A 52561-nucleotide genomic window follows, 5' to 3' on the forward strand; every position below is an offset into this window, starting at 1 on the left:
GCGAACACTCTCACACATTTTGCCGAAAGCCGATATATATATATATATATATATATATATTATATATATATATATATAAGGATTCTTTCCAATCATACCGGGATATGTACTCTCCCACTGCTTACATTTATCATAATGACAATTGGAGCATAGGTGGCCTCTAGGATGAGAGTCACACACCTATTCAAGACAGGAATTACAACCTTTAATTTTTACCGTATATCCTCTATGCAATTTACACGGGTTGCATAATCTACACTTTTCATCATACTCCTCAGTCATTGTGCAATTCTCACATGATGACCAGCTGCCCTGTGTATAAATACATAACGGACATGTATGGAAAATTTTGTCATGTTTTGTCACTCTCACTGCCACAATGAAACTTAGCTAGCAACAAAAAAAATTGTCTGAGAGAGAGAGAGAGGAGTAAATCATACTTGAGAACCATCTTTCTTATGAAAAAAAAGTCCTAAATATCTAAACTAATGTTTAAAAGCATATCCACAATATCATTTTGTCGTGTCGTGATCAATATATCAATAAATTGTGTAAATGCATTTGGACCACGATGTAGAAGCTTCATACAATAGTCTAATGATGGAGAATCAGTTTTCATTATATCGACAAGCATCCCCCGAGAAAATATCTTCCTTTGAATAGAAAACTCTAGAAAATCATCGTATAGAATCACAAGTTTTTCCATAAGAACTAGAGTCCTTATGAGCCGATCTTTCTCGAATCTATCACTTTTTTAAAGTCCTAATTCTCTCATAACCAACAACAGACAAAACAGAATTTCTTTTTTCTACTCTAAAAAATATACATTAGTCTACTATAGAAAGAAAAATACCATTTATTTAGAAACAGTTTTATTGAACATAATTACAATAATAATAATATTCACTGATGCATTTTGTTCTCATCAATATATTTCGATAGGACATCTAATGCTGACCGAAGTTTATTTATATGGAGAATATTTACTTTTCCAGCAAAACACAGCTGTTCCTCCTGCTTAAATTTGCTTAATGATATCACATATCTCGCATACATAGTGTCCCATTCAAGACATAGTCTACAGCCAGCAGTTATTTCCACAGCTACATTAGGTACTCGTATATCATTGCTGCTGCTGCTGTCGGTTCCATCATTAATCTCCAATAGTGTAAATGCACCACTCATTTTTTTTTCTCCACTAATATCCTTTCAAATAAAAAAACTATTCTCTTTGAATTCAATTCTCTTACTAATATGAATTGTAAAGAAAACTATTCCTTTTATTCAAATCCTAATCACCAATCAAGTTGTACCCGTTCCTATCGGCACAGAGTGTAATGACCGAGTGTAATGACCTGTTTACCTAACAGAAAAACCGGAAGGAACGTAAAGTCCCAGAAATGGAACCTTGGTATATACTAATAATGTCATTTTTAGCGTCATTTGGCTCTTGCTGGTGGTGGAATTTATAAAGAAAACGTAGATATGAGCAATAGCTTTTATGTGAGCTATTAAACATCTGTCTTTTGTAGCCCGCTAGCCCCACCCCTTGAGAAATGGCACATAATGTGCCATTTGTGTGCCACATAGAACTTGCAAATTGTGGAATTTATGAAAAGCATGTAGATGTGAGAAATAGCTGTTGAATGAGCCACTAAGCATCACTATGATGTTCTGGTAAACCTCTAGCCCTGAAAAAAAAAAAAAAAAAAAAAAAAAAAAAAAAAAAATAATCCCAGTATAAAGTAAATGTAATGTTTCATTTAATTGTTTTTTCCCAAGTGATAAATGTTTTTTTTTCAATGACCGTTTTTCCAAATATCAAATACTATTATTAGGTTAATGTAGTGTTTCATTTAAGTGTTTTATGATGATCGCTGATCAAAGTTTATGTTATTTATGCCTTTCGTTTGTGTTATTTTACTGTGTTCATGGCCGTATATTTGGCTTTAAAGTACACTTATCTATCTATCTAATATGCAGAATAATTGTACCAAATACATTTTGCACGCAGATCCGCTATACTTTAACCCCCCTCCCTAATGTGCATATATATAGCCCAAATTTATTTCTAAAGTAACAGACAACTAACGAAAAAAACGGTTTGTTCTCGAATTTTACACAGCGTAAACTTGAGTGGCGCATAATACACAAGTAACAAAATTCCTTCCCCCTACGGAAATTAAAAAAATTAAACTCAAACAAAATTCTCAAATTTGGAAACCCTTATTTTCCACGGGGGGTATTTTCCGGAGGGTATTTTCCAGGGGGTATTTTCCGCGGGGGGGGGGGGGTATTTTCCGGTGGGTAAACGCCGGACACCAGAATTGATAAACATCACGTAGGTATGAGCAATAGCTTTCAAATGAGCCATTAAACGCTACTCTAAAAAGTACTGGTAGCCCACTAGCCCCAGCTTTTCCACTTGAGATATGAAAAAAAAAAAAAAAAAAAAAAAAAAGAGAGAGAGACAGATCATTGCTACTCATGCAAAAACGTGATTTTCCTTGTTGTTCAAGGTTGGGGACTGTAATTTCCCTAAACAGGTTTTCGACTATTCTGATTCCACTGGTACAGTTTTCATTTTGATCTGACGCCATTTTCGAGGGGTTTCAGGTTTTTTTCAAAATGAATATTCAGTAGGCAGTTTTTTTTTTTATAAACACGTTTATTAACTTTAGGTTACTATGGACTGTTGTTCGCTCTTTACTAGGTTGCAGCTACCGCTGCAACCATGGAAGTCTCAAGCCTACTTCGTCATTTGCACTTTACTGAAAACTATATGTGTATGGAACAGTCTTGGAAAGAACTAATAAAATTAAACTGAACGTTTGATATGTAATGATATTAATTACTGAAAACACATCAGTTCAACATTTTATTTCGCTTTAATTTTTATTTTTGATATTATAATAACTACAAAAGTACATATCTGTAATATAACTGTAATGTTTTGTTTCACTGTATTTTTTTATCTTTGTTTTCAATGTTGTAACTACAAAAGAAAATGTTTGTAATATAATCAGTTTGAAAACTGTGTTTTGAACAGTCCTTGGAAAGAACTAATAAAATGAAACTGAATATTTGATATGTAATGACATTAATTTCAAAAAACAAAGTTTTTCCGAGGGAAGTAAAGACCGAAGTTGAAACTTAAAACGAATAAAAATTATTGGTGTGCGTGTAACTGAACCACCGTGTAACTGAGTCACAAGCAACTGAACCCCTGTAACTGAACCACCGTGTATCTAAACCACCTTGCAACTGAACCACATTTAACTAAACCCTTGTGCAACTAAACCCCCGTGCAATACAACCCCATTTAACTGAATCCCCGTTTAACCACACCCCCGTGCAATACAACTCCATTTAACTGAACCCCCGTGCAACTGAACCCCCATGTAACTGAACCCCCATGCAACTGAACCCCCATGCAACTGAACCACCTTGCAACTGAATCACCTTGCAGCTGAACCCTCGTGTAACTGAACCAATGTGCGACTGGACCATTGAACTCTGTTTTTCAGTGTTCTAAAAATATGAGGTAATATCATTGGGTAAAATACAAGTTAGAATTTTTACATGTTCAACCTTGTTGGGATTGTTTGCTTCTTAGTCATGATACAAACGCCTGTCAAGATCATTCATAAAGAAGCATTGTTTTATTTTTGAAAAAAGAAAAGAAGATACAATGTCACGAACCATTAAAGCTGATTTATTTCTCTTTTTTTTTAGATAAATTAGACGTTTCTGGACGTTAAGCATCCTGTCTTTGCGAATCTAGATAACGAATTTTGATCAGATGTCTGAGGAGATTGCAGATAAAAAGGATATGGGAGGGAGACGGGTTGCACTCCAGGCTTTTTTTTTTCAACTTTCTTTAAACATACCCAGAAAGTCTAAACTTCACACCCTCAGGTTTATACCCTAAGCTGTTCTCAACACATTGCAGATACGTCGTCTTGTTAAACTAGATACACAAAGGACCTCTTGATTTAGTTTAAGATGCTCCTAAGCATTTTCCGAAGGACATGACGGTTGATATCCTCAGCAGTTTTAGATATTGCTGGTATTTCCTTTTCACGACCAATTAAGGAAAAATGCCTTTTGATTGTGTTTGGTTTGACATTCTTCTTGACATTTCCCTAAGGTTTGACCTCAATGCTCCATGCTTTCTTTATTTATAGGATCAAACAGGCCTTCTTTCTTCATAAAAAAACACCTTGTATGTTAACAATAGGCAACTTGCATAACTTACAGTCCTTGCACCAGGGGCTAGGGATTGTGAACCCTGGAGGCATAGTTATTTAACCTTTGATCTGTTTTAAATAAAATTACCATCGCAAAATTATCGATCGGATGTATTTGAGGGAAAAAGAGGATGGGGGGTGGAATCCCTTTGATCATTTTAACTCTTAAAAAGTATCCTGGAACTTTTGATTTCCAATCGAATTAGCACCCTTTCTCCCAAGTTTTTACAAAAATATTCTCCATAAAAACCTTATGTGCTAACACTGAGAAACTAGCTTAACTTACAGCCCTTGCTCCAGGAGATATTGGTTGGATTGTTAGTAGACCCCGGAACCGCACCGACGAGGGAAGACTGGCTGCGGCGGGGCCAAAAACAGCGCGCCACCGCGGTGCCGCCGGTAAGATGTCGACGGCGCGCCGCCGGTGGCGTGCCGCCGGCGCGATCAATGTTGACCGCAAACATCAAATTTTTTTATTAAATATAAATGTTTTTACTTTTATAACTTTAATAAATCAAATAATATTACCATTTTGATTACTAAATATCAGTATACGTATATTAAACTGACAATGCACATTCATTTGTATTGTTTTAAGTAAAGGGCAAATTATGTTCTGGCCTTGGGATTTTGGCATAGGGGTTTTGAGCCCTGCGCATGTTAATGTCTGCTCGTTTTGAGGTTGAATCGGTTAATTATTGTAGTTTATGTTCGTTTTACGTTTCGTTTATTTATTGATGCTGATTTGTGGTAATTTCACACTTGGTAGATTATTTTATTTTATTTTTGCTCATTCTTTGTTTAATTGAGTTCTTCACTTTTCTTTGAAAACTTATTTTGAGGAAAGCTTTTTTTAAATTAATTTCTGTTCGTTTTATATTGGCATAGTCTTTTCAGGGAAAAATAAAAATAATACTTTAAATCTTTTCGTTTTTTTAAGAATTTATAGTCTGGCCTTCTATGTGTATGCTGGAGAAGAATTTTCAGTATTTTTTAACAACATACACCCTCTTAAAAATCTGGACACAAATATTAGTGTTTAATTTAGTTTCATACCTCCTCTAGTTGACCTGAAATGGAAGACTTGATACCATTCGCAAAGAAATGTGTTTACTTTTTTTGATAGCTTGGATACACTTACGCTATTTTGATCATCCTGAAAGACCTAATTTCCAGAACATTCTACTACGTTGAAAAAAATGGTTATCTGAAAATTTTCATTGAATGGTCTTGGGGGAATGGTGCGCGTGAGGGTGGTTAGTTACCATCTAATCACTTTCGACTATTAAAAAGGACTCTAGCCATTCGGATTTCCAATTAAAGGAGCCCCCTTTGAAGTTTTCACGACAAATCTATATATTAAAACCTTATATGCCCCCAGGGCATAACTTAAAACCTTTGCCCTGGCGACTCTGGGGGGTTTGTCATCCCCAAATTCATAATTTCCGGAACTTTCAACTACGTTGAACAAAATGGATATCTAAACTTTGATTGAATGTGCTTGGGGAAATGGTGGGCGTGAGAGGAGGCTCAATTACTCTCCACTCACTTTCAACTATTGAAAAGGGAAATTTCAATTTCCCAACGAATGAGCCCTTTTTGAAGTTTCTACGACAACGCGTTCTATAAAAACCTTATATGCCCCCAGTGCATAACTTACAACCCTTGCCCTGAGGGCTATGGGTGAGTGTCCTCCTCAAAAACAATTTTTATCAGGAAATCAACTACGCTGAACAAAATGGTTATCTTAAAATTTTGATTGGATATGTTTGGGGAAAAGTTGGGCAAGAGAGGGGGATTAGTTGCCCTCAAATCACTTTCGACTATTAAAAAGGGCACTAGACCTGTGAATTTCCAATCGAATGAGCCGTTTTTGAAGTTTTTTCGACAAAAATGTCAATAAAAACTTATAACCCTTGCCCTGAAGACTGTGGGGGAAGTGTCCTGCTCAAATGTATAATTTCCTGAACTTTAAACTGCGTGGAACAAAATGGCTATCTGAAAATTTTGATTGGATGTTTTTTGAAAAGGTAGGCGAGAGATGGGGTTAGTTGCCCTCAAATCACTTTCGACTATTAAAAAGGACACTAGACCTTTGAATTTCCAATCGAATGAGCCGTTTTTCAAGTTTCTACGACAAAGATTTCAATAAAAACGCATATGCCCCCAGGGCATAACTTATAACCCTTGTCCTGAAGACTGTGGGGGGAGTGTCCTGCTCAAAGGTATATTTTCCTGAACTTTAAACTGCGTTGAACAAAATGACTATCTCAAAATTTTGATTGTATGTTTCGGGATATGGTGGGCGTGGAAGGGGTGTTAGTCGCGTTCCGATTACTTTTGACTATTAAAATCAGCACAAGCCACTCAAATTTTCAATTGAACGAGCCCTTTTAAAAGTATTTACGACAACTTTTTCGATACGTAGTGCCCTGCTCTAAATGAAAAAATAATCAATAATACATTGTGCCAACATCGTTCTTTACTTAGGCAGCGCTATTGCGCTGCCTATGAAAAATTGAGGGAACGAATAAAGAGGCACAAAAGCAACAACAAAAATTTTAATGTTGGTTATATATACCTTGAAGTGACGGGAAACTGAGTCCTGAGCCCATCGTGGTATTCAAAAGGATCCACATGTCCTAACTAAAAGGGAGCACCCGCTAAAGCCTAATTAGCCCAGCACCCGATAAGAAATCGCAAAATACCCAAGACAATGAACAAGTCCTAATGGGGGGGGCCCCGGGGTCTATCAAAATATTTCAATAGTTTCCCAGCGAATTTGATATCATTTTCTTCTATCTCCACTTTAAATGAAAAAAATAATTGTTTTTTTTTGGCATCCCTGCTTTCAATAAAAAAAAAAAGTGAGGTATAATCATTTAAAATGATAGACCCCTATAATTCAGTTTTTTTATGAATCATATTTTTGGGGTAACTTCCGTTTCAATCTTCAATTCCCAACCTTGTCCTTGTACATAGTCTACAGCTAAATTTTGTCTCAAAAGAAGGTTTTTTTTGGGGGGGGGGGGGGGGGTAAAAAATTTTCAGAAAGAAGTATTTTCGTTAATCTATCAGGCGTTCAACAATTGAGTATTAAACATTAAGAAAATCTTATCTAAAAACAGCAAAAGGGAAAAAAAATTATGCAAACTTACAATTCAGCTGGAGAAACAATCTGTCGGCTATCAGTTTCAAAATCCAACTGAAGGCTGAAGCTGTATAGTAGTGAATGCGTTCTATAATTCTATTCAACTTGAAATAGAATTCTTGACTGCGAATGATGTAAGAAATAGCAATTGGGGAACTGCATTCGAAATGATTTAAACTCGTTTCATAAAGACGATGCTTTTTTTTAACATATGAAGAACTGTGTATATTGCAATATTTGCAATTGCATATTGCATCTGTCTGGTTTTTATGCAAAGTAACAAAAAGACGAAAATTAAGGAACAAGAGAGTAGTGAAGAATTATGGTATGCAAAGTAATATTTGGCAGGGAAAGTCACTGGTGATAAATCGCTAGGGGTGGCACCGTGATGAGTGATTTTGGGGGATTCGGGAAACCAAATTTTTTTCGGGGTGACGCATAGATTTTCGGGGAAATACCCGAAAATTCGGGGATAGTGCAAGCCCTGCTTGATTTCTAATCAGGGAAATCGAAATACTAAACCACACGAGAAAGAAAAGCTCCAACTTTGCGGTTGACGCAATAAAGATTTGCCGCAAAATTAATTTAAAGTCAGGCGAACAACGCCGCCTCTGCCGGCAGCGGCGTAGTGACACTTCGGCGGTGGTCGACCGGGCCTCTTGTCGGCAGCGTTCGGTCGATCCACCGGCGCGGCGCCGGGGTCTAGTTGTTAACCCCAGAGGTATGTTTATTTGACCTTTAGACTATTTTGAAAAAAAATAACATTTTTTAAAATTTTGATCGGATGCATTTGGGGTGGGGGGGGGGGGGGGTAGGAGTGGCGGTTAAGAGGGAGAGGCTGATTGTCCCCTGATTACCTTTGATTCTTCAAAATTAAACTTGAAAGTTCAATTTCCAATCGAATGAGTCTTCTCTAAAGTTTGTAGAACCATTCCTTCTATAAAATCTTAAAATTTTAACAACGGGTAACTTGCAATAACCTACAACCCTTGCCCCGAGGCTGTGAGTGTTTTTGTTAATCACGTTTATTAATCAAGTTCTATTGTTCGATTGGAAATTGAAAGTTTTAGCGCCCTTTTTTAAAGTCAAGTGATAGGAGGGTAGCACCCTTTTTTAAAGTCAAGTGATAGGAGGGTAACCCCCCCCCCCCGGGAAACCCCTGCGGAAAATACCCCCCTGGAAATATACCTCCCCATGAAAAATCTCCCCCCCCCCAAAAAAAAATACCCCTTGCGGTTGGCTGGTCTCCAATCACGGCTTATAAAAAAGACAAACTGCCTGGGAGTTATAAATAATTCTACCTCTGTCCTCCTCTAATCTCTCCCCTAAAGCTAATTTTGTATTTATCCGAAGGATTAATGAGAGTTGAAATATTTTGGCATTAAAATGCACCCTTTGAGGTATCTGTATCTCCCTCTCTTCCAAACTACAAAACAATCAGAGAACCCCATGGCAGAAGTTTAAGTACCTTTTTGAGTTGTGTAATTATTCCATTGCTTACAGAAAGTGTTTGTTACTGGGAAACATACCGACATTGAGTTTTCTGAAGGGGGGGGGGGGGGGTCTAGAGGATTTTTCATGAAAACATCTTTATGCACGGAGGGAGGGCAAGACTTACACAAATTCCTCTTTTTCACTTTCCTTAGCATTTCTCAACTAAACTAAAAAATAACAAAACCCAAATAAAATATTCCAATTTGGAAAGCCATATTTTCCGTGATTGGGTATTTTACAGGGGACGGTTTTTTCATGGGATAGGGGGGGGGTGTAAACGCCTAGACCCGTAGACAGTGGCAGGGTGAAGGAAATCCCCCATTAACAGACATAAAAACAGGGGAAATAAATCTGGCTTTAAGAGTTTGTGACGTCTGATTTTCTTTGTTTTTGTGACAATAAAACAAGAGCTTTTTTATGAATCATCTTAGTCATTTATACTATGACTTTAAAAAGCAAACTATTCCACGAAGGTTGAACATGTAAAGATTCTAACTTGTGTTTTACCCAATGTAAGTACGGTGGTTGAGTTGCATGAGAGTTCAGTTATACGAGGGCTCAGTTGCACGGTGGTTCAGTTGCACGCGGTTTTAGTTAAATGGGGTTGAGCTACACGGGGGTTGAGTTGCACGAGGGTTCAGTTAAATGGTGTTCAGTTGCACAAGGGTTCGGTTACACGGGGGTTCACTTGCACGGGGGTTCAGTTGCACGGGGGTTCAGTTGAACGGCAGCTTAGTTGCATGGTGGTTCAGTTGCACGGTAGTTCAGTTGTACGGTGGTTCAGTTACACGGTGGTTCAGTTACAGGGGTTCAGTTGATTGGGGTTCAGTTGCTTGGGGTTCAGTCACACGGTCGTTCAGTTGTAATGGAACCAAAATTATTGCTTCGCAGCTTATCTATATATCAATAAAACTAGTACAAATAAACCAACTAATTATGTTTCCCTGTGTTTCTAGGATTATAGAAAACTAGCGCTCTACTGAAAACACAAAAGCCAAGCATAAGAAACAGGAATATTGACTTGGGAGTCAAAGTGAGTACCTAGCCTGATAATAAACTAATCTATACAGCTTTTCATTGTCTTACACCAGTTGTGACATTGGTCAAAATATACTGGTGTAAAAGTCTTACACCAGTATACACATACAAATATCTTAAAAACATAATCATAAAACTGACTTGGAAAAATAAAACAGGAGTATTGACTTGGGAGTCAAAAGTGAGTAAGTAGCCTGACAACAAACTAATCTATAAAGCTTTTCATAATCTTATACCAGTTGTGACATCAGTAACTATCAGTATACAATTACAATTGTCTTAAAACCATAAGCATAAAATTTAATATTTGTGTAATAACAGCAGTCATTGAACAGCACGCAAAAAAACTGCATTGATTTATCAGGTAACATTTTCGTCTCCCCAGCTATAATACCAATAGAAATACGTTTTAAAATGCTTTTTCATAATTTTAAGTATCATTAAATGGTTTTACTTTTATTGTACCTAAACTCCTATATTATTTTCTGTTTTCAGTAAAGCACTAACTTTCTATAATCCTAGAAACACAGGGAGATATCATTAGTTGATTTATTTGTACTAGTTTTGTTGATATATATTAGATAAACTGTGAAGTAATAATTTTTGCCGTTTTAAGTTTCAACTTCGCTCTATACTTCCCTCGCAAAAACGGCACCAAAAGTGCCGTTTTTAGTGCCTTGCTGATGCTTGGAACTTGCTGATGGTTGCAAAAGATGAGCAATATCTTTTATATGAGCTTCTAAAAATCTGTCTTGATACCTGCGATACCAATTCGCCCAATAACAATATTCCAATACCGATACGCGTGATATCAACACGTCCGATACTGATACAGAGTGCAGGCCTTCCCCAAGGGATATGGAGGGTCATATCACCAAAACTGAATATATATGACCTTTGAACTATGTTGAACAAAATGGCCATCAAAAAATTGTGATTGGATGACTTTGGGGGGAGGGGCCTTTAAGGAGAGGGACTAGTTGCCCTCCAATCTTTTTGGTCACTTAAAAAGGGCACTAGCAAATCCAATTTCCATTTGAAGAAGCTATTGCAAATCTCTGTATGTTCTGGTCACCCCCTAGCCTTGCTAGAAAAAAAGGAGATCAGTGCTACCCATGCAAAAAAAATTTCCTTGTAGTTAAAGGACCCCTTCCGTCACGAATTATTTTCCTAGGTGAAAAAAATTATTCCCTGATTTAAACCTACTATTTAGAGCATAAGTAAGCCATTACCGAAGTGATTTGCTCAAATTCATTTATTAGGATGACGAAAATAGATGTCCAGTTAATTGGACAACGTGACCACTTTACTTTACATGAAAATCCTTGAAACAATTTCTTTCGCCCCGAAAGCAGAGCTCGACATTGCATTTTTGACATCTAGTTGTGGTTTTTAGCTTGCAGCCGTCCATCTTGCATCTCTGGGCGTGCTTGTCCCCTGTATTTACAGGCCAGTGATGATATCCATCATATCGCACATCAGACACAGGCTTGCAGCTGATCTTCCGCTTCCTCCCTACCGTTGTTTGCTCTTCTGTTTCCACGTTTGAGTCTCTTGGTCGACCAACAGATCGAAGTGTTGACGTGTGTGCTTGTATTAGGGCACAGGCGACCTCCTTCCGGAAAGCAACAAGATCCAGCTTGTCTCTTCTACCCAGAGATAAGGATTGGCAGTCTCTGATGTATTCCATCCATGAATTTGTGACTGCTAGATCAATCATGTGAAAAATCAATCGCAGTGGCCACTTTCGAGATCGGATGAAGGTACGATACAAACTCATCAGGTGGTCGACTTTATCCACCCCACCCATACTGGTATTATATCTTCTAATAACTTCTGGTTGTGGAACTTGTATGTATCTACTTTCGGCTTTCGACCACCGTCGTGCATGTCCTATTTCACCGATCCCAACCAAGTTTGAGGCCATAGAAACGATGTTGTTGTCAAGCCATCGGACTATAACCAGCTCGTCTGCACCTAGTACAATTTCTTCCATTGCTCCTCGACCTTCTTTTTTCATCTCTTTTTCTGGCTTGACGGGGCACCGAGCCATTCGATTGGCGCGAACAGTACCAGTTCCATACCATCCTTCCTGTCTCAGAGCTTGGAGCAAGGGGATTGACGTAAAGAAATTGTCGGTGTAGAGCTTGGTCCCTTTTGGAATCTTTCTTCCTGTCATAAGCTTCATGACAATGCCACCCCCAACCCCCAATGCCTTGTATTCTTCAGGAATGATTGTCGTCTTTCCCTGATACACGTCAAAGTTTAGGACCAAGCCATCAGAATTGCAGAGTAAATACAGCTTGATCCCCCATGGACAGGGCTTTCCTCTAATGTACTGTTTAATCTCAAGCTGACCTGTAAATGGGCACATTTGCTCATCTATAGAAACATTTTCATGGGAAAGCAGCTGCTGGCATCGTGCTAGCACCCTATCTATAACTGGCTGAACTTTCCAGAGACGGTTGTTCGGATCTTTGGCAGTTTCGTTGTCAACCAAGTGAAAGCAGGGTCTCAGCCTCATAAAACGGTTTAGACCCATGGCATCCGCAATGAGGGAAACCCTAGTTGCCTGGCTCCAATACCATCGGTACCTTGGAAATTTCATGCAGCCCATCACCAAGTGAATGCCAACGAACTTGCGCATTTCTGTAGGATTGGTTACAATGGGATTATTTACATTCTGCTGAATAATGTATCTATTTGTTTCGATGGCAGCCAAATCGAAGAAATCGCTATCAATGTACTTACAGAAGTATTGAAAGGGTGTTGATAGTTGTTCGTTGGCAGCTGTTGCAGTATCAGACCAAGCTGGAATGATTGGGATAAACCGTTTTCTTTTCCATATCACTCGCTGTTGAGTAACGGTCTTAGGCCCAGCCTGGGATATGAGTGGCATATCATCGGGGTCGCTTGAATCAGAAGACACTTCATAAGGATCGAGTGTCTTTAGTGGTGTTAGTTTTGTTCCATTTGTTTCTGATAAGTATTCTTCATCGTCATCTTCAGATACTTCCATATCTGACAAGTCACTGCCAATTGCATCGAAGAAATCAAGTAGTTTATCTGGCTGGATGCGCATGGTATTTCGTCTTGATGAACCTACAAAAAGGAGAGTTTGGATGCGGCGCTGAGAGAGAGAGAGAGATATATTTATTTCAAAAAAATCGCTATCACAAGCCCACAAAGGGCCGAATTCGGAGTTTGGAGTCAACAACAAATAAATGGTTACACTGAAAATGCAAAGAACAACAACGAAATAGAGAAAACCATAATGACAATCATTTAAAAGTCAATAGTTAAAACTTTAAAAAGTCAATTAAAAAATTAAAAAAAAGCAAAAATTTGTCAAACTAAACTTAGAGCCAGACATAAATGCATTAAAAACGGGTCAAACTAAACTTAGCACAAAACATAAATGCATTTAAATTAAAAGGGATACTAAGAAAGTGTCAGCAATAAAACTACAGTAAATCAATACAACAGTTAAAGACAATAAAAGCTGGTCCAGACAGGGGGGGGGCAAGCCCAATTGCGCCAGAAACAGGGTCGTACCCAACCCTCAAAAAAAAACAAAAAGGGCCCAAAAGAAACTAGTTTGGCCATGTATTAAATTTCTAGGGAAGGAATGGGAGAAAAGTTATTTCATATCTGGAATTAACGCAGCGAATGGGGGACAAAGCAGGGATGGGCTCAGAAACCGCTCGAGGTGGCCGTAATCTGGATGGGGAGTGACGTTTGGGGAAAATACTTGCCGTCCGAGGGTTTGTTATGGCATTTTTGCCATAACAAACGTGCTCTTCTGTGCGCTGGAAGAGCACGTGTCACGTTGTCCACTTAACTGGACAAGGGGAATAAATGACAAGCAGCAATGACATCTGTTCAATTTTCCGATAAAAATATTCGTTTTTCAAGATAGTAGATGGCATCCAAACTACCATAAAACCAAGCCATGCGTCATTTATTTCTCTAAACCTAGTCGCGCAGTCCAGATAATTGGACAGAACTTCAGCATAGCCTCAAGCACATACTTCAAGTGATTTCGGCCATAAAAAAATACCTGTCTATTTCTAATGATCCATATTTTGACACAATAATTTTTTTTCGATCATTTTATGTCTTTTTGAAGCAGAGAAAAAAATTATTTTACCTGGTTTTTCCCAATCCATTGTTTCCAATAAAGTCGATGTTCACGTGCTGTCAGGGTGAGAATTAGCGATAAACTGAGGCGATTACACCCCTGAGGCTGTAGCCAGCGAACAGGAGAATATATTAGTGCGATCATATTTACGAAATTCCTAATAGTTAGGAAAAGAAGAGCATTTTTAATTTTGTCCAACTAACTGGTCACGGTGACGGAAGGGGTTAAAGGAGGGGTGCTGTAATTTCCCACAGATGGGTTTAGGACCGTGCTGATTCCAATGATCAAGACTTTTCATTTTGATCAGACACCATTTTCGAGGGGTTTCAGACTTTAAAATTACCATAAAACACTTTCAGCAATGAACTTTTACTTTTTGACGAACCGAAATAATAAATGCCATTCCTGAATCATGTCAGATGGCAATTGTTTTTCATTAGGTAGTTTTTTTCTAAACGCGTTTGTAACTTTTGGTTACTATGGGCTATGGTTCGCTCTTTACTAGGTTGCAGCTGCCGCTGCAACCATGATCACAGTAGATAGCCTAGTCAAACTCAAAGAGAAAAAATCAAAAGGAGTATCGCTATCAGTTTGATATACATATTCTCATATCTATTCCTTAGTCTTAATACTTCTTTATTTGTTAAAGTCAAAAAATTGAAAACATTTAAAATGTATTTTGTTTTTAGTAAAGTGCTAATTATGTTCCTTGTCTTGAGGTGTGGGGGTCGTCAGCCCTGTTGCTCGTTTTGAGTTCGAATTGTGTAATTTCTGTTCGTTTTTGGGTTAGTTCATTTATTTTAGTGATTTGTGGTATTTTTCGCTTGGAAATTATTTGAATTTATTTCTAATCATTTTTAGCTTAACGAGGCTGTTTACTATTCTTTGACCAATTTGTTTTGTGGAAAAAATGTTACATTAATTTCTGTTCATTTTTTATTGACAGTCTTTCATATAAAAAAATATTTTAATCTTAAATTTTTTCCTATTAGACTAGTTTTTACTTTGAAGATTACTTGACTATTTCTGCTCGTTTTTGGTTTAATGAGGATCTTTACCTTTTCTTTAAAAAACCTATGTTTCCCATTAACAAACACTATCTGTAAGTAATTAAATAGAAAAAAAGCAACTGAAAGTAAGGATCAAAATCAAACCTTAAAACGAACTGAAATTATTACAAATATGAAAGGGGTTGCCTCCTCAAAACCTCGCTCTTTACGTTGAAGTTTTATTTATAGAATTTTAAAATAAAGCTTATTGTTCTGATTAAACGGTCACTTGTGTTTCAGGAATCGTTCGTAAAAAATTGGTACAAAATCAAAACTTTAGCATATAAAGAGCAAGGTCTTGTGGAAGGGACAACTCCTTTCATATACGTAAAATTTTGTTCCTTTTAAGTTTTGATATTGCTCCTTACTTTCAGATGAAAAAACTTGGATTTTTTTTAAATTTAATTTCTGATCGTTTTTTTAAATACTACCGGAAAATCCAGCTCTCTCCATGAAAAATTTCGGTACTTGTGTTATACGCCACTCGCTGAAATTTACGATGTTTAAAACTCGATAGCAAACCGGTTTCTTCGTTACTTTAGAAACGAATTTGGGCTATATGTTCGCAAATTAGGGGTGGAGGGTAAGTATAGCGGGTCTGCATTCAAAAGTGTTAGGTACAATGATCCTGCACATTATGAAGTAAGAATTGTTTCCTGACTTCAAACTGTCCAAATCCCCCCCCCCCCCCATTTTTTCAAATATAGCCCAAATTATATATTTCTAATCTATTCTGCAACTTGTCTGTCTTGTGCTAAGCTGAAAAAAACTAACAAAGAAACCTGTTTGTCCTCAAATTTTACACAGCGTAAACTGGAGTGAGTTGCGTTTACAGTAAGAAGCAATTTAGAAGTGTTTAATGAACACAGAACTTGAAATTACTGAAATTTATTGCAACACTGGAAATCGACGAGGTATTATTTTTCCAAAACTACAAACCATAGCCTCGAAATCCCACTATTTCAAACTTTTCTTTTTTTTTACTGAACATCATTAGATCACTGAGCCTTTCATCGCCCATTGTAGATCTTAAATAGGTTTTAATCGGGCTTAAAGTAGAAAAGCATCTCATTACAGGCCGTTGTGATAAGAGTAATGAAAATTTGTATAATTTTCAAAACTTCGGCATGCGCTATCGACATTGCCTTCAAACAATCATGAAGCTCTAAGAGATCTTTTGGCCTTTTGGCTAAAGAGTCGATATATCTTCTCATAAGGTCCGTTTGTGAGGCAAACAGGGTTGTGTCAGTGCAAGCTTTTTTCTAATGCGCTGCCACACTAGCTAGTTGGCTGGTGATAAATAAAAGTTCAAATAGGGATAAAATCCTTTTAATAGACAGTGTTTTTTATAACAGTGATAGAAATTCACAAAAATACCAGATATTTCGGTCACATATACAGTGACCGTCATCAGTGGTAAACCTAAAATAAATTTTTGTTTTACCACTGATGACGGTCACTGTATATGTGACCGAAATATCTGGTATTTTTGTGAATTTCTATCACTGTTATAAAAAACACTGTCTATTAAAAGGATTTTATCCCTATTTGAACTTTTATTTATCGTCATGGAAAGGCAGTGTTGTCTCCGAAATTATCTACGTCATATTTATGGGGATGATTTGACCAAAATTATGTATAAATATATAAACACTCAGAAAAAACATGCAAATGTTATCAACCAACAGGATTTTCTTCTACGATGTAAGAAGATGAAAATTGTGCCACCGTTACTAAAATTCAATTTACATTTGGGCACTTTCAAGGAAAAAAATTTTGAACGAAGCTTACTTTTCAAGACTTTAAATCACATTATTAAGGATAAAAGTCGAAAAAGAGCTTTATTAGTGAGGGATAAACTTTCCCTGGAAAATCTTATATAAAAAAAGGTTAGTGTAAGTGACTTTTGTTTTATTCAACAAACAAGAAAAAATCACTTCAATCATGACTTTTGCCTTTCCAGAGAAAGATTGCAAAAAAAGTTTTCGAAATTATCAACAAATAATGCGGTAATACCTTCGTCAATTCTAGGACCAGGTGTGGTTAATTTTTCATCAAGAACTTTAACGATACAAGAACAATCAGTGCTTGAAAAGGGTCCGAAATTTTGTTTTAAACCGGATAAAGTCCCCGTGGAAGACATTATCTCTTCAATAGAAACATCTTTGCATAAAAACGCAAATCTAATAAAAGATGTTAGCTTAGTAAGAGCTTTAGGTTTTATTTTAGTTTTACCACTGATGACGGTCACTGTATATGTGACCGAAATATCTGGTGTTTTTTGTGAATTTCTATCACTGTTATAAAAAACACTGTCTATTAAAAGGATTTTATCCCTATTTGAACTTTTATTTATCGTCATGGAAAGGCAGTGTGGTCTCCGAAATTATCTAGTTGGCTGGTATCGAGAAAGTACGACGGATTGACTAAAAGATTGACTAAAACAGTGAGAGCATTCATGAAGCGGCTTTCAAAATCACAGCACAATCTGTCTTATCACAGGAAAATAATCCCTTCTGAAAGTATCTTTAGTTGATCCTTCACTTCAGCGTGGTCACTTTCTCCCGAAGTCGACATAGTTACAAAATCAGGTAAACGGGAAGCTACTTAATGTGCACGCTTTGGTCTTTTACATGGGGAACCGGAATTCTGAAAATTTTGCAAAAGGTCTTCAGTGAGGTCGCACTCTAGAGAAAACTTACTTTATGAAAGATTTCATCGAAAGCTTTTTTAGTTCGCATGTCAACAATTTTATCTCGCGTAGTTGCAGAGGTCTACCACCTGCAGCTGCTCAAACACAGTTCGTGGCCTAAAAACAAATTCCGCTAGATGGGGTGAAAACATAAATCACCAGTTGATTTAGTTTTATTGATATATGTTAGATTGGCGGTGAAGTAATAATTTTTGTTCAAGTTTCAACTTCGCTCTTTACTTCTCGGAAAAACTGTTTTTTTTAGATTAATCTATGCTCGTTTTTGATTAAAATTTAATTCAGAAACAATACTGCTATGACCTTTTCAATTTATACGGAATAATTTCTGTTCGCTTTAAGTTTAAATGTTGTAGTTTCAGTTGAAAACCTATTTTTTTTTATATATAATTTCTAATCACCTCCAATCTAGGGGAGATAAGACACCTTAACCCTTAGTAAGGAGCTGAACTAAGGAGCCGTACAAGAATTGAAGCAAAAAATAAGTCTAGAGTGGAAAAAAAATCCGAACAGTATCGTTTCCTTTAGTAAAAAGATTAAAAAAAAATGTATGGTATTGCAAACTAGGCTTGTTTCCATTTCAAAATTTTGGGAAGAATTACCTGAATTCTCCTACAAAACTGTTTTCATTTGTCTTTCTTCCTCTTTGGATGCACAATCTTACGAATGGAGAGAATATTACGTAATGGTTCCAGAAACACATGCCTACACTTCTCCAGCCACTTTGTGGCAAGGTCAGGGGCATATTTTGCTATGGGGCACCTTCCACTCCCAGGCCTGTTTTTCCTCGAGGCCCTAGTTTGCCCCCCCCCCCCCACCTGAAATTTAGTTTCTCCAAAAATGTTGTCAAAACTAAGATAAGCCTGCATAATTCAAGGTCACAACAGAATAGCATGAGAATAAAATAGGGATGCTTTATAAGCAAAATTCACTACATGCTGTTACGGCCATCATAGAAAAACTATTCAAAATTTCATAAAGTTGAGCAAAATAACAAAAATTATTACTTCACAGCCTATCTAACATATCAATAAAACATGCAAATAAATCAACTGGTGATATTTCCCTATGTTTGTTGGATTACAGAAAACTAACGCAATACCATTTAAGGAGACTTAACAAGTATAAAGTAAAGCATTTTTAGATTGTTGCTTTATATATTTTTTTTCTTTTAATTGGCATCACTTCTGCGCAATGAGCTCAGTTCAATGATTGACTGTCGTTTTGGATCTGAAAAGGACATGGCCTTGATTTTTTGTAGACAAGTTCGAAGTGAAGGAATCTTTAGTATTAAGATTACGGACTCGCTTTAGAATTTGTATCACAACTTAAAATTCTCGTTTTTCAGAGACATAACTGGATTTCCAGAGTTCATATTACGGTTGATGTTCTTCATTTCAAGTAATACTGGGTGAAACCAAGATGTTATCTGATAAATCAATCCATTATTTTATAGGCTGATTAATGAGTAAACATATTTTTTAAAGTTTTTAAGATACTTTTAATTGTTTACTGAAAGTTACTGATATCAACTCCTGTAATAGATTACAGGCGTAATCTATTAACGCGTAAAAGCGTTATAGATTAGTTTGTTGTTGTGAGGCTACGTATTTACTTTTGACTTAAATCAATATTCTTGTTTTTTATACTTGGCTTGTGTTTTCAGTAGAGCGCTAGTTTTCTGTAATCCTACATACAGAAATATCACCAATTGATTTTTTGGACTGGTTTTATTGATATGTTAGATAGGCAGGGAAGTGAGAATTTTTCTTCCGTTAAATTTCAACTTCGCTCAACTTCCCTCGGAAAAACTAAGTCAATCTTTGCTTGTTTTTGATTAAGATTTAATGTAGAAACAACACTTGCCCATGATTTTTTTTATACGGAATAATTTGTTCGTTTTAAATTTAAATGTTGCTCCTTAGTTTCAGTTGAACACATTTTGACCTAACTTCTGATTACCTCCAATCTAGGAGATAAGACACCTCGACCCCTTATTAAGGAGCAGGACGAAGAAGCCGGACAACTGAAGGAAAAAATAAGTTTAAGAGTGGGAAATAAAATCAAAACTTTTGTTTCTTTCTGTAATTAGAAACAAAAAAAAAAAAATCAAAGACGGATCTTTAATTCTCGGTTAAAAAAAAAATTTAACTTAGTAGCACTTAGTGGCTCAAGGCGAGCAGCCTCGACACAAAAGGTTTAGCAAAGCGGACAGGTTAGCATATCTACATGCTTGTGCAAAATTTTGCTAGCTCAACACCAATGGGCCTTTAGGCTCAGGGAGTTATTTGACCAGTCCCTATATATAATCATTACTTAGATATGAATATAAATTTCAAAAAAGATCATTTCTTGTGTAGGTACGATAAATGGTTTTATAAACTAAGTGTTCATTTCAAAAATTTTGGGAAGAATTACCTGAATGTTTGCATTTGTCTTTCTTCCTCTTTGGATGCACAATCTTGCGTATGGAGAGAATATTACGGGGGAATTGTCAAGTAAATAATCTGAAATAAGTGTAACAATAAGTAATCCTTCTTTTACTATACAACTTCGAGTGGTTCCAGAGCCGCGGGCCTACATTTCTCCAACCACTAAGTGGCAGGGGGTTGGGGTCAAGGGTGGAATTTTCTATGGGGCAGAGGGGAAAACTGTCTCTCCCAGACCTCAGTCTTCCCCCAGACCCCGGTTTGCTCCCCTCCTGCTGGAACTTATTTTCTACAATGTCGTCAAAACTAAGATAAGTCTGCATAATTCAAGCATCCCCTGAAACAGGTCTGTTTTCTTTAGTACATCTTTTCCTTTTTTATTACTATATGGCTCGTTTTTCAGTTTTCTCTTATCTCATTGTCACTTGATTTGAGAAAGGTCTTGTAGTCCACTAGCCCCAGCTTCTCCACTTGACATGGCATCAAAAGGGCCGTTTTTAGTGCCATTCGGAACTTGCTGATGGTGGAATTTATAGGAAGGACATAGATGAGCAATATCTTTTATATTAGCTATTAAAACCTGCAATGCCAATGTGCACAATAACAATACACCCATACCGATACGCCCGATACAGATACATTGTACAGCCCTTTCCCAAGGGACTATGGAGGGTCATACCATCACCAAGACCATGAGTGGACCTTTTAACTATTTTGAACAAAATGGCTATCTTAAAATTTTGATTGAATAAATTTGGGGAGAGGGGGCTAGTTGCCCTCCAATCTTTTCGGTCACTTAAAGCCACAGTTTATATAATTATCCAGCATGATCATTCCCTATCTCACCCATTATAAAAACCCGGACCGAGGTGCAAGTGCTCCAGAGAACGTTTTTGCAGATATAAACATAAGCGGCATTAGATCTTTTCACGGGTAGACAAAGAATAATCACCTACGGAACAAGTACTGACAAAACCACTTGGCCGGCTCAACCAATAAGTGCAGAAATAAGTGGGAGGAGCTTTTTGTTCGCACCGAGAATGAAGAGCCAGAAATCATCTGCGGTAAACTTACTGGTATATTATATAAACTGTGCTTAAAGCACTAGCAAATTTAATTTCTGTTCAAATGAGTCATTAAACATCTATGATGGTTCTGGTCATTCTCTAGCCCTGGTAAAAAAAAAAGGACAAATCAGTGCTACCCATGCAAGTGATTTTCCTTGGTTAATTCTTCATTTTAATATTGAAATAGATTTCCTTCCCGGGACATGCTTTAAAAATGAGACTAGAAAATCACTGAAAAACACAGGATACCGATACAGACATGCCCGACACGATGCGGTACCAATACGCCTGATACACCATGACCACGCCTGACCACGTACAGCCCTTCCCCAGGGACTACGGGGGGTCATATCATCAAAACCATATTTCTTGAACTATGTTAAATAAAATGGCTATCTCGAAATTTTTATAGGACGACTTTGGGCGGAGGGGGCCTATAGGGAGGGGGGCTAGTTGCCCTTCACATCTTTTCGGTCACTTAAAAAGGCACTAAAACATCTCAATGATGGTCTGGTCATTCGCTAGCCCTGGTAAAAAAAAGAGAAAAAAAAAGAAAAAACGGAAGACAGATCAGTGGTACCCACACGTGATTTTCCTTGTTGTTCAAGGAGGGGGGCTGTAATTTCCATTGATGAGGTTTTCGACCATGTTGATTCCAATGGTACACTTCATTTTCATTTGATGCCAGTTTAGAGGGGTTTCAGGCTTTTTTGAAATCACCATAATTTCGATACGCAATAAACTTATTTTTAAGACGAACCAAAATAATAATTACCATTCTGACGTCATTTTTAAGTGGTTTTATGCATTTTTTTGAAAATCATAAATTTCTTTTCGCAATAAGCTTTTACTTTTAAGACGAACCAAAATAATAGTTACCATTCCTGAGTCATTGTCAGATGGCAATTTTTTCACTAGGTAGTTTTTTTCTAAACGCATTTTTTTACTTTTGGCTACTATGGGCAATGGTTCGCTCTTTACTAGGTTGCAGCGGTAGCTGCAACCATGATTCTAAGTTCAAAGCGAAATTCCCAACGTCCTTACATTGCACGGTGACTAATCAGCGACAAGAGCAATGAAAGTCAAGAATTCGAGCAAACGCTCAGAGTAGTTGTTACGAGTAGTTTGAATTTAAATGCAGTTCAGATCATCTATTGTCGAATACCCGAATACACTGTATTCCCGCCTCTGCCACTCAATATATTTCCATTGTCACTGTCACACCTGTTGATAAAAAAAAAAAAAAAGGAAAACAGAATTATGAATATGCGCGCATTTTGAACGCTAATTTATCCATTAAATAGAATTGTGCCAGCTTAATTTTTTCTTGGGCTTCGATATTGAAATTACGCAGGATAGAATAGTTTTGACTCGAAGCGAACATTATAGGCTAGTACGATCATTACCCTGGAAAAGAAACGAGTATTAGTCTATATCACTGGGGCTCATTTGGGAGGGGAAAGGGGCACAGTTCCCCTCTCCAGTAATTTGGAAAATATTACAATTTCTTAAGGAAATCTAAAAATGATAATTCATTTAGAAACTGGTTTGTGTAAGGTTCTTTTTTTTCCGTCAAAACATGAATTTAAACTAGGTTGAGTGGCACATTTTAAATTAACCTTTTATTTAATGAACGTCGATACGGCAAACAATACGATAGTGCAGCACGACGGGGTCGAGAATCTAGTGATGAGCCTCCACCACCGGACGGACGCGGAAGCAAGACTGCCATTTTAATGTTGATTATTTTTTATTTTTTTACTAGAGGCTGAAGGAGGGGACCAGAATACATGTATTGAAGTTTTTTTAATTAACCGACTAGTATCTTTGCTAAATAGGAACTTAAGTTATAAACAGCTTAAAAAGACGTTTAAGCTTTTTTTATGAATTTTCCAAGGGAGGGCCCCTTTTCTCAGCAGGGTATCCCATACCCCTGACCTTCGAAATGCCGAGATTACCCATGATCTGCATATTCATGGACGTCCTCAATGCAAATGAGGACGAATGATTACAAACAGTGCAAACAAAAAAGGAAGAAGACAAGACAAAAGCCGAAAAAAACAACTAAAATCAAGATAAAAGAATCACAAATGCCAACCAAATTCAATGATTGCCCCCTGAACAGTCCAAAAAGAAACCAAAATAAAATAAAAATCAATGTAAAATTGAGCTATTATATGCATGCGATTTTACTTCTGGATTGATCAAGTAACAAAAAAATTAGTTATTAAATTGTTGCTTTATCTTTCGGCATCCTTAAAAAAATAAATAAAAGGAAGTTGAAACTTAACGAACAAAAATTATTACTTCACAGCCTATCTAACATCAATAAAACTAATTCAAATAAATCAACTAGTGATATTTCCCTGTTTGTAGGATTACAGAAAACTAGCACTTTACTGAAAACACTAAAACAATATAGAAGTTTTGGTACGGTAAAAGTAAACCTTGTAAGGACACTTAACGGTATAAAAGTAAAGCATTTTTAGATTGTTGTTTTATTTATTTATTTTTTTTGTTTAATTAATCGTCACTTCTGCAAAATGAGCTCAGTTCAATGATTGACTCATTGCTCAGAAATGGAAATTCCAAAAAAGAATTTCTTATGTAGGTACGATAAATGGTATTATAAACTAAGTTTTGTTTTCACTTCAAAAATTTTGGGACGAATTACCTGAATTCTCCTAGAGAACTATTTTCATTTCTTTCATCTTCTTTGGCTGCACTATTTTACGTATGGAGAGAATATTACGGTGGAATTGTCAAGTAAATAATTTGAATAAGTACGTATAACAATAAGTAATCCTTTTTTTAATATACCACTGAGTGGTTCCAGAACCACATGCCTACACTTCAACTACTTAGCGGCAAGGGGTTGAGGTCAGGAGCGCGACTTGCTCTGGGGCAGAGGGGGCAACTTCCCCTCGCAGACCTCGGTTTTCCTTCCGACCCCAGTTCCCCCCTCCCATCAAGAATTTATTTTCTCCAAAATGTTGTCAAAACTAAAATAAGTTTGCATAATTCCAGCATCCACTGAAACAGTTCAGTTTTCTTTAGTACATCTTTACTTTTTTATTACTGTACGGCTAGTTTTTCAGTTTTCTCTGTCATTTTCACTTGATTTTGGAAAATTGGCTCCAACTTTCCCCCTCCCCCTCCACAGGATTTTGACAAAATTACGTCATTCGTGGGGGTATGGAATAGGAGATCTACTCAGAATGTCGTTGCAAACCATGAACTGGATGACCTCTTTTCCCGTTTGAATCAAAATGCTTGACCAAATACCTTCGAGGGAGATGTTTTTAAAAATGAGTGCATCACATTTATAAAAACAGTGAAAGTATCTGAAAATGATTTATATAGGAGAGAAGACAACAAGTAGGAATCGAACGCAAGACATGCTGTTAAGTCGAACGCTTTCCCGACACAGCCACGCCTCTAATGCATTTTGATACATTAGTATTTGTACGTTAATTGCGTAGCTTATTAAGGGGGCTGCAAGGAGGAACATGCGAGAGGTGTTCTTGCAAACCTCCGGTTACGTGTTTTGGACCATAATTATTACAATGATGATTTCGTTTTATACTTCCAAGCTTTTCTACTTAAGAAATGACATCAAAAGTATTTTCTTTAGTGCTATATCACACTTACGGATGGTAGAATTGATAAACATCACGTAGATACGAGCAATAGCTTTCAAATGAGCCATTAAACGTCACTCTAAAAAGTACTGGTAAGCCCACTAGCTCCAGCTTTTCCACTTGAGATGGCATCAAAAGTGCCGAGTTTGTGCTATTTGGCACTTTATAGATGGCAAAACTGATTAAAAGCACGTAGATATGAGCAATAGCTTTCAAATCAGCCATTAAACATCTAAGTTTCCACTAGCCCCTAGCTTTCCCCTTGAGACGTGGCATCAATAGTGCCATTTGGCACTTGCAAGTAGTTGAATTTATAAAGGAAACGTAGATGAGAAATAGCTTTTATGTGAGCTATTTAACATCTGTCTACGGCGTTTTTCTAGCCCGCTAGCCCCACCCCTTGAGAAATGGCACAGAATGCCGTTTTTGTGCCACATGGCACTTGCAGATGGTGGAATTTATGAAAATCACGTAGATGTGAGACAGCTTTTGAATGAGCCAATAAACATCTGATATTCAGGTGCACAAGCCCTGAAAAAAAAAAAAAAAAAAAAAAAAAAAACTCAGTTACTATACTACCCACGCAAAAGTGATTTTCCTTGTTGTTTAAGGTTGGGGACTAATTTCCCTGAACAAGGATTTCGACTGTTGATTCTAATGGTAGACTTAATTTTGATCTGACGCCTTTTTCGAAGTTTCAGGCTTTTTTCGAAATCACCACAAATTTCTTTTAGCAATAAACTTAATATGAACGGAAATAATAATTTATCATTCCTGAGTCAGTGTCAGATGCAGTTTTTTTTAAACGTGTTTTTTAACTTTTGGTTACTATGGACTGTGGTTCGCTTTTTACTAGGTTGCAATTACCGCTGCAACCATGATTATTAAGCAGAAAATTTGCCATTGTAAACCTCAACTGTCCCCCTCAATCGATCTGCTTTTTGGCATCAATCTAATTGTTAACATTACTTTCTATTAATGTCCCATACGATCAACATTAGCATCACAAAACTAATGAGGCACGAAACCGGTGTATTACTTGCAGATTACTGTGAGCCGACTTACCACAAAATGAGGACGTCACAAGACCCCCATGAGGTTTATTCTGGGAGGCACTCTTGGCAAAGGCTATAAAACACAGTTAAACAAAAACAGTAAAATCTACTTACTTTTTCGAACTGGATGACTGGGTTGGGTGAAGTTTCGTTCACACGTAGTACCCTGGTGTTTTTTTTTTCGGAGTATCCTTTGATGCGGTATCAGGACAGGAAAGTGACATTCCGGGGAAACTTCGCTGTTTGCTTCCATTGTTTTTTCTTTTTTAATTATACACAGGGGAATGTTTCAGGTGCCATTGGTTGCAAACTTGGATGAATTTCACCCGGTGACGAGGGTTTGTTTTACTCGCAACCGTAGCAAAATTCATCGAACCAAACAACGATGGGTCCCTAGTCCATTATGATAATAGAAGCGACGGGATTTGGTATTCAAAACAATTCTGGGAATTATCCGTTTCACCCTTCGTGTCGAAGGGTGTTGAACTTGTTTTTGATTAACCCTTTCCTTCTGGGAACAGCATGCAGGAAACATACCTGTCTTAATTGACATTCATGACTTCTTTTGTTCGAATGTAGAACTGCGCTTGAAAATAAATTTATTAAAGCCTTGTACGAAAAGCGTTATGGCTTGTACAAATTGCAAAAGTACAGTGATGCTAACTAGAGGGGATAGGGGCAAATGCCCCCTTTTTGAAACTTGGAAAAAACGGAAAAAACTTTTTTCAGTTTCTTGAATTTGTGCCAATGGAATCATAAAGCAATGATTTTTGAATTTATAAAAAGAATTGAGATTCTAAAATAGGGATTTAATAAAAAAAATTATAATCCCAAATCAAAATTTCTTTCCGGAAGATTTCGCGCTAATATTTTGTTAATTCCATAATTAGTTATTATTTCACGAAAGGCTTGTGTAACGCCTTTTTGTTTATTAACTGGCTTAAAAGACCTACAGAAAGGCACGTTACTTAACTAAAATTCATTCACTTATTTTTTCCAACTGGATTTCAGAAATTAGCATTTCTACTTCTCCAGCCCTACCTACTTCTCCAGCTCGGTGGTGATCTCCCTAGGTCGCTTAGATTTACCTCACTTTCATAGCTCTCCAATCACAATCCGCAGGTCTCAGAATCACAGGTTCGGGTGCATACAGAATTAAAATTTGGGGGTGCACCAACAGAATTTGAGGCTTCTTCGTTGGTGTTTTCGCCCCACCGCCCTTGTAATTAGTGCAACTTTTGAACTTCTCGGGGGGGGGGGGGGCGTAAACCAAAAATAACCCCTGGATCTGTTCGACCGTCCAAATGTAAAAACGCGTATATATTCATTATTTGGAGAAAATCGTCTTCTTTCAAAAGCTTTGCGGCGGTTTTCCCCTTCCATTGCGCCACACTGATGTGAAAAGTTTAGTATTGACTTTAGACACTATTCTTTCCAATTATGCAATTAAAATACATCAAAGTTAGCTGACACTGCTAAATGTTGATTTTTCAACTTTGGCAAACAGGGCAAAATGCTGCAGATACGTATTTTTGCCAGAAATATCTTTGCAGGGGATTTTATTAGGACATTCTTGCATACACCCTTCGATTCCCCTCTGGGCTGAAATCAGTTGTATATCGAACTCGGAAAGTGACCATGTATATATACACGTTTTTACCTTTGGAAGGCCGTGCCTCTGTCGGTGGCACGTTAATATATATTCTTAGAGTTCAAAAGTACTAACACTTGCTTTTAACAACTGTAACGAATAACAAGATTTAGCATACCAAATAGTTTACACAAAAAAATTGCCTTCCTTAGGGGAATGGCGCAAATGTCGCAATTATTCGGGGATTATAAAACTAGAAAATGTGAAATTATCTTACTGCGATAGGCGAATGGACAACGTATGTGTGCATGATTTTACGAACAGAAAAATTATACGTACTTCGGCAACTTATTTAAATATGCTATTTTTTGTAACCCTATGTTATATTACTAAAATGTTTATCTCAGTATTCACTTGCATACTGGCCTTCTGATTATATTTTTTCAGAATATTTTGTTTCATATCTACCCGTTAGTTAAGTGTTCATTGGAAGACAATTTAAATGTTAAAATTTAGCAAAATATAAAATTATCAGGCTGAGGGCCTGATCCACCAAATGATAAATTTAACGGAATATCTATCAGAATTATAAAAAATTATCCTTCCCCCCAAAAAATCATGTGTACGTTTCCTCTACATATTGGGACTGCAATAAAATTAACAAACTTAACCCTAAGGTTGCCAGGATTCAGGCACGTGGGAGTATGACTAGGCTTTTTATGATTCAATCGAACAAAATCAGATTTTCTACATATCCTGACAATTTATTTTTATTTATTTCGCTGTTTTTTCCCAAGTAAAGCTCCCGTATACAGTAATTTTTTTTAAAATGTTATTTCATTCTACTATGATTTTTATTAAACTGCTGTGGTCAGTCTATTAAAAACGGTCAGCCTAAAAGACTGTGGCGTTGGAAAAAAACAAATCCAAAAGAACCTTTAACCGGTGGTTCCTATCGTTTTAGATGTGTTTCTCTTGTTATGAATTATTGACTAAATCAGCAAAATGCCTGAGCCAGGGCCGTATCCAGGATTTTTCGGAGGGGGGGGGGGGGTTACAAAAGGCTTTTTTTCGTTTTTTAACCAAACACATTTAGGGAGGGGGTTCAACCCCCTAATTCCCTCTGGATACGGCCTTGGCCCGAGTTCTATTAAAGTCACCCAGTTGAAGTGAAGGCTTTTAAATTTTTCCAGGTGAATTGTTTACGAACTTCATACTTGTACAGCAGAAGCGGGAAGCTGGAACGGCAAGAAGTTTGTAGAGCGTATGAGCAATTCGGTAGTTTGTTTCAAGTGTTCGTCTACTTATATTTAGGTATTTCGTCAGTCATACGACCTTTTGATATCCCACTGACGATTTGCACCTTTCCAGACTCGTGATGTTGAGAACTTTACAAGAGAAGCAGTGGCGGTTCTGGCCATTTTCGACCGAGACAAAATCTTGATCATCCCCCCCCCCCCGTTCCAAAATTTTTAGGCCAAATTTTAACAAATTTTTCGTTTATCTCAATTTTCATTTCTTTACATTTTTTTCATTTATTTATATCTGCTTATCTTACTTTATTCGGGAAAAGATGAGAAATATGAAAAATTTCGGTTTCAATTTGCTGCCTAATGTGCCATTTTATTTTTAATAAAAATAAAATTTTACGAATTACAGGATGCTTAATGTAAGATTATTTGAAATTGCGTTCCAAAAATTTCTTCACCTGGGCCAAGTGCCTCCACCTAAACCAGCTCTAAAGAGAAGGGTTTTGTAGATGAAATTGCCGAGGATCTGGAAGCTCCAACCAGACGGCAATAGTATATTCCGACACGCAAAACTACGCACAATTATTTGGACAGTAATCATAGGCACAAGACTACAAGTGTTTATTTCTTCAATTTTTTTCAGGGATTTCGTGATATTCAATGAACTCCAACCCCTTCTCTCTAACTCGAAGAAATAGTTACTGAGGAATGCTAAGACAATCTAATCAAACAAAGGGAGTCAAAACTTGCTATAATTGTAAGCGCTTTAATTCCTTTAGCAAAAAGCAGTTTTAATTATTTTTGTTTGGCGAAAATTAATTTCAGTCAGGCTTCTTTTTTCGATGGCTTCATCTTTGTGTACTCGCACTACTTGATGTAATTCCATTTAATTAGAATTATTTAATTTTAAAATTTAATTTAATTATAGTTTAATTATTTTAAAAGAATATAAATCCTTACTAGTCATTATGATCATTAGAACCCACTCATTAAAAGAAAAATCAAATGATCATAATGATCATAAATAAATACATAGCAAAGTTCTTTGTCACAATATCCCAATGCTGATATGAAAATGCAAAAGAACAGCTAATAAAGTAGCATTTGATTTTAGAAGGATTTTTTTAACATGCTAAATGTAATGAGACAGCTGTAGTCTAAACTATCGTTTTAGATGTGAGTTGGTATTCCGGAAATAATATAGAAATACATATAAAATAAACTGTTCTTGGGCAACTAAATGGTGAATGTTGAGTAGAAAATTTGTTGGCACTAGTAGATCAGAATAGCTTGGATGCCGAACGAACAGGGAAGTTTTTTGCTATATTGACTTGAATATAGTATAACTGCAGAAACCAAGACGAATATGACGATGAAAGGCCGGACGAGTGTAGGGTCTAGTCATGATTAGCAATAACATGTCACCAGACACTATCTCGTCGGTCTGCCACCGTAATCTCAACGTTGTTGACTGTTCGCAGTATCTTCGTCGACTGAACTAAAACTCAAATGCTCACCATTTTGTAAGTTCGCTCTCAAGACCCGGAGCTAATCCCTAAGGTTATAATCAAGGTTGCTGAACCTAAGAGCCAAAGGGTTGTAACAAAAGCTGTCAATCAATCAAAGGGATTGAAGGGGTGAAAACGAAGTAGACACCTGTGTGTTCGATAATGAAAATCAAGTCTAGACTGCATTTCCTCGGGCATAAATTTTAATTGCAATGTCAGAGGAATGGAGCATGCACAGGGGAGAAAAAGGGGATACTTGTTCCACAAACTAGATGTGCCGTTTTATTTCTGTACTAAATCGGTAAAATAGTAGACAAAAATGTTTTGTTGGGTATATTTTTCTTTATATTACTGAATAAACGATTCATGTGTAAAACTTAAATCCTGTATCAATCTGTCTGTTCATAGGCTACCCGAAAATCGCGAGCTAAAGATTTTCCTTCGATTGTTTTCAAAAATTTTAAGTTTTTAAGGTAGTACCTGATTTTCACCAGTTATCACTGAAATATAAAAATAAGCAAAAACATCTTTTTTGAACTCGAGAACGCTTTTTGACCGCAGAAATTCAGACCTTACAGTTTATTGCTTCCCAAAGACAACTACACATTCAAAGGAAACCTACACAAAGCTGTTCGGTACTTCGTTTTTATCTTCTGATTTTTTCACCCACGTTTCTTTTTTCTAAATGTTGGCCGAATATAGGTCTCATTTAAAATTCCCAGAGTAACTCAAATTTTAAGATAAATGTTTTCACTTCAATTCAAAAAAAAAAACAGATTTTTACTGTCTTTGGTACTTCGAATTTAAGGCTTAAAATATAGGAACAGCGTTCCATTTTGATTATTCATGGCAATGTTTAATTTAAAATTGTTATCAGTAGCAAATTTGGTATTTGACATAAAAATATCACTGTATACCATGCATCGATTTCTTTTGCAAATCTTTCGCTTCGCTTTTCTGATCTTAACGCTCATGCTACTTGATAGGAGTCAGGCTGGAAATAGAATAAGTACAGTTAGGTTGTTACAAAACAGAAGAAGGTTCAGATTATTTTCTGTTCCCCTCTACCCTCCCGTAAATCCTAGAAGGAAGCCCATGGTTAGAGGGCGTGAAGCCTGCAAATCAGCTTAAACGCACCAAGATATTTTTGACAATGATAGGAATACAACAGAAATGTGTGGACAGTCTGTAGCTCAAGACCGTGTCCAGTGGGGGTGGGTGGCTGGATGGTAGCGGGTTTGAGCCCCCCCCCACCCCAAAAAATTCCGGCACTTAACATGACAAAAAAAAATGAAAAAATTTAATACGTTTTTGAAGTTTTTGTTAATCCCCTCGAAAAAAATAACTCCCCAGAACAAAATCCTGGACACATGCTGTTGCTTATGAAATGCTTACAAGACAAACCAGATGGAAGAAAACCAAAAGAAGTAACATTTTAGCCACACTAAGGACGCAGTAGCATAGCTGGGTGGACAAGGAAGTACTCAGTGCCCATGCGTAGCGACAATAATGGGGTTTAGTAGATAATGTCATATTTTTAGGGAATATACACCAACTTACGTTGTGAAGGGGCTGACTGACCCAGACGCTGAAAAATTTACCTACCGCTTTGTAACGTTCATTTGATTAGCTTCGGTAAACAAATATTCTGATTGAATTTGCTCTGTGAAATGACAAGAAACTTCAAAATATCAACTTTTTTTTACTGATATTCGATTTTGTGGTGGTAATTATGTGGTAATTTTATGTAGATATGGTGATTTGAAGTCCCCAGGGAATTCTCGGTCTGTGTTGCCTTTTTTAAGACTTCGAATTAGTTGAATTGATTTTAATCTTAGATGAAACAGATTGAAAAAAATGTGCCAAAAAAACAGATTCATGATACTATAAAACAATGTCAAGTCAGCTTGAATGTCACCCGTCGATATTTCAAAAGGACACATGCTACAAAATATTTAAAGAGTGGTCTAGCCTTCAAGATACAAAAGAAAACGGGTAGTATAAATTCCTATTTCTGCATTTTAGAAAAGGGGATAAGACGCATTTTGGAAATGAAGCAAATCTGATTCTGAAATTTCTAAAATAAAATGGATGAAGCCAATCCATTGAACGTGTTTCATTGTAATTTACTAATACCTTTTTCAATCACAGCCGTTTTCAGGCTAATAGGAATAAAACAGAAAAGCTTTTAGCTGTTCTAAATAGCAAGAATGTTCGATACTTATTATGCTAGTAGGAACAATTTTATTAAATTTATTGTACAGTTATTACACCGAATTTCTAAGTGAAAACTGGCTCAGAATTTGACGTCAAGTCCACTAAACATGAAAAATCGTTGTATTTACTGTAAGCAAACCAAAATTTTCCGAATTTTTCGACGTAGTAACATCGCAATAAAACATTTGAAACACCCGTTTTATGATCGTCCATCTTTAGTTAGGACAGCAAAAAAAAATTCCTTAGAGATAATTGTTCCATTATAAAGTGAAAATGCCTCATTTTAGCATTTTTTAAAACTGATGGGTGTTTTTTTTCTGTCGTCTAAAAATGGGACCGTCATTTCAAACTTCAAAGCAAGCATACTATTCAATAAAGCACTGTAGTAAATCGCTAGTTGTTTTTTGAGTGAAGAAACTTGCATTTTATATTTCCTCCATTATTTTTTTGCTCAAATTATCGTGTTTTCTCTTATCATTCCGAATTTGAGGAATTTGCAGCTGTTAGCAACAGTTTAATAGAACAATTTTAGGACGGACATTCTAGATGGCATTGACTGAATAACAGGTTTAAGTCTTGTCAGAAATTTTGTTTTGTTACATTGTTTTAATTTTTGTCTTGTTAGGGAACAACTGGCTCGCAAACTATTTGCCAAATCGTAATAATTGGGTAATAAACTCAAACCACACTGAAAATTTTCAGGGATTGTAAAATCAAAAGGACATCAAGGCAACAAAAAGATTTTAAAAGCTTACAATTTTAGGAGCACATTTTAGATTCCACTGGATAATTTTTGGGTGATTTTCACAGATGAATGTTAATTTAGATTTTCAAATTCAAGGAAGAATTAATTTTCTTATTTCAAGGACAAATTTAATAGTGGGATTTGACCTATCAGAAGTCAAGTCAGAAGACCCTAAAATAATGAATATTTAAATCCGAAACCACTGCTTGTTTCTTTGTAATGTACTGATCAACAAGTTGGAAATGTCATTTGTTTAGCATCCGTTTAAACATGCATTAAAACACGTTGTCGCATTTAAACATTGAGAATAAACAAGTATTTAACATAACTATCTGCCAACTTTAGATCCGGAATTCGTCAAAATGATGAAAAATTATTTATTCTACCATTCCAATTACTTTCTTTGGCGTTAATCGTTTTGTCATGTAATTTTAGATGTTTCTATATGAACAATGCATAAGGACTAACGCATTACAAGCCGACCAGTGAGTTGAATACATGTGAATAGAATAGGCATGTCGAGGACCATACCAAACCTAGATGTTTAGCAAGCGAGAACTAGATATAAACATCAAAATCGGCCCTAGAAACGATTAAGGAGGGGGAATTAATTGAGATTCTAATCAAAAATGCTGTGTTGTGACTCCTTCACTCCTGAGGTAGCATTCAGACGCTGAACTAAGTCCGACTAGACCTTTCTCTTCAAAAGTCGAACCAAACGAATAGTGCATTCACTAATCGATATCGAGACAGGATCATTTCCATACCTGCTATTACAAATACAAATGGTTTTATTTGTGAAAAAAAAAATTCTGAAAACAACCTTAAACCAATATAACAGCCCATAAGAATATTTATTAAAACAAATGCAGATACAATACTGATCAAAACCATATAGTGGCCATGTTATCAAACGGGATCAAGACCGTATACAGAGGGTTTTGCAGATTGAATCCGTCTTCCCTTCTCACTTCTGGGATAATTAGCAGTTTCCCATTCCCCCGAAATGCTATACCCCCCTCTCCCCGAAATGCTATATTTTCCCGAAGGTGTGGACCTCATTCAAGTTATTAAATTCATTGATTATTATTGTGACCCCCCGAATCAAAAATCATACGTAGATGTCTGCAATCCTATTCCAGAAAAATACTATCCTATTCCAGAAAAAAACCTAGTCAATATATTCCAGAAAAATACTCGCAAACCTTCCATTCAGATTTTCTTATCCAACAGAAAAACGATTTAATCTTATTTTGTCGTATGAAACGAATCGGCGATCCGGCCCCTGTCTAGAGAAAATTAAAGATAATTTCGATGACAGGAAATTAAAGAATTTCGATGACATCTCAGGCCTGTTTCCACCATCTAAACAAAAAATATATCCGTAATGATTTCATTAACAAATCGTATTATAGCCAGCGGGGTGCTACCATTTGGAACAACCGTCACAAGCAACAAACGTCAGAACCACCAATCGTCACAACATCCAAAAAAATTTATAAAGTAATAAGTATATAATAGTTTAGAAACAAATTTCGGCTATATATTTGCACATCAGGGGGGTGGGGGCTAAGCATAACATATAAATACGTAACATAACCTAGGTACCTTTTCCCCCTAGACCCCAAAAAAATAAAATTAAAATTTTGGGTGTTGTGACGGTTGGTGACACTGACGGTTTTTTTTTTGTCGACGACGAATTTTGTGGATGTTATGACTTTGGATCTCCTGACGGTTGTATGTTATGGCGCCTTTCCATCGCGAGCTTACATGAGATCCAACTCGATCCAATTGCTAACCATTTTTAGTGAGACTGAGACGTTGTTCGACAACTGACAGATCTTGAATGCAAAAAAATCAAACAAATTTCTTTGCCTGGAAATACGCGGTCATGAGTTTGATATCGGGTGCGATAGGGCCAACGATCTTTGTAGTCGAGAAACGTCCTGAACCTACAGATTTAAGACTCAAAATTTCTGTATTGGAAATAACTGGACAAACTGGAAATAACTTGTTCTAAAACTTATTACATCTTCATCCTTATTTTTTTAAGTTCTGAGATGCTATCTCAAATCTTTGGTTTAGAAATGAAGCTCCCATTTTAAATTTCCTGTCCAATGTCCTTACCAACGTTGCCTTTGCCCTCTTACTACTCTTAAGACTAATTGATATAAAAACGGTAATCGTTTAGAACATGTGCAGTCTATTATTTTCACATAAGGTAAAGCACCACTTCTCGGCCGATATTTTCTTTTATATAGCCAAACACATACCAAGCCAAAAAATAAAATCGAGAAATGATACCACTCAACCCTATAACTTAAATTTCACTAAAATGGGACAATTTTCGCCCAACTTAGAGGGACAAAAGTCGAGCTTAGATGTTTTGGCAAATAATTTAACACCCAGCTCAAATTACTGATACTACTAACAACTCACCACAGCACCAAGCCGCTCGAGGCCCACAGCTATGCACTCCTTCATCCCGATCTATCCAAAGCCCCCTCTTAACGCCCTCCCAGGACTTTTCCATTTCCCTTAAGTCTTTCTTTGTAAAGTTCTAGTTTAGCCACTTATTGCTATCTTGGTAAGGGGTAGGGATGGGTCTAGAGACTTAAGGGTACTTCAAGTATTAAACGTACTCTTATATACTGTATATGGAATGTCAAACTGGAGATGCTAAAGACATCGGAACAGATACCCACCAGACTGGTTATTTCAATAGACCGCTATTAAGAATTGGAATGCATAGAGTAGTTTTCATTGCGTTTACGATATTTAAAATTGATTTTTTGGGGTTTAGGGGGAAAGGGAAAAGTACCTAGGTTAGGTTACGTATTTAATATATGGTATGCTTTACCCCCCCCCCCATAAGGTGCAAATATATAGCCCAAACTTGTTTCTAAACTATTATATATTCATCCTTTAACTCTTTCAGCTTCACAACTTGCTCAATCCCAATTTATGAGATTTCAAAGATCCAAATACATTTATTAAATTTTGAAAAAAAAAACATTTATATGCATCAAATTCTACTCAAATAACAGGATTGCATTTTCAGAACTAAAACCATAGAAAAAGAAACTGATAACTGAAAATTAAGGTAAAATGTTTTGTCAAAATTCCAATAGGTAATATAGACCTATCAAGTAGGAAAATTTCTAAGACTTGTAAATCAGAAAAGGGTCAACATGGAAGCTTGGCAATACCTCCCCAGAGTGTTTTTGGCCCTGGATTCATTACCGAGTTTCATTCTCCCAATCTAACCCCTTTCCAGGATAGCAAAAAGCAGCTAAACTAATATTTTACCGTCTTTCTTAACTATAACTCCCACCCCAACCGCGAACCTTCAAATTAACGATGTAAATCGTAGCACTGTTCGTTTTCGAGATTGTTTTACCAATGATGCCATAACACCAATTATAGCCGTAGCCGAAGTTTTCACTCGCAAATCCAATTTAAAGCCCCTAGTGTCTAGCAAGGTCGTATCCAGGGGGTGGGTGGGTTGAACTCCATCCCCCCCGAAATGTTTGACTCGTAAAAACGTAACAAAAATGGATATGAACAAATCTTCTATGAAATGAGGTTCTTTTGTAAAACCACCCCGAAATTTTTTTTTTTAGTAAAACCCTCTCCGAAAAAAATTCTGGGTACGGACTTGGGGCCTAGACGGACCCTAAAGCGACATTTAATTCTGACAATTCTATTGAAATCAGTTTTTGCTTTTAATGAGTCGAGAATTTGGCAAACCCGTTTTAACGAAGAATACATGACGAATCACGAGATGATAAAAGAAACATTTTGGATTGTGGGACCATCAGGGGGGGGGGGGGGTATTGTCATAATAACTACTATATTGAAAATGAGCATAAACTGAGGAACGTAATTGTACTACGTGATTTGCCACAACTCTTACCAAGTAGTGACAGGAATTGTGTTACTATTCTAAGCTAAACGTAAATGAGAGGCGTCACTGGGTCCCAAAGAACTTGCAGCATCTCTACAGCAAAAAAGAAACAGATGTGTACCTCAATTCGGATTTTTTTTCAAAGGTTAAATCATCGCTGTTCAACCACTACAATATTTACAACTTAAAGGAGCCAAATATTAATGGATGGGGATACCATAACCCCGACACACCAAAATAGCACGATCTTCAGCAACAACAAATTAAAACCCCTGTTCAATCTAACCTTACCTGACTAAAGTTTATGGTCTCCTTCGACCTGTTGTAATAATCTGATTAAAGTAATTCTGTCTAGATTTATCGTGCGTTTTTTCCTAGGTTAGGGGCAAATGAGCAATAAAGACCTAGGTTCGGGGCAAATGAACATTAAAGAACAAGTAAAGCTGGCTTTTCGATGTGGAAGTCATCAAGAAGAAAATTTTAGTGAAATAAATTACTTTCCGCGGGTTTTTTTCACATTTGGCGAACGTAGGTTTATTTTTAACTTGCTTGGACCTTATTATCCATGTCTGAAAATCGATATATAACTTACTGATATAGCCTACAATCGTGACGCAACGATGCCAAAGTTAATATCAATTTTAGCCGAGATCCGAAACGATCACACCACTGGCGAGAATGCGGTTGTAACCAAACTATGATGATTTGCCATATATATTATTTAATTCGCTACGCTAGCTTGCCGAAAGCCTCACTAGAGGGAACATTCCAAACGGATCAGGTATAAAGGATGAAATTTAAATTCTCGTGAATTACATATTCCATGACCAAACCAGTGAAATAAACGTATACAGTAGCGTCAATTACGGAAATGCAAGGGGAAATTTTATTTTTCAAAATCTAGGGCTGGGGCATTTTTTCAATTTAAAAAAAAAATACCTAAACAGGAATTTTTAAATTAGAAAAACCCCTTCAAAAAATATTTTTCAAGATGTCGGAAGAATCCAGGGGGAGGCGCAAATAACTCCCTCCTCCACTATTGAACCCGGTATATACAGTTTTAAAGTATTGAATATAAGCATTAGGTAAGCATTCCAATCTGAATGACGTTTTATGGATGGATGTGAAGGATCTCAAGTACAATAAAGTGCTCTTAACAGTGTTGCTGGATCAGCTTGTGAAAGAAAAATCTTGGTTCACATATTTTATGAACTGAAATCCGCCAAAACGTGGCTCGAAGCAATCGAAAGTTCGTAGATTTCTCGCCCTAACTCCCAAGTTTCTCCACCCAAGAAAAAAAACTGGCTCAGCGAATGGAAATCCCTGCATTGTCCTCAAGGATTTTGATGAGCTCAAAATCAGAACCAGAGTATGGGTAACGAGTGGAAACTGGCGCTAGTGTACATAAAAAATAATCTATCGCTTGGCGATAAAAAATGCAACCACTAACTCACTGCAACACCAATCCGACTGATCCCAACACAGTTAGGTGAAGAATAAAAAATGTACTGTTAAGTTACTAATTTAAGTAATATTATAGTAACTGACAATATTATGCTAAATATTTTATTAGTTTAGATTTCAGAAGCGTTTTAAGGGCAAGAACTGTTGAAAATAACAGCGTCGATCAGAGAAGGAACTAAGACCAGATTCTTGCAGTTTGGTGTACAAGTACTTCATTTAGAAAATCCCACCTGAAGGTAAAGTGCAGTTAACCTTTTCTGAGCTAAGCAATAAAATAAAAAATATTTCCTGGCGCTATAGGAAACGTATGAAGCCCGAAAGGTAGTGACACCAAACTTAATTCCATTGAAATTGCTTAGTGGTTTTCAAAAGAATTCAGCAAACGTATTTTAACAAAGTACGAGATACAGCAAACGTATTTTAACAGACATCACGAGGTAATAAACAACGATGAAATATTATTTCGGGTAAAATTCTAGTTTAGCTACTTTTTGCTATCTTGGAAAAGAGTTAGGTTAGGAAAATGAAACTTTCAGGGATGGATCTACAGACTTGTATGTCCCGGAGGTATTTTGAACTACCTACCTCTACTCTTTCAGCTTCACAACTTTGCTCTATCTCGATTTACGAGGTTTCGCAGATCCAAATACCATTTCTTAAATTAAAAAAAAAAACACATTTATATGGATTAAATTCTACTCATAACAGGAATTACATTTTCAGAACTTAAACCAGAGAAAAAGAAACTGATAAACTGAAAATTAAAGTAAAATGTGGTTTTGTCAAAATTTCAATAATTTAGGACCTGTCAAGTAGGCAAATTTTTAAGACTTATGAATCAGAAGAGGGTTAACATGGATGCTTGGCAATACCTACCCGGAGTATGGTCCTGTACTGAAAGTTTCATTCTCCTAGCCTAACCCCTTTCCAAAATAGCAAAAAGTAGCTGAACGAGAATATGAAACTTTCAGTGATGGGTCTACAGGCTAAATTATGTCCCAGGAAGGTATTTTGAAGTACCTATCTCCACTCCTTCCCATCTATGAGGGTCCTGAAATTTGCCTACATGACAGGTCTATATCTATTGAAATTTTGACAAAAACATTTTTCCTTAATTTTCAGTTAAAAGTTTCTTTTTATCTGGCTTTAGTTCTGAAAATGCAATTCCTGTTAGTTGAGTAGAATTTTAAGCCATATTTTTTTTTTTCAAAATTTAGGAAGTGTATTTGCATATCTTTAAAACCTTATAAATCGGGATTGAGCAAAGTTGTGAAGCTGAAAACAATTTTTTGTATTTCATTTAAGCAGAAGATCTATTTTACAAGATTTCACTTTTTATAACACAAGGATTTTTAAAGGTCATCAAAGGTCAGGACCCTCTAGAGAGAGAGTAGGGGTGGAGATAGGTACTTCAAAATGCCTTTCTCCCTCTAGAGGGTCCTGACCTTTGATGACCTTTAAAAATCTGCGTGTTATAAAAGTGAAACCTTGTAAAATAGATCTTCTGCTTAAAATGAAGTCGAACAAAATTGTTTTCGGCTTCACAACTTTGCTCAATTCTAATTTAAGAGTTTTAAAGATATGCAAATACATTTCCTGAATTTTGAAAATTAACATTGATATGGCTTAAAATACTACTCAAATAACGGGATTGCATTTTCAGAACTAAAGCCAGAGAAAAAGAATCTTATAACAGAAAATTAAGGTAAAATTTTGTTTTATCAAAATTTCAATAGGTAGACCTGTCATGTAGGCAAATCTCAGGATCCTCTAGAGGGAGAAGGAGGAGAAGTACTTCAAAATACCTTCCCAGGACATTTTAGCCTGTAGACCCATCCCTGAAAGTTTCATTTTCCTAACCTCACCCCTTTCCAATATAGGTAAAAGTAACTAAAGTAGAATTTTACCAAAATAAGGAATACAAGGTGCCACTTTTAGTCACAGCTCTCGCCAAGTAGTGAGGAATTAGGGTGTTACTTTAGGGTTTATTTAAGAGCTTCAAATTGGATATGCAAGGAAAACGATTATTATATTTCGAAAAAGGCATCAAGTGCTGTTTATCTTGTCCCTATGTAACTAATGGACTTCGTCTCCAAATTTACCGTCTCTAGGCCTCTGAAAATCTATGTAAATTCTCTGAATTATACGAAGCACAAATTTTGTTGTTGAACTGTTTAGCTGAGAAAAGGGGATAAAGCAAACGTTACCTATATCCCTTAAGCAGTAGGAATAATCGAAAAAATAATTAAGGCTTGATTCAAACAGTTTACCTGAACTAAGATGTGAAACCTTTTCAGTCAATGTAAAATCAAAGGGTTGATAAAGTTCAAACTGTACTAGGTTAGAAGTTGTAAGATGACTTACCAATGCTCCAAGTGGACTGTTACATTTTCTTGTAACCAGACTATTAGATCATAATTGTTGCGATGTCTTGCACTAACTGATAATTTCAAACCCTTTCTGAAGCTTTTCAATTTCCGCGAACAGTTATCCCCCGTCCTTATTTATGACCTAATATCTGATTGGTGGATTGCCATGTTGTTTACCAAAATTATGTAAACACCTAGCAGTAAACAATATGCGAAAAATCAAGGACGACGATGGTTGGTGATTGCAACAAAGATGAACCTTACCCAGTGATGTGACATAATATCATCGACTAGGAAAAGGTCCACCAGGTTGCAATACCTTTCTTTCAGCATTGCAGAAAATCACTGTTTTTGGATAGCGAGTTTCGCCCTAAAGTAGTAAATTTTTGGGGTTGTATCGGTGGGAATTCTCAATAACTTGGAAATTTACTTAATTGTAATGTACTTCCTCCTTCATGCTCCGATAGGATAAAATCAAAATCCTGTTCTTCAACTTATTACTTCTGAACATTACAGAGGAGGTTTAGGACAATATCAGAATTATATTTTAGGGCCAAAATTATAGGGATTTTGGCTGAGCATGTGCTTTCTTTTTTGAGGAGAGGTCTATACGTTTTGTGAAAATAAAAACTAAAAAAATATGTGCAAAAGAGTAACACCATAAATTAGACCTGCCCCCCTCCCTTTAACCAAGATTTAAGTTCACGATTTAGATTTCAAAATGTTGTGGGTGTGCAATCAATAGACTGAGAAGAAGGGTTGGTGATGAGATGTATATTCGAATCTCAAATTCATTAGGTGCTATATCGTCAGCAAACTTGTGTCTCGTTTTGCAAAAAGGGCCTAAGTCCACTTTTCCTAATTTCACAGGAGAGCAACCTGAAAATAAAAAGGTACAATGCAAAAACATCTCCCAATTCAGAATTTAAGAAACTTGAAACTAATTCCTAGTTAATTTATTGATCGGAATTTCGCTGGAAATGTCCAAATTGATGAATTGTTCGTTACTTTGAACGAATGCCTTATTTAAAAATTTACAGCTCGGTCAGAATTAAAGATTTGCCCATTTTGAATAGACCAATCAATAGATCTCTTGGTGCTCTTTCGAATCATATGCTTAGCTCATTTTCAAAAAACAAAATGGACTTGGCCCTTTTTTGCAAAACGCCACGGACTTGTTTGTATATGCAAGCATACATAGAGGCTTTGGGGCAAAGTCCTCCTAAAAAATATCGATATTTTCCCGACTATGTTTAAGTTCTAATTTTATCAAATATCTCAGTGTTGCTGTTTTTTTCATTAGCCCTACCTCCAAAATAATTCATGTGTATGAGCCTATATTTATAAATTTTGATGAAGAATGATCCCCCGTGCCTCCCGTGATTTAAAAAAATACCCATTTGTTTGTCTATATTCGTTTGTTTTTCTATATTCAATTTAATATCTCATTAGTCCGCTTATCACACATGTGGCCTTAGAACTTAGAAATAAAAAAGTCCTTGTCACTAAGAAGAGTAACAGTTAAGATGAACTTGAACTTGAAAAAAAGAAGAAAAGAAGTGTTTATGCAAAATAGAGATAGAATTCAGCCCCCCTAACCCCCACTGAACGACCGAAACAACAAAAGATAGGTTTTTATGCTCAGAAAAATACAATGCTTTTCTGAAAAAAAAGTATTTTTTATAGACCTCAATCACTCGCCCCCCCCCGGTAAGAAATGGATACAATTTGGGCTGATGACCGATAGATCTTTCACAAACATGATCTCCAAATAAGATTATTTGAAGATTTTTTCTAACTTCGTGAATGACTTCATATCATCAAAACTGCTTATTTTTATGTTGAACTACAAATCGTACATTAGGTTGTTCCTGTTTGCACAGGATAAGTATAAAAATCAATGAGCAGTAACTCGAAACTTCTCATATTTATAACCTAACATTTGAAAGCTATTTATTATTTTTTAAAAAATCATCTACAGGCCTATCCAGTTTCATGGTATTAATTAGTTTCTCATAGGTATAATTTTGTTTCAAAATTTACTGTTGAAAACGATTTTTGCAATCTCAGTTCTTTTTCAAAGTGGATATTTTCAACTAGTTATCTGGGAAGCCGCTTTATGCACGTTCCTGACATTTCGGAAATTTGACTCATAAATAAGAAACTAAAAAGGTAGCCTATTTTCTGAAAATCAATTTTTTGACGCGAGGTATTTGTTTCCTGCGTTTTCCCCTATTCAGTAGAACTCGGTCTTTGTTTACTAGAATCAATTCTAGGAAAAATGCAGACGTAGTAGCCCTCTGAACTAACTGTAGATATTGATGGACAGTTAATGATCTGTGTTAATATTTGAACGAGGCCAGGAGTGGCAGTGACGATAGGGAATAAAACACTGGAATTATTTCTGGTGTAATAGAAAACGCTAAAAGTATATTGGATCTGATATGGCGCAATACCTAATTTAGGAGATCGGCATAACAAATTTTGCTACAAATCATCAATTTCAAAGATGAACAAAACATGCTAAGATATATTCTGGGTTAGTTCATATTCATCAAGAGTTATTTGTACAAAGAAACATTTTACACGTGAAAGACGCGGCGTGACTTTGAATCAAAAGATCCATTTTCTATTTCTATAAATGACAAACTGGTTATAACTCATAAAAAAACTAAGGGATTTAGGGGATCCAACGAGACGTGGGAACATTATTTAACGCTATTAAATGTTTTGGGAGGGAAAAAATTATTAGTAAGTAACCGAGTAATTATGATTGTTTCAAAACTATGAGAAATACGATTCTGGCCAACTAGGAAATTTATAAAACTCGAAAGATAAGTAAAACTAAGTGATTTCAATAAGAAATGCGTAAATACTTATTTTGTCTATTCCCCACTACTTACTCTAGTCCTTCGAAACAAATATTCTTACTGAGTTGATTTATTTAATCGACTTTGCCCCCTTTTGGAGTAAAAAAAAAACTTTAACCGAGTAATTATGATTGTTTCAAAACTATGAGAAATACGATTCTGGCCAACTAGGAAATTTATAAAACTCGAAAGAAAGATTTGTTTCAAAATTGAAATGCTACTTTTGATAAATTAAAAGAAGATTTAGCATTGGGGGATCTGTTTTTTTTAAGAAACTTATGAAGAATCAGAACATTATATTTCTAAGTAATGTTTTGGTAACATTTATGTGCAATGTTATATAAAAATTAAACGTTTTAAACAATAAAAAAGAGACCAGATTAATTTCATAATTTGCAAAAAAAGATCTAGGATGGAAGTTTTGTTCAAAAGCTGAACAGCTCTGCTCAGCGTTGAAAATAAAATTGGAAACGTCTTCCTTGTGGGATTTTCTCGTGCCTTGTTTGCCTCTTATTCCGGGCGATCTAACGGTCTTATGTCAATTTTAAATTTGAAACTAGGCAAGATTTCCCAGGAAATTTTGATGTGTCTTAGCGAATTGTTGAAAAAAATAACGATATTGAGCTAGAAAACAATCGATTTAGCTTTTGATATGTTTATATTCTCTTATAAATGAGTTTTTCCTTTGATGGTACAATTAGTGATATACTACAAGTACGCTTCGGGAAAAATGGATATAATAAATGCCTCCACTGAGGATTGAACTCAGGACCCCTGGTTTACAAGACCAGTGCTCTCCCACTGAGCTATAGAGGCTTGTAATGTTGATTAATTTAGCGACATTTCATTAAAATGTAAGAAAGCTAAGTTTTGGAACTAACGAACAAACATGATATATCCTACAAGATGAAAAACGTTATAAAAAGGCTCGGTAAATTTGCAGTTTTCAACACGATTTGGCTAGAATGAAAGTGAATACATAACTTGATACCTTTTTTATGCTCTTTCACAATTCAATAATCACTTCTGCGGGGAATTGCATTTTGAGCCCTTAAAAGGCTAAAAGGGATCAAAACAGGCCATGGTAACCAAAGTTTAAAAACATGTATAAAAAAAACTGGCTACTGAGAATAAAGGTACTTTCAATTAGCTGGAACCCACGTGATATATTGTATACGGAAGATGCTTAAGAAACTAGTCAAACGGGTTTCGGTACTTTTATATTAAACGCACTCTTTTATATAGTGCTAGTTTGCTTCGTGCTAATGAAATAAAATAAAATAGGATAAATATATAATAGTTTAGAAACAAATTTGGACTATATATTTGCACATTAGGGGGTGGGGGTGAAGCATAGCATATATTAAATACGCAACCTAACCTATCCTAGGTACCTTTTTCTCCCCCTAAATCCCAAAAAAACAACAGTTTCAATATTGTCAACGCATTGAAAACCACGCAAAGCATTCATTACTGTATGGTGGTGTCTGGAATTAACCCATACAAAACGGGTTTTCTGTCGCATCTCCAGTTTGACATATATTAAAGAGTGCGTTTAACATAAAAGTACCCGGGTTTCTTTCAATAGAGAATTGGATTGCAAACCGTGGTTTGTCAATGCGTTTACAACACTTAAAACTTTTGTTTTTGGGGGTTTTGGGGGGGGGGGGGAGTACCTCGGTTAAGTTAGGCTACGTATTTAATATATGATATGCTTTACCCCCACCCCTCTAATTTGCAAATATATAGCCTAAATTTTTATCTCAACTATTATATTTTCGTCATACTGTTTTATTTCATTAGCATTAACCAAACTTGACTTCTTTCGTGGGTTCCAGCTAATTGACAAGTACCAGAAAAAATTACTATTTGTAGCTGATTCAGGAATTGTAATTGTTATTTTCATTTATATTAATAATAAAATGCTATTATGAAAATAAGTTTGCAGAAACTTCTGAAAGAGCCAAGAACCCCTCAAAAATGACGCCACCTTTGCTGTGACGTCAATTTCGAGGAGTCTCAGGCTCTTTTTAGAAACTCCTGTAAATTTGTTTTGAAAATAAAATTTTATTAGTAAGGACTAAGGATAATAACAATTACCATTCCTGAATCAGCTACAAATGGTTAATTTTTTTCACTAGACACGTAAAAAAAGCTTTCAAAGTTTTGGTTACTATGGACTTTTACCTTTTGGGGCCCTGTTAAAGGACCAAACTGTAATTTTCCCCAGGCATCAAGTGATGTATTCACTTTCATCATAAATAAGTTATGTTGAAAACTGCAACTTTACCAAAGATTCGACGAAAAACAAGAAGCTAGGAAATATCTGATATACCCTCGCGTCCACTTCTTCACCCCTACAAGATCCTGACTTCTTGAACTGAAAAATGCCTCAATGTGCCTATGCCTAGTGTTGAGAAAAGTAGACTCAAAGCCCAACTACATTTGTTTCAAAATTAAGGCAGGTCAAGCCAGAATGTACAGAATAGCATCTTTGACATTTCGATGGGGCCTTTCCCGCGTGTTTACTGGATTCTTAACAAGTACCCAAAAATTTTTTCGCTGTGGTTCAAAAGATTCTTTGAAAATTTAGGGACTTTTAAAAGAAATGTTGTTAACAAAAAAAAATTATGATGGTAAAAATGAAATGATTGCAATAATTCGATGCAATAATCCAACTACTGTATCCAAAGTGGAGTCAAATGGTTTTAAAGCCATCTATGTTTTCATCTCCATATTTACAGCCATCTATTTATTTACTCCGGCATACTTTTGGCAGCCACCATATGATTCAGTGTTCAGTTTTAAAACACTTCAAAGTGAAACATTTATAAAACCTCATAATTGCTTTAAATATTTCTGTATAGTGTGAAAAAAAGTGCAGAAGAATTTTATGAAAAAAAAACCTAAGAATCGATTATAAATAGGAAAAATCTTGAGACCCTGTGACGAAACGCGGATACGAAAGAAGTAATTCCTAGTAAGCGTGTCAGCCTGTTACCAATTCCAGTGCGATTTAAAACGGGTGTGGGTTAACCGTAAAATGTGAAAAGCTGGTATAAAATGGATTTTTTTTTCAATCAAATCGCTATAAAATACGTATCATAAAAAAAGGATGATTGCGCTAGACAAATATTAGCAATAACAGCTTAAAAATCAGTAATTGGAAAACGAATTCAAGATGTAATTAATATTTGAAAAAAAAGAAACTGGTATTTTCTTTTATATTTGATTGTGACTGTCGTGTTTCGAGAAATATATATATATATATATATATATATATATATATATATATATATATATATATATATATATATATATATATATATATATAAAATAACACTGTCAGAAACTTGTAATGGTAAATTTTTATTGAACGAGCTGTTTGTGGAGGAGAAAATTAATATTCAAATAAAAAGCACTCATGTTCAGCTTACAACTTTGTTTTAACGAATAAATTGGTATTATGGTGACATGCATCATCCACTATCATAAAGCAAGGTGTGTACATTAAGCTATTTACAGAATTATTTTTTTTTAACGTTTTGAATTAATCTATAAAATTTATTTGCCCTAAAAACAAAAATAAGCAAATTAAAAACATTTCTGTTGAACAAAATTCATGATTAGTAAGTGTATTTGCGAAAACATACGCATTACCCGGGTAATACGCATTACCTGATGCTTATGAGACGCTGTAAAAGGGTTTCTCACTCGAGGAACTATATTTAAACTTTAGTTTTTTTGGGGTTAATGGGGAATAAAAGGCACCTAGGTTGGAGATAAGATATTTATTTCAAAAAACGTCTATCACATGCCCCGAAGGACCGAATTTGCATTTCGGAGTCATGAAACCAAAAAAAAAAAAAATCATAAAAAAAGCACAACAACTAAAAAAAAAACTGACAGGTTAGCTTGGGTCAGGTTACGTATTTAACATATGCTAGGCTTCACCCCACCCCCTTAATGTGCAAATACATAGCCAATTATGTTCATAAACCATTATATTTTCATCCTATTTTGTTTTATTTCATTAGCATTAACTAAACTTCACTTTTGGCGTACTTACCGCTTTCTACATAAGTACCGAAACTTCACTTTTCAAGTGTTTATTATATGACCGATAATTCCTGGGCTGAACTTCAAGAATAAGCTTTAATCGACAGGGCCTAGGTCTAAGTGCAAAGATGACGAGCCTGAAGAAGGAAGCATTTAAAAGTTTTATTACGAACTATTTTGTAGAGTGAAGGTGGAACGTACGTTTAAAATATCTGCTGCTCAATCCGATAATAGCTAAGGTCTGAGCACCTTTTGAAGGAAACACTAATATTCTGAAAACAACTTTAAAATTGGCATTAATAATTTCTCATTTCACTCCTAAGGGCACATGGCTCTCTTTGACCCCCCGCCCCGATGGGTAAATATACAGCCCACTTTATATATTTACAACAGCGAAAACTAACATGTTACAACAGCAAACGCTCTTCATGCGGAGAAGACAAGAGTAGCGATGTTGTAAAAGGGGGTGAAAATATGTAAAGGGGGGGGTAAACGCATCCACGGGGGGGGGGGGATAAAATAAAGCAATCTACGTTTCGGAATGATAGAAGTAAGAATTTACAATTATTTCAAAGTAGGTTTCAAAATTTTTTAGTGTTTCCTTCAAATAGACCAAAATCTTATTACCCATAATCCCATTCTGTTCCAAGGACAGGTTTATTTAAAGGGTATTAAAAAGAGAAGTAGATAACTATATTACTGTTCATACCCAGAAGGAGGGGAGAGGGATGTAGGTTTAAAAGACACCGGCGGCTGAATCCCATGGTGCTATGCAGATAAAAAATGGAGCATTTCACCCTAGATCCAGCTCCCATGTCCTATTCACTTCATCTTAAAATGCTAGCAATACGAAAATCTAGGTAACTACGGCTGTGATACAAAGCATTAACTAACATACCACAGCGATAGTTCCTTGACCTGCGTACCAATCACCAAGACGGACACCAAAAAAAACATTTGAACAAACACAAACGTATCTAGTTGAAGCAACGAGACAATACACTTTGCTTTGCTGGTCCAGCTTTATGAATTTTATTATGCTACCATACAGCCAAACCACCAAAGAAAAATATATGCTCAATTGATAATGACGAAAATCACACTGCGTTTCCATAAATCCATAAATAGATAATACAAAAGGAAGAAAACCTCTATATGTGAACATTTCTAAGAGTGATAAAAAAAAGTCAGTTAATGGGAGACGGACTATTTCTGAAGGCCACTACGTAACTGCGGGGCCCCCCAGCGGTCACGCATGGCATTGAAAAAGCCTAAATTTTATTTTTAAAATGTCATCATTTCCATAAAATTATATAACATAGGCTAGAGTTGTACGGATCCCCGCAAAAAAAAAAATTGATATTAAACGTACTCTTTTATATACTGCAATGGAAACCAGTCACGAAAAACCCGTTTTTGACGGGTTAATTAAAGACCGCTATAGAGTAGGATGCAATGCATATCGTGGTTTTCATTGCGTTACGATATTTAAATTGTTGTTTTTGTTGTTTTTTTTTGGGGGGGAGGTACCTAGGTTAGGTTACGTATTTAATATATGCTATGCTTTGCCCCCCACCCCCCCCCCTAAAGTGCCAATAAAAAGCCCAAATTTTTTTATAAACAAATATATAATCAACAAAATTTATTTTATTTCATTAGCATTAACCAAACTAGCAGTATATAAAAGAGTACGTTCAATACAGGAGTACCAAAAATTCATATCTTCATTCCTTTACCAATTTGTCTACCACGTCTTTCACACAAAAGAAATATCTTCGCGGGTTCCTGAAACATCATCTTCAGGTTTTCTAAAATCTTAGTGGGCATCTGCTCCCATCCCATATTTCCCCTCCTAGATTTCGAAAAATAATTTTTTTTTGGTATTTCAATTGAAAAATACACGCTTTTTTCGTAATTCCTTTGGAAAAACAGAAGCAAAATTACATCCCCTTGGATTTTCAAAAAAATCTCCCCCGCAAAAAAGAAAATTTTCATGAATCAGCGTCACTGCCCCTCATCAGGTAAAATACCCAACAGGCTATAAAGCAGCCAGTAACATTTGGCTTATTTTTTTTTTTAGAATTGATTAATTCTTTAGTCAAGGCTTTAGTTCTGAAAACGCAATTTCTGTTATTTGAGTAGACTTTTGAGTAGACTTTAAACCCATATCAATGGGATTTTCCAAATTTAGGAAATGTATTTGAAGATCTGTGAAACCTCATAAACTGGGATTGAGCAAAGTTGTTAAGCTGAAAACAGTTTTTTTTTTTTGTATTCCATTTAAGCAGAGAGGATCTATTTTGCAAGGTTTAACTTTTATAACACAAAGATTTTTAAAGGTTATCAAAGTTCACAGCCCTCTAGAAGGGGAAAGGGCGGAGGTAGGTAGGCTACTTCAAAATACCTTCCCAGGAAATAATTTAGTCTGTAGACCCATCCCAGAAATTTTCGTTTTCCTAACCTAACTCCTTTCCAAGAAAGCAAAAAGTTCTAAACTAGAATTTTATCTTTTTTTTTCTTCTTATCTGAATTCTACCCTGTAATAAACCTTAATCCGTCCCCTAATGCCTGGATGCGATCTAGGCTAAACATTAAGCTTGCTGATTTTTATGAACTAAAAGCTGATAGGAAATAAGCCCAAAAAGAAAAGCAAATCAATAAAAATCAGCTAACCTACATTTGTCTATGCCTGTATCCACGCGTTAGGGGGGGGACTGGAATTCCATTCTGATAAATGGTATATATTCATCTTTTATCTAGTAAGTTAATCAAATTCTCCGTAAAATCTACTCTTTTACGAAAAAAGTATTTTTTAAAATCTAAGGGGGGGGGGGGGGGGGCACATGTCCCCCAATTGGCACCACTGTTTATTAGCACTTCCTTTTTTTAAGCCTCCTTCCCCATAAAGACAATTGTAAGTAGCCTACGTCTCTGCCAGCCAAAATGGAGAAAAAAGTACAATTGGCAATATTTTATGAGACCTGAAATTTTCAGTAGGCTAGGCCTATTTTAAGCTACAGGACCGGATACAGAATTGATGTTTTGGGCGCACCAATAAAAATTTGGCTCCCACGCCAGTATTTTCACCCCTCCACACCCTGTGATTAGTGCAACTTTCGATGTTCTAGGGACACACATGCCCCTAAAATCGCCCCCTGGCTAGTCAATTTGGTAAATTTTTCGCAGTTCATATTATTGACTTACGAAATAAAGTAAACATGCCACTCGATGCCTTTTTTATGCTCTTCCAAATATAAGTCATTTTAGTCGGAAATGAATTTTACCCCCACCCCGATATATACCAATTCAGGGTACATATTTGCAAATTAGGAGGGGTGGGGTAAAGTTTAAACTTACCTCTCATTTACATCAGAAATAAATTTTATCACCACCCCCCCCCCCTAATGTGCAAAAATAAACCCCGAATTGGTAGCCCTATATATATATGGGTGGGGGTAAAATTCATTTCCGATAAAAATGATTATTATATTTAGAAAGAGCATAAAAAAGGCATCGAGTAGTATGTTTACTTTATTCGTTAGTCAATAATATGAACTGCGAAACATTTACCTTCAATTTCACTCTTCTTCTAATTCACTCTTATAAATGTTCCCTGTTTTAAATGTCTTCTTCCTCTGGCAATACGCCCAATTAGTAAATAATAACTACTTACAATGATGATAATTAGATTTCTTCTTGGACGAGTGTCGAATCTAGTCACTTGAAGGAACAAAAAACGACCAGACTTCTCACCCGTCTAAGATTCACCCGAACCACATCACGTTTAGTTACCAACTGAAAAACTTCAATTCATTGGACAAACACATCAAAGCAATTGAAATAAAAAATAACTCACCTGATCTTCTTTGAAATGTCAACTGAAAAATCACTATTCGATCGACCGTTTTTAATCCCTTTTTCTTTACGAAATATTGTGTAATGAAAAAGGGGTCACAAATATTTTTTTTTGTAATAAAGGAAGTAGACGCTTAGTATCGCACCACTTTATCAAGTCAGGCCTAGTTGTTTTCTGAGTTAAATTTAGAAACTACGAAAGGGGTTGCTATCAAGGTCATTCATCTGGCTTTCCCGGGTTTGACCAAATTTCCGGTGATATTCCCATGTGGAATGCGAAAGAATGCAGATTTATGATGTCACAGTTGGATATTAGAATTTTTATTCTTGGGGACTACCAGATAAGCTGTAATAGCCTATATCAATTTTTGTTGTCGATTCTTGACAGCCTTCCCAGTTTTTTTTTTTTGCGAACATCTTCTCCATTCGACTCTGATCATCGTTCTAAGAACTTTGCTCTATTTGGCAGAAATAGTTTGGCCTGTATTCTTTCTATCAACTCTATGGATGAAAGTTGTATGAATGTACCTCCTCGCATGTACTCTAGAAGCAGGGCCATATCCAAAATTTCTTCTCGGGAGGGGGGTTGTTACAAAAGATTTTTGAGAGGGGCGGGGGGCTACAAAAAACGTAAAAAGCTCATCAAAAATTTGTTTATATTCATTTTTGTTACGTTTTTTACAAGTCGAACAAACATTTCG

General features: G+C 36.1%; 1 long non-coding RNA gene and 1 other non-coding gene across 4 annotated transcripts; both read right to left on the reverse strand.

The window, feature by feature from the left end:
• Nucleotides 1–17558: 17558 nt before the first annotated feature.
• On the reverse strand, nucleotides 17559–41162 carry LOC148942936 (uncharacterized). Of its 3 annotated transcripts, XR_016143100.1 has the most exons (4): nucleotides 41072–41162; nucleotides 26140–26606; nucleotides 20252–20340; nucleotides 17559–17932 (listed from the first exon to the last, which is right to left on the reverse strand). It is a non-coding gene; the product is annotated as an uncharacterized LOC148942936 (long non-coding RNA). The 3 variants fall into 3 exon arrangements; XR_016143101.1 differs by lacking the exons at nucleotides 17559–17932; nucleotides 20252–20340 and adding an exon at nucleotides 22194–22736; XR_016143102.1 differs by lacking the exons at nucleotides 17559–17932; nucleotides 20252–20340 and adding an exon at nucleotides 22194–22736 and having other exon boundaries at nucleotides 26140–26611; nucleotides 41072–41128.
• A 3528-nt stretch (nucleotides 41163–44690) lies between these two features.
• Nucleotides 44691–44762, reverse strand: TRNAT-UGU (transfer RNA threonine (anticodon UGU)). The gene has a single exon. It is a non-coding gene; the product is annotated as a tRNA-Thr (tRNA).
• Between the last annotated feature and the right edge of the window lie 7799 nt (nucleotides 44763–52561).

Source organism: Artemia sp. Qi Xiang Cuo, chromosome 16, assembly GCF_049724085.1.
Source record: "Artemia sp. Qi Xiang Cuo chromosome 16, ASM4972408v1, whole genome shotgun sequence".
Classification (NCBI taxonomy): domain Eukaryota; kingdom Metazoa; phylum Arthropoda; class Branchiopoda; order Anostraca; family Artemiidae; genus Artemia; species Artemia sp. Qi Xiang Cuo.